Genomic DNA, 71450 nt, shown 5'->3' with positions numbered 1-71450 from the left:
CTCTGCCTGGCAGCAGATTCAGGAAGAGCTGAAAGCTTGCCATCGCGTCTGACAGCCACCACTTCCCAGTAGTTACTGGTACTCGAAACGTGAGTCCAAACTGATACACACCTTGCCCATAAAACCCACACTGACTGATTCTAAGACTTTATGCAGAAACCAAAACATAAACTGTCTCTCTAATGATTTCTATATTGGCAGTTCATTAACATCACACTAATTTGGGATGTATCAGGTTAAAATATTGTTAAACTTTACTTCACTGCCACCTTTTTACTTTGTAATAAGAACATTTTCCAGTACAAGATCCCAGGCGTGGAAACGGAAATCTATTTCCTATTCAGTTGATGGACAAAAAGCTGCCACCTAAGGTTCAATTAAGAAAACTATAATTATTAGCCAGGATTCTCATGTCATGTTGGAAACTAATGAAACCTGACTTTCTCTAGTTGTGTCTCTTGTGGGTAGCTGGCTGGTTTGCTGATTATCCCACCATTCCCATCCTCCAGCTTCCATTAACAATAGTGTAATGTATGTGCTAGCTCAGACTCAAGAAAGAACACTGTATTTCTTACACTAAGGAAAATGAAAGGCTGAAGAGATGGCTCAGTAGTTAAAGAGTTTACAGTATAAGAATGAGGACCAGAGTTCAGTTCCCAGAGCCCACACAAGTGCCAAGGGGAACTGGTGGTCCAACTGTGTAAGTCCAGCATTCAGCAAGGGTTGTCATATCTGCAAATTCCGGATTTGACTGAAAGTCCCTTCCTCCGACTAATGGAACCTAATCAAAGACCCGGATATTAATCCACACACCTTCAAACACCTGATTTTTGACAAAGAAGCAAAAAATATCAAATGGAAAAAGTAAAGCATATTTAACAAATGGTGCTGACATAGCTGGATATCAATATAGAAGAATGAAAATAGACCCATATCTATCACCATGCACAAAACTCAAGTCCAAATGGATCAAAGACCTCAACATAAAGCCAGTCACACTGAACCTTATAGAAGAGAAAGTGGGAAGTACACTTAAATGCATTGGCACAGGAGACCACTTCCTAAATATAACCCCAGCAGCACAGACACTGAGAGAAACAATTAATAAATGGGACCTTTTGAAACTGAAAACCTTCTGTAAAGCAAAGGACATGGTCAACAAGACAAAATGACAGCCTACAGAATGAAAAAAGATCTTCACTAACCCCACATCAGACAGAGGTCTGATCTCCAAAATATACAAAGAACTCAAGAAATTCATCATAAAAAGAACACATAATCCAATAAAAAAAAATGGAGTACAGACCTAAACAGAACTTTCAACAGAGGAATCTAAAATGGCTGAAAGACACTTAAGGAAATGTTCAACATCTTTAGTCATCAGAGAAATGCAAATCAAAACAACTCTGAGATTCCATCTTACACCTGTAAGAATGGCCACGATCAAAAACACTGATGACAACTTATGCTGGAGAGGATGTGGGGTAAACGGAACACTCCTGCATTGCTGGTGGGAATGCAAGCTGGTACAGCCCCTTTGGATGTCAGTGTGGAGATTTCTCAGAAAATTAGGAAATAACCTTCCTCAAAACCCAGTAATACCACTTTTGGGTATATATCCAAAGGATGCTCAATCATGCAACAAGGACATGTGCTCAACTATGTTTATAGCAGCATTGTTTGTCATAGCCAGAAAGTGAAAACAACCTAAATGCCCTTTGACCGAAGAATGGATTAAGAAAATGTGGTACATTTACACAATGGAGTACTACATAACAGAAAAAAATAACATCATCTTGAATTTTGCAGGCAAATGGATGGAGCTAGAAAACATCATTTTGAGTGAGGTAATCCAGACCCAGAAAGATAATTATTACATGTACTCACTCATAAGTGGCTTTTAAACATAAAGCAAAGAAAACCAGTCCACAAATCACAATCCCAGAGAACCTAGACAACAATGAGGACCCTACGAGAGACATACATAGATCTAATCTACATGGGAAGTAGAAAAAGACAAAATCCCCTGAGTCAATTGGGAGCATGGGGACCTTGGGAGAGGGTTGAAAGGGAGGGGGGAGGCAGGAGGGGAGCAGAAAAAAATGTAGAGCTCAACAAAAATCAATAAAAAGAAAAATCCCTTCCTCAATGAATAAGGTGAAAGATTAATGGAGGATGACTCCCAACATCAAGCTCGGGCCTCTACACACATGCACACACAGAGAGAGAGAGAGAAAGAGAGAAAGAGAGAGAGAGAGAGAGAGAGAGAGAGAGAGAGAGAGAGAGAGAGAGAGAGAGATGGAAATTTTCTTAGTGGTGTAGTCACCATTCATTCCACTCAGAAGTGTGTTCCAGAGAAGACTATAGGATGTTCTTACTTTTGCCTAGTTAGATGCCTTTAGATGAGATAGAATACCATTGTGAATTAAAGACTGATCACACCCTAGGATTAAACCAATTCAGGCCAAAAGCTCTTTTCCAAACTAACTAGTTTCTTGGCTCATCATAAACAACCTTGGAAAATTCTTGGATTTCTAAATAGAATGCAAATTCATTCTTAACTAGGGGTTAAAAGGGCAAGCGTAGCTTGAAAGTCCCGGGGCTGATAAACTTATTAGCCCATTAGTTCAAACTATATGCAATCACTTTTTTGAGGGACTCTTGGAACAACGGTGACTGATAATCCAGGGCCAGCAAGAATGGACCTGTATAACTGAGAATTCTGACGGTCTTCCTCGCACCCCTTATGGTCTACTAACAATACTTATGTTCCACACTTAAATTTCAAAGTACTCCAAATAAAAATTTAAGCCACATCCCCAGATTTCCATCCATCATGACACTGACTTTTAGAATAGGAAGACTGATTTCTCCAGTTCACCTTCAAAACTGGTCTCTGATTCCTCCCTCTATGCAGAAAGGAGCACTCCCAACTCATTAAACCAAAGTGAAAAAGTAACCATCGTCTGAGGTCCCCTAGGAACTCATTTGAACACTGCACAGTACAAATACAACAGTTATCTTCTGCCAGCTCTTTTCAGTTTTCTCTGCTATGTGTGATATTTTCCATGGATGAGAGCAGAGATGTTTGGTTGCAAATGACTGTCAGATGTTTAAACAGTTCTGCTGCTGAAACATGATAATTTCCAGAAGCTCTTTTTCTGCACTGGTATCTTCTGGTAAGACCCACCACAAAGAAAATGAGTCGTACAAGAAGAACGGCAGAAGATCTGGCAGTTAACCAGAAAAACTAGACCATAACATGCCTCAAACAAAACAAAAAAATCCATTAATGGGAACCAGGCCGGTTTCCAAGGGTCATGGAAAGAATCCACGCTGGATTCTCAGCAACTGGCCACGTTTCAGAGCCAGTAACCTCCAAGTTGTCAGGGAGGATTGTGGTTAATGCTGTGAGAAACGTGTGCTGAAAGATTTCTAGTTGCCCTTAAATTCTTGAATTTCCAGTCAGGACATCATACCACACATGTGCAAAACAGAAAGTCTGGTAAAGTTTAAATGGGCCCTGCTGTAAGCAAACCAATATATAAAATCGCAACTCATAAAATCAGTACATTAGAAGGCAATCGTTAATACTGAAAAAAAACTGACTTTAAAATATTTTAGTGCGATTTTCCCTATTCACATATTAGGTTAAGTTATATGAATACCAATATTTGGTTGTCTTAACAAAAAATAAAAAAAAATAAAACTCACACATTCTGATAATTCTATATTATTCAATCTATATATTTAATTATGTAAGTACCAAAGATTTTCACGTGCATGCATATTTTGTTCAAATTCATGCATATACACCAACCACATGCCTGGTGCCCAGGGAAGCCAGAAGAGTGTGACTGATCCCTGGAACTGAAGTTACAGGCATTTGTGAACCACCATGTGGGTCCTGGGGATCTAACTCTCATCTTCTGGAAGAGCAGCCAATGCTAGGCCATCTCTTCAGTCTCCAAAAATAAAGATTTAAAACAAAACAAATGGCCAAGTAGCAGTGTCTCTCGTCTTTAATCCCAGCATTCAGGAGGCAGAGGCAGGAGGATCTCTGTGAGTTCGAGGCCAGCCTGGTCTTCAGAGTGAGTTTTAGGACAGCCAGAGGTACATATAGAAACTCTATCGTGGGGGTGGGAGGGAACCTTCCGTGGGGCTAAAGAAACACCTCAGTCAAAGGGATGCTTTTTGGAAAGCATAGGAAAGGAAAGGACCAGAAGTAGTAACGCACTCTTGAGGCCAGTCTGGGCTACAAAGAGAGATCTGTCTCAGAGAGAACCCTCCACCCAACTTACACATCCAAATAAAGACTGCTTTCCAACAAGTTGCCGTGGGAAACTACACATCTGACTTCGAGTGAACTGCCACATAGTCAGATGCCTGTGGGTGGATCCTTGAACCCATCTTCAAAGCTACACCAGAAAACAGAACATTTTTTAACAGTCATTTTTATTTCATTTCTAAGTTCCAAAATGGCATTGGCCACCTTCTTGACATTCTTATTTCCCAAAGTTCATTCCAGATGCTTTTCCAGTATTAGCTAAAATACATACATGTAAATCAGAAACTCAGGAAAGAAAACCGTGGCTACACTGGGGTATCCACACATGCCTGGTACCATCTTCCCTTCTTTCTCTCTGCTCCTCAGCCCCTCACCTTGCCTGGTACCTTTAAACCAAGGCGATAAGGAACAAAACAGTGAACTGCCCATCAGGGTGGACAACCCCAATCCCACTGGGAAGGAACAAGTCAGTTTATGCCTCCGCATTCTGCACATGTCTTAACCTACCCAAAAACACCAAGTAGGGGATCTGCACCTACTTTTCAGAACACAGTAGGCATTTAGGATGGAATCTCTACCTGAGGGAGAAAATGTACTATTGTACACAAATAACAAGCTCTAATGTCTAGCAGGTATTTTAGAAAGCAAGGAAGATGTTTCTATGGAAAAGACCAAGGGTAGAAGATAAGGAAAAGGATTTTCAGATTACTCACTTTATATAAATATTGACTTATTTTAAATAAATATTGCGCATGCCCGTGTACAAAGCAAGTGCAATTTTACTTTAAAGACGGAGAATAATTAAAGATACTAAGGGAGGGATAGGGAGTAAAAGTCACTTGCTGACAGTGATTAAGCCATTGGGGGCATTCCATCTCTTTTTGTAGATCCGAAGGAGCTGGGGTTTGTGTCCCTGGCTGGGCTCAACAAGCTGCCAGGCAGGCAATCACCAGAGTTTCCAGCTGGAGTGCTCTTGTAGAATTGAAATTAGTTTTCCAACCAAAGACCAGACCAAGGGATCAAAGTTCAGGTCACCCACGCCAGGAAGCCATGCTGTCTTCATAACCACTCTCCGTGGTACACCAGTCCAGTGCTACCACACGAAACCTGAACCTCGGTGGTCAGGTGTTCTCGCCTGTGTATGCAGCAACGTTAGCAAGTGACTCTGGCTATTATCCCTGAGAAGTCACAGCTGTGAACCAAGTCTTCCCATGGCCCTTTCTGAGGAACCCAAGGAAGTGAAAGTCAGCTGGCTGCTGCGTGGGATGTAGGAAAAGTCCACTGAGCGGCTGCAATGATGTGGCAAAGCGGAGCTCCCTAGTGAAACCTGACACGGCAACGAGAGGGTTTGCTCATCGAATAGATTAAAAACCAACTCATGCCGGGCAGTGGTGGCGCACACCTTTAATCCCAGAACTCAGGAGGTAGAGACAGGTGGATCTCTGTGAGTTCTAGGCCAGCCTGGTCTACAAGAGCTAGTTCCAGGACAGGCTCCAAAACTACAGAGAAACCCTGTCTGGTGTGGGGGGGAGGGGGGGCTCATATGAGAATTGGTCATTGTGCAAGCTCAAAGAAGATTCTGAGAAGAAAAAGAAAATGAGACTTTGGGGGAAGGGAACACTCTCAAGGAAAGAAAAACACAGAGGGATGATCAGTATCCCTCTGGTCTCACTCTAGCAGACAGTGGCATGGAAACTGGAGTTCTGGCAAGAAAGAGAAAGGGTTGAAAGACAGCAAATGGGTGGAGAGAGATGCATTTGCAATGCTTGAAAGAGGAAAACTGCAGCCAGGGGTGGCGGGACTGCAGGAAGTGAAAACTGTCTGGGAGTAGAGAGCACAGTGGGCAGAATGACGGTGATTTCCGGCCCACTGGCAGGATGGTGAGCACAGAGGTGACTGAACTGTGGGGAAAGTCCTGGCAGACTTGAACCGGGCCTGCTGCTAAGAGACAAGGTTAATGTACTGTCGTCAGTCTACAGCCGCCTCAACTCATAGGCCCGAAACTACTCCAGACCCAGGGATGAATGAATACGGACACAAGGCCTCCCTCAACAGCCCAGGTACTTTCTTCAGGAAGCTTCGGAAGAGGGGAGAAGACAATCAGTTTGTGTTTGTTTCAGGGTTGGTTGGTTGGTTTTCATTAAATGGACATAAAACATGAAATTGTACTTACTTCTAAATTTGTTCTTATTCTGTAAGAAACATCGATGAGTTCTTTGGTTTTCCTGAAGGTCCTACATGTGTGGTATGTTTGCCCCTTTCAAATCACTGTACCCTACCCACTTCCCTTCTGATATATACCTGGGTGGATCCTGTTTTCACCGTGCCTATGTCCCATTTGTCCAAAGTAACTTCCCACAGTTCCCATCTGTCTTAGTGAGGGTCCTCACTGCTGGGATAGAACGCCACGGCCAAAACAACTCAGGGAGGAAAGGGTTCATTTTCATTGGCCTTATGCTTCCACGCCTCTGTTTATAGGAACTTGAACAGGGCAGGGACCTGGAGGCAGGAGCTGATGCAGAGACCATGGAGGAGTCCTGCTTACTAGCTTGCTCTCCGTGGCTTTTTCATCCCACTTTCTTATAGAACTCAGGACCACTAGTCTGGGGGTGGCATCACCCACATCAATGTCTTCTGGAGGTTTTTCCATTGAGATTACCTTCTCTCTGATGACCACAGTGTCTGTCAAGTTAACATAAAACTAACCAGCATACAACATTATATTGAATGTATTTCACTCCCAAACTGTGTCTTACTACCTCAGAGGCTGCCAGAATTCTGGTCATCCTGCACAGAGTCCCTCTCTATTTATTACAGTAGACCTTAGCCAAAGGGCCAACAGGTGATTCCTAGAGAACGTCACAAAATAAATAAATAAAAAGGCGGAACTCCTCCTTTTTTGTTATGGCATTGCACTGATGCTACTTACCTGGACCTGAGTGCTGGTGCCTGGGCTCTCTGCTTGCTGTTGTCCAATCCAAACGTTCACTGGTGAGTCTTGTGTCCTCTGAGGAGTGACGTCACCCATGCATAACAGTTTGTTCTCTAAAGGGTGTGAAATATAAAACTGTCTTTGAAAACAGACTTCAGTGAAAGAATGTGGAGAATCAAGAAAGAAATCAAATGCACGTGGCATTGTAATTTATGGAAAACATGGTATTTCCAACAAGGAAGGAAAACACAGGCCCGCAGACAGACTATTAGGGAGTAAGCCATGTGCAAATGATCCTGGGATAGAAAGGGCATTTCCGGGGGGACACCAAGCCAATAGTTTGGCAGAAGTGTAATAAATTTAACTACATTACTCTGACAGACTTAGGAAAGATATTTGCAATACAGAAAAGCAAACAGCTAAGATTTTCAATTTACAGTTTTACATAGGAAGAAAACAACAAAATATAAAAAGCAAAGAATATACAAGCAGTTAAAAGTAAAAAAAAATGTGCATTAGTAATAATACTCTACCAGGTATGGTGTCACAAGACTTTAATTCCAGTACTTGGGAGGCAGAGATAAGTGGATCTTTGTGAGTTTGAGGCCAGCTTGGACACAAGTTCCAAGACAGCTAGGGCTATAACACAGAGAAACACTGCATCAAAGAAACCTTTAAAAAAATAAAATTAAAATTAAAAATTCCGCATGGCACTAAGAAATGCCATTGAAATGATGGAAAATGTGTTTCTTCTGTGAGAGTAGCAGGCAGGGAAGAAGCCAGCAGTCACCACGCTTGTGAAGGAACACAGCTTCTCTGGAACTGTACAACTCGGCATCCCCAAATCTGTGAGGCCCATGTGGGAACAGTCATAATTCTAAGACATCAGATAATATTGCAAAGTGCAATTACGGACTCTTTTTGGAGAAAAACAACTGGCAATTGCTTCCAATACTGCAGCCCTGCTGCTAGGATTTTGCCCTGAGTATAAACTAGCAAAATATACCAGGATATGTCTGAGTTTCAAGGATGTTCGCCCAACCTTTTTCATAATAAGAGGGGAAAATGGAACCCAACAAAATTGCTCACCACAGACTGTTTAAACAAAATTTAAGTCCATCTATACACTGAATTAGAATGTACCCTCACAGAGAATGGTATGGCCCTGAATGTTGACATGAAATGTCTCAGAGATATCTATATGTGAAGAGGGAACTAAAGATCTGTAATACAACAAAATTTTTTGGGTTTTTTTTGAGATTTATTGCCCACAGAGACTAGAAGGGGGGGGGTCAGATCCCCTAGAGCTAGGATTACATATGATTGTGAGCTGCCATGTGGGTGCTGGAATCTGAACCCAGGACCTCTAGATGATCAGTCAGTACTCTGAACCACTGAGCCATTTCTCTAGCCACACAGAAGTTGTTTGTATATAGAAAAGTTTACTTAGTTTGACTACAGACATGTATCTATAATTATTTATTTATTTTTATATTTATTACAATTAATATTCTAATAATATTAAATATTTATTATACTTATTTGTTATTATTTATTCATTCATTCATCTACCCATTTGGTCAATCTGTATGTATGTGTGTGTGCCTTGTTTGCAGTGCGTGCACCCAGAGTTGCAGGTGGCTGTAAGTCATGATGTGGGTGCTAGGAACAGAACTCTTCCGAGAGTCACAAATGCTCTCACCGCTGAACCATCTCCCCAGCTGATGTGGGAGTGTCATATATCAATCTGTTGATTTCATTGGTTAAGCAATAAAGAAACTGCTTGGCCCTCATAGGTTAAAACAAAGGTGGGAGGAGTAAACAGAACAGAGTGCTGGGAGGAAGAGAAAGTGAGCTCAGACTCAACAGCTCTGCTCTCTGGAAGAGAGACGCCATGCTCCCCTCTCCCGGGCAGATGCGAGAGCTCTGCTCTCTGAGGCACACGCGATGAAGCTCCCACCCAGGATGGACGTAGGCTAGAATCTCCCTGGTAAGCCACCTCATGGGCTACACAGATGATTAGAAATGGGCTAAACTAATATGTGAGAATTAGCCTAGAAGAGACTAGATAGAAATGGGCCAAGCAGTGTTTAAAAGAATACAGTTTCCATTTAATTACTTTGGGTATAAAGCTAGCCTTGTGGGCGGCTGGGTGGTGGGGGACACAACCCGGCTGCTCCTATTACAACACCCAGCTCCCTAATTAAGATCTATAGATAATTTCCAACTTAGAGGCATCACTTCAAAGATACTGTTAATGACAGGCAGAGAAGGAAGGTATACTTTATTCTTATTTTTGCCTTACAACTGGTTTCTTTTGCCAGGCAGTGGTGGCACACACCTTTAATAAGAGCACTTGGGAGGCAGAGGTAGAAGGATCTCTGTGAGTTCGAGGCCAACCTGGTCTACAAGAGCTAGTTCCAGGACAGGCTCCAAAGCTACAGAGAAACCCTGTCTCAAAAAACAAAAACAAAACAAAAAAGCTGGTTTCGTTTTTACTATGAATTCTTGATGGGAGGTCTCTGAGTAGAGGAAGTTTTTCTTTCAGTTTGAAACATCACCTAGCTATGCCCCTGTTTTTAAACTCTCTGTTCTTCTTCTACTGAAAAGCAGATTGTATCTTCCCTGGACCCACTGCACTCTCTTATTCAAAGTCATGATGCCATGCACATAATTCTGAAATCTAAAAAACAAACGCATCTGTAGCACAGACCGCCACGCAATAACGAGCATAACTAAGTACGCAATAGGTGCCAGACCCTGTTCTGACTGGTGACCAACTGCGGAATGGGTGCCCTTCAAAGTGGGGGCGGGTACGAACAAGAAGGAACATATGGATATATAAATGCATAGTACAGTTAAATTTAGAAGCACTGGAGTAATAAGAAACAGGGTAAGGATAGAAGTTTATATTTTATTTTGAAATAATTTATTTTTTCTCAAAAGAGACATTAAGTCTGGTTTATTTCTAAGATATTATATAACAAAAATAATCTATATCTACCAACATGGTAAGTCTCAACCTCTTAAGCCAATATATATATCTGTGCATATCAGATAAAAATGTTGACACAAAACCCTATAAACAAATACTACATCAAGAATGCAGAAGCATGAGAAAGACTAAAGTCTAACAGCAGTTTTAAGGTAACAGTGACTGTACTCACATTAAATTTGGAAAGGTAATAATGACTGCATGGAGTGAGGGTCGAGGCTGACACGAAACACAAAGATCTTTGCGATAAACACTCAAGTACATACAGAACAGCTGGTGTAAGACAGGATCCTCCTGCCTCAGCCTCTACAGTGCTGAGATTATAAGTATACACCATCACACCAGGCTGTGGGAAAAAAAGGGCCAGGAAATAAATATCTGAAGTTCTGCAGGCTAAGTAGCAAATTTAATCCAAGTATTTGTTTTCAACTTTTTAAATACATAAAAACTAAATGTACCTTGTATGAAACATGGCCCGCAAGCCAGCTTGCTCAGTATGGACCAGGATATAGACTACCTCTGGGTAGGCCCCACTGTGGTAATCACAGGCACAGGAGGCCCCTGAGATGAAAGTGAACTTGTATTTATTCTGAGGTAAAATGGTCGCTCTGGAGGAACTATGACATTACAAAAGATAAACAGCGTGGCTGTAGCCTGCTGTGGCCGTGCTCCTGCCACACACAGGACCTTGGCTTCAACACTGACAAGGAAGAGTGGCTGGAGAGGGGGATGCTCACGAGCTACAGAGAAGAGCTCTCGGCGTGACTGAGTGGACTGCAGGAAGTCATGGTGGACAGTCTGAGATGAACACCAGGCCCTTCTGTTGCCTGCAGTGGGATTTACTCCTGGGCCTTGCCCATATGATACAAATGTTCACTGATGAGCCCCAAACTGAAATGTCTTGGTTTGGGGCCTGAAGGCTGCAGGTAACTTGATAAAGACAAATCTAATGGGAAGAGAAGGGGAAAGTTGACAGGGACGACAAGATGGGCGTGGTTAAGGCCAGAAGGGAAGATAATCGAGGTTACCTGCAGTTAAGAGCAGAAGAGAAACACAATGGCCACCATTGTGTATCGCCAGACTTTATATTATATTGTGGCTACCACAATGGCCAGCTTGCATTGTTCTTTAAAAATGGACCACTTAGGGCTGGAGAGATGGCTCAGAGGTTAAGAGCATTTCTCAGAGGTTAAGAGCATTTCCTGCTCTTCCAAAGGTCCTGAGTTCAATTCCCAGCAACCACATGGTGGCTCACAACCATCTGTAATGGGGTCTGGTGCCCTCTTCTGGCCTGCAGGCATACACACAGACAGAATATTGTATACATAATAAGTAAATAAATAAACATTTAAAAAAATGGACCACTTAGAGTGATTTCAGTTTAAAGAAATATATATACACCCACAGAAGTTCAACTCTCTGAACTGGACTATTTCATTTTATACATAGATCAAAATCAGAAACCCTTGCGTTTCACATGTTTATACTTGTGGACTTCTGACAACATGAAGGGCTAGCCATGACATGTCGATTCTGATGAAGAATGATGCCACACACATACTGAGAGTTCATAACAGTTATCTTGTCCCAGAACCCAAACTATCAGTTCTCTTAATCATGATTCCTCATATAGCTTACCCAAAGAATTAATGATAGTAAAATAAGGGACTCTCAGGAATTTATGCCATGTCTTACTGTGATATCAAGGGTTTATGAAAGACCCACAACCTATCTTTATAAATTTTCAAGTCTGAAATTCCCCTGCTGGAGAAATTTTAGATGTTGGTAGCAATCCACACAATTACAAAGTATAGGTCCTGACCCAGAGCCAATAAGGAATGGTTCCGCCCACTGCACACTGCCTCACAGACGCTATCAGGCAAGAGAGAAGGATCCTCTTCGATAGCATCCAACAAAAAGAGTACTGTGTGCGCTTTGTATGTCTTTGAGAGTGTCTCATACCCTTTTTCTGCTTGAAAATAGGAGAATCCAAGAAGCACAAGTCTGTAAAGAGGTCCCCTCCTCTCAGTTTCTAAGCGAGTGTGGGCTCCTTACAGCTTGTGATGGTGGTGCACCTGCGCTTAGGCAAAGCATGGCTGGGCTGTCTTCATGCCTTTTTGGAGACAGAGAAAGTTCCCTGATTTTCACTACAGGAGTCAGCAGGATATTGGTGACATCCTGCAGGCTACAACCAGATGACTCTTGATTCATGGGTGGGAAACTGGTAGGGGTTCTGGTTGGCGGAGCCTTCTCCCTATCTTTTTTATCCGTGTACTTAGTTCTCTGTTAGGCCGAGGCCTGGTGACTGGGGATGAGCCCTCCAAATGTCTTCACATTGTTGTTTGTGCCGGTTTGGTTTTCTCTTGCTGTGCTAAGCACCATGACCAGGGCTTACACTTTTACATAGAGTCCATCACTGAAGAACCAGGGGCAGGGAATGAAGCAGAAGCCATGAGAAGCTCGCTGGTGCATGTTCATGGCCCTCCTGCCTAGGGATGGTGTTGCCTCAGATGGAGGACTGAGCCTTCCATATCAATCATCAACCAAAACAGTCTCTCACAGATATGGCTCGGGCCAATTTGATCAAGGCAGTTGTTCGCACAAGTTCCCTCTTCCCAGGTAACTCCAGATTGTGTCAAATTAATAATAAAAACTAATGAGGTCACTTCATTTTCTTAAAAGTCAGAGTCCTGGGAGCGAGTGCCTGACTGTCAGAGCCAAAGGCAAATGCTCACACTCCCATGAAGCTCAGGGAGAGAACGGCCCTGTAACTTCACTAAGTTCTGCCTCCACTGAACAGAACAAAAGGAAATGTGGACTCCACAACCAGAACAGCCAACTGGCAGCTGAGTCATCGAGGGAGAGTCATTGAAGGGTCTGGGGGAAGAGAGGAATGCAAAGCCAAGAGAGAGGACAGGGCTCTGGAGAATCTGGACCACGTTCTAAGTATCGAGAGAGATGAAGCGCACCCAGCAAAGACTCAGGAGAAAGCTACGCTTGTATGGAGAGCATATAAGGCCAACGGTGACCTTTGAGAGAGCCGTCTGAACGGAGGTTGGGCAGCAGAAGCCGGACTGTAAGTGGAGACGGCATTAATGGAGAGTGAAGCAGGGACACAGGAACTTCTGAGCCAAGGGCTACACATCCAATCCCTGTTGTTTTAAGGGGCCTAAAATACACTCACCTGGGAGGAGCACACAGGGCTGTCGGGCAGCACTCCCTTGATCTTCACAAGAGCCCCAGGATAAAAGTATTCCAATTCAGAAATAGAGGGAAGTATACCCAATACCCCGGACTGGAGAAAATGCTCACTGTTTTCCAGGAATGTCTCGTGTTTACAGATACCATAAGATTTGAAGAAATATAGATTCTCTGACCCAGAAATTTCTCTTTTTTTGTATTGTTTTTGTGGTTTTGTTTTATCAAAACAGTGTTTCTTTGTGTAGTTCTGGCTGTCCTGGTACTCCCTCTGTAGACCAGGCTGGCCTCGAATTTACAAAGATCTGCCTATCTCTCACTCCCAAGGGCTGGGATTAAAGGCGTGTAGCACCACTGCTCAGCCCAGAAACATCTCTTTAAAGGAATTTAGTCAAATCATCATAAGCACACACACATATTTCGGACTGTGGTAATTCAAAAGTGGCCCCCAATGGGAGCAGCACTATTAGGAGGTGTGGCCTTGTCAGACTAGGTATAGTCTTTTTGGAGAAAACGTGTCACTGTGGGGGCGGGCTTTAAGGTCTCTTCTCAAGCTTCGCTTACTGTGACAGTCAGTCGACTTCCTGCTGCCTTCTGGTCAAGATGTAGCCAGCACCACGCCTGTCTGCACATTGCCATGCTCCCTGCTGTGATGATAATGGACTGAACCTCTGAAACTGTCCATGGTGTCTCTTAACAGCAAAAAAAAAAAAAAACCTAAGACACTGACAAAGTACTACATTGTGACAGGAAAATCAAAACAAGCTAATGCCAACAGAAGACTGTGGCATAAGGTGGCTCACGATCACCACCAAAAATTGTTTGAAAACCTTAGGCTGTTCCTCTCTATTCTTTTTTTTTTTCGAGACAGGGTTTCTCCGTAGCTTTTTGGTTCCTGTCCTGGAACTAGTTCTTCTAGACCAGGCTGGCCTAGAACTCACAGTGCTCACAGAGATCTGCCTGCCTCTGCCTCCCGAGTGCTGGGGTTAAAGGCGTGCATCACCACCGCCCAGCACCACCAAAAATTGTTGAAGGAGGAACTGAAGCCAATGAAGGGGAAGTAGATTATAATTTATTATGCAGGCCGAAGGAATAAAACACTATCCACACTACTACTGCATTCAGTGTGCTCAAGTGTAATTTTTCGGTTTTTCTCCTGTATTTCCCAAAGCTTCTACAAAAGAAAATATTGCTTTTGTGGAGTTTTAGATGATTTGGTTGGTGGTTTTACTGTTGTTTGGTTGGTTTTTGATTTTTGTTTGTTTGGATGGTTTCGGGGCGGGGGGGTGTTTGAGATAGTTGCTCATTATGTAGCCCCGGCTGTTCTGAAATACCCTATGATGACCAGGCTGGCCTTAAACTCCGAGATCCACTTGCCTCTGTCTCCCAAGAGCTGAGATAAAAAGCATTCATCACTAACCTGGCCTTGTAAGGATTTTTTTGTTGTTGGTTTGGTTGGGTTTTTGGTTTTCTGAGACAGGGTTTCATTGTAGCTTTGGAGCCTGTCCTGGAACTAGCTCTTGTAGACCAGGCTGGCCTCAAACTCACAGAGATTTGCCTGCCTCTGCCTCCCAAGTGCTGAGATTAGAGGCATACCACTACTGCCTGGCCTGGCCTTATAAGGTTTTTAAAAGAAGGTCCTACATAATCAATTCTTGGCTAGGGTCAAACAGGAGTAGCTGAGAAAGGAGCGGCCAGACTTTTCCTGACCTTCTGCCCATCTCTTCTATCACCTAGACTGCCTTTCCCTATATATATATATATATATATATATATATATATATATATATATATATATATATATATATAAAATATAAACATATATTTATAAAGCAAGAGGAGAACAAATCCCCTCAATAATGCAGATTTTTTTTCTTGTTTGCTTTTTCAATGTTCGGGTAAAACAAGTCCTTTAAAACCAGCATACCAGGAACCCTGAAGTTAAGAACCTTTCTCGTACTTAAGGAGAAAACACAAGAACAATTAAAAAGTGTTGAACCGACAATAGTAAAGATTTTATGGGCCTTCAAAGTACATCTAGATGTGTGGCCATAACAAGCCAGTAAAAACAAACAAAATTCCTGCTGGGCAGTGGTGGCTCACACCTTTTATCCCAACACTTGGGAGACAGAGGGAGGCAGATTTCTGTGAGTTCAATGACAGCCTGGTCTACAAGAACTAGTTCCAGGACAGGCACCAAAATTGAAACCCTGTCTCAAAAAAAAACAAAGTAAACAAAAATCCAGTCTCGGCCTCTTTTAGATTCTAGTCTTTCCCAGCTTGGAACTGTTACAATCCCAAACCCTCTTTGTTAGAAGAGTAAAAATCCCCCAAAGAAGAGATACTAGAGGAGGGTGGGCACACTGGCACATACCTGTAATGCCAACATTTGGGAGATGGAGTCAGGATGATTAAAAGTTCAAGACCAGTCTGGGCTACCTGGCAATATAGTTGAGACAGCCTGGGCTGTCAGAAAGAAAGACAGGAGGAAGAAAGTAAGGAAATGTGAGCCGAGGTTGAGTGGCTGCCCCTTCTGTGTTAAAGATTCCACAATGTTGATTGACTAGAATTTCAGTGATTGTAGAGAGATGGGAACCTTCAGGTTCTGAGCAAACCATGGTGAGATATCTTTAACACCCTTAATAGTCTAAGTTCAACACCTTAATGTATTTGAACAGCTATCCTTGTAACTATGAGTCAATTCCTTTCAGACAGTACAAACCAGCCACTGGCTTCTATGAACTCAAGGCTAAGAATGTAATCAGATAGTATCAGAGGCCTATCCTAGGCTCTGCTATAACCTGACGTTCCCCCAACATATTTGAAAGGGAAGTTGATTTATAATTTTCTTTCATTCTTTTATTGTAAGTTCATGAAATACCAGTTGAAACGTGGCATTTTGACAACCTGGATCTGTGTCCCCCAGGACGTGGTCACTCATATTTAGTTACAGAACAAACTTATTTCCTTGTGTTTATGAGGACGGAGTGAGGGAAGAGACTTAATTTAAGAGGTAAGCACTGTCTGACCAGGTGCTCAGGTAGTGGGAAGCCGAATTTCCAAAGGAAACGTGGAGCACTTAAAAATAATAATAATAATGCTAACTTTGGCGGCTTCTGTGATTGGTTTAAAGGAGAACTTACAGAAAGTAACAGCCAAGGTCTACTTCTGCCCAGTAGGTCCTATCCAAGACTCTCCTGGAGGCCGCCGCGAGGTGGCACAAGAGGGTGCGCCTATGATCTTTGTTAAAAATCCCGCGGAGTGCAAAAACACCTGTGCGAGCAAACCACAGGAGCCCGCCAGCGAGAAAGTGAGCGGTCCGCCATGTGGGCAGGGCCGAGGTACTTGCTAACGGTGTTAGCTAAGGGAACTCCCAGGCTCTAAACTCCTCTCACCACGAGTTCAAACACACACCCCTCACCAAAAACCCCTCTACTGCATATGCGCGGCGAGATGAGCTACGGTGGCTCTGCTGGGAAGAATTACTAACGCGCTTCTGCTCCTCCAGTTCCAACCAGGAAGAATGAAACACCAGGACCAGTTTAGGACTGTGGTCACGAAGAGATACCTGGGAAGGAGAGCAAGTTTATGTAGACTAGAGAACCAGAAAAGTAAGCACGTGTGGACCGTCAGGAACAGGGAGAAAATGTAATCCCTCTTCAGAGACAACCAGAACTTCCCAGGCCAGAGGCGGTCCTTGGGCTCGAGCTACGCCCAGGGGCGTGGCCACGCGCTGCCTGGGGTGGAGTGGGGCGGGTCCTGCGGGACCGCTGGAACCGCACCCAGGCAGTGCTGCGCAGCTCCAGTTTGCACCAGGCGCGTGAAGGTGAAGCAGGTAAGTGCTGGCACCTGCGAGCTGCAGGAGCTTTAGCTGTGCTGAGGCACCTGAACGCCTACGTGCGCACCGCTTGTATCTCAGCCACTGGGGATGGAATAGGGTCTCCCTGCAACCTCTCTCTTGTCGGTCGATTTCTACGTTTCTCTACCCTCCTCCCACCCTGCATCCTCTCCCTGGTGGAGGGGTGGCTTTTGAGCTACTAGATGAGACTCTCGCCTCGCTGTCTGTCTATAACTCAGGGAGATTCTCAAGGTCAGCTCATCCTCAATTCTTTATTTCCTTTCTTCCTCTACTCCAGCTGTGTAAAGATCTGGGGCTCCCTCTTTCGGCCTTCTGGGGTCCACCTGACCTTACCCACTGCAGCTGTAATACCGAGACCGGAGACCCGAGCTCCGCAGTGGGAAGTGGCCATGCGGATCTAGCACAGGTTTCATAAGTGTCGTACAAGCGCCGCTTCTGCTGTGCATGTGTTGTTGCTAGGATCCTTCTGGAGGATCTCAGGGGGAATTGTTTGTTTTCCTCTTGCCTCGGAGAAATATTTGCATTGAAACCTGAATGTGGGTCATTTTCCAACCTCCATTCTATAAGAAAGACACTTCTCTCCTGAGAAGGGCTGGCGGGGGGGGGGGGGGGGGGATCTTCACTGATCTTTTCCTTGCGTGTCTGCAACTTTTCCTTTTTATCTTGTGTCCCTGCCGGGCGACCCAGAACCACGGGTGGGGCAACTGCAGGATGGTGGCAGGGAGTAGAAGCTCTGTGAGTCACTCTAGGTCTTGGCTTCTGCTAATTTTCTGCTTGGGAGGCACCAACATACAAATAGCCTAGGGTACATTTGAGTATGGCAAAGGAAGTAGAGGAAAAACAGAGACAGATGGTGGCATGGGTAGGAAAGGAACGCTGCGGGTTGGGACTTGAGTCGGGAAAGGAGGTGCCCCAGAGAGAAGTCAGCGCTCTACAGACTATGCTGCCGGCTTAGGTGTGGTCTTGCGGAGTCTTCTGCAGATTTTGCTGTAGGAGTTGGAGCCAGGGCGTCCCTGGGGAATATCTGAGGGCACCTGCAGCCTGTAGTTTCCGGGAAGCACCCAAGGTTATTATTGGTCGGGGTTACAGTCGCGTTTTATTTCAGTGTATCGGTAACGAGAGTATATTGTCTGAGTCAGGGGATCCAGAATGTTTATTCTCACAGGAGCTAAATTTATCTAAGGAGTTAAATAAAACTTACATCTGAAATCCAAACAAGTGCTTTCACCCTGGGAAGTACGTTCTGCTAAGCTTCTTCCTGACACAATGTTACAGAAATAGAAAACTTTGTCAAGTGACTCTTTTTTTTTCTTTAACCAGTGTTACTATATATAAAATGACAGTGATACTGTGGCCAGCCTTAGAAACTGCACTCCTGGAGCTTCCTTAGACTGAGGAACAAAATTCTAATGGATGCAGAAGCCTGCAACTGGAATCCTAGCACCAGAGAGACTGAGGCAGGAGAATGGTAATTCAAGGCCAGCCTGGGCCACTGAGACCTTGTTAAAGAACAAGGGCAGCCTTCCCCTTACTTAGCATCCCTCCTGCTGGCGTAGAGTTCTGCAGGAAATGATCTAAAAGTGGATTCCCTCATAGAGGACATCACAGAGAAGAAAAACAAGAAAGATGTGTCTATCCAAAGAGATGCTGAAAAAGCCCCTGGAATGAGTAGATGTAAGATGAATCTATCAAAAGTAGTTTAACACCTACCGATTTAACTGATTTTAAACCTATCATTCCCTATGTTTATACTTAAATATTCTGAATTTGTATGCAGAGCACCATTGCTGGCCACAGTTGATTAAGTACCATCTAGAATTGTAAAGCAATATCTCTTTAGAATATGCTGTTGTTACGTCTGCAACTAAAATGTGTGTGTGTGTATTTTCAAACTTGCTTATATACATGCTACAAGTGCATGTGCGTATGAAGACCTGAGGTCAACCTTGTGTCCTCCTTAATCACGTTCCACCTGATTTTTGAGGCAGATTCTCTCACTGAATCTCACTAATTGAGCTAGCCTGGCTGGCCAGGAAGCACCAGGGCCCCTCCTGTCTGAGCACAGGGATTGCCCCAGTGGCTTTTTACATGGGTGTGGGGTTCTGAATGCCATTACTCACGCTTTTATGGCAAGCACTTGAGCTGTCTGAGCCACCTCCTCAGCCCTTGCAACTGAATTTGTTGATCTTGCTTGTGAGTCTACTGTCCCCTGGAAAGAGAAAGACTAGCTCTTCTCGTCAGATGTCACTGTGTAAGATTAGTTCTCTCTCAGGGTCCATTTGCCTGTCTGCGGAGAGAAATGCAGCCGCTAGACCAGGAAAGCTGCATTGTTTCCCAAATGCATTGAGAATTTCATAGGTCCCCTTGTTACCCTTTGAGTTCTTTCTAGACAGGATCTGCTCATCAACTGGAATGTGAACTCTAATACTCGCGTTCCATTGCCCACCTCTTTGTTTTGAGACGATCTTCACAGGCCCAGGCTTGCCTCGGATTCTCAATCCACCTGCCTCAGTGCCCCACATTCGGAGAGTATAACTGTGTCCCATAACAGACGAGTTTTTCTCTTTTTAAGTAAATGATACTTTATACTTCTTCAGCTTAAGAAATGCACATGGGAGCTAGGGCTATGGCTTAGCAGTTATGAGCACTTGCTGCTCTTCCAGGAGACCTCAGTTCTGTCCCAGTACCCACGTCAGAGGCTTACAACCACCTGTAACCCTAGCTTTAGGAGATCTGACACCTTCTGGCGTTACAAATACACATCCCTGTGGCATACACTCATACATTTCTAGATTTTTCAGACACAAACACACACACATTAAATAGTAAAAGTAAAATAAAGAATGGCAGATTTTTTTTAAAGATAGAAAAATGCAAATGATTATGCCAAAGTCCGCTTTACCTTCCAAGAGATATGGGAGTGTCAAGCCAGATAAAATCCAACCACCTAGGTAGTTGGTTCCTTCACTTCATGGCTGGTATCTTCCCAGGGATATAGCATCTGTTAAGAATTAAAATAGCTCTAAGCTGTCTTTATTTCTGGTAATGGAAAATCCAACTATTATCAGTGTGACTCATTCAAGACTTTTTCCTCTTCTGGAAGTTATAGCTTTGTTGCCCTGTGACCGTACGCTCCTGTGCAATGTTAATGGACAGGTTTGTGGGGTTCGTGATGGTGAGATGAAGTGCCAGCCAGCTTCGGCACTGCCCTGCCAAGCTATATGCCAGGAGACTGGAGCGATTGTTCTTCACTCGACCCCTTTTCTCAGACTGTTGTACACCAAAATGTTCTTTTCTGGATCTTTCCCAAGATATTCTTTCCCCTTTCTAATTAGAAACACCACAGTCTGTAATCAAGCATGGGCTTGGAGCTAATTATTAGATTTACCTTCTTGTTAATATGTTTTATACTCAAGAGAGGGTCGATTGTTGTCAAACTTGCTCTTCGGCTTGGTTCAGAGACAGCGTGGCCAAGGCCAAAACTGTTGAATCTGGAGACACACTGCCTGTGTGTGTGGGAATTCAGGCTTTGCCCTGTGGTAGCTGTGTGTTTTCAAGGATGCTTAATTCCCTCACCTGCAAAGCAGAGGTAGTAATACATGCTGTGGGAAGTTAAATGAGTTGATATTGAACTGCTTAGAACAGGGCTTAGTCCATACTAAATAAGTATTGTAAATAATATTCTCCTCCTACTCTCCCTTCAGTCTCTAACTACCCTTCCGTCCCTCTGGCCTCCTTTCTCTACCGTGTAAACTTGGATGGGTCTGTGGACCTCTACACTTGCTGTCTCCGTACCTGTGTCCTCTCTCACACATCATTGCAATAGCCTTCATGGCTTCCGTCCCCGTGTTTCCCCTCCTCTGTGTGTGCACTCTGCTCTCACACCCCGACTGCTTTCTAGAGGTTCAGCGCTTCCTTCTCAGTTCACTGCAGCCCTGCCCCTGGAGTGCTCTATGGCATGTATAATACAATGGAGAAGAGAAGGACTCGCTCTGAGGGAATTGGAGGCAAGCAGTCCTCTATGTAAAATGCTTTGGCCTAACTGAATTTGTCAAATTGGCTTCACCTGATAATTTTTTTTGGCATCTCTTTTTTTGCTTGTATTCCGTATTATCTCTCTTTTCTTGTCTAAGGTTGTTGCCTTCAAACCATTAGAAGCATGATGTGAAATGTGTCTGGAGCCCTGTGTCATGAGAGGCTCAGCTCTAGGATATCTGCCATGACCCAAAATTCCAAGTCAGGTGTCAGGGTACCCTGGTTCATGGAACATTATGCATGGAGAGTCTCTGCCATCATACATAAGAGAAACCTGTTGATGGAAGTTTCTGTCCCGTCTGGTCCTACAGCAGTTACACAGAAGCTTATATTAATTCTAAATTATTTGGCCTGTTAGCTCAGGCTTATTATTAACTAACTCTAACAACTTAAATTAATCCATACTTCTTGTCTATGTTTAGTCATGTGACTTGGTACCTTTTCTCAGTAAGGCATTCTTATCTTGATTCCTCTGTATCTGGCTGGTGACTGACTCACTGCCTTTCCTCTTCCCAGAATTCTCCTCATCTGATCACCCTGCCTATACTTTCTGCCTGACTACTGGCCAATCAGTGTTTTAGTAATCTAATGCGAGTAACAAATCTTTACAGCGTACACCTGTCATGTTAAGAAACCTGTCATCATACACAAGGGAAACTTGACTAACAAATCTAACGTCCTTGAATTCTTGGGGAACAGAACTGCCATTTTTTCTGAAAGAAGATTGATCGTCATCCGAGCATTTCTGTTTAGTTTCTTGTCATTTTCAGATTTGACCTTAACTGGCACAACCATGCAAGCTTGTCATCTCATCACCAAGAGCCAAGAAGCCTTCCTGACCCTTCCTTCCTCCACCTCCTGCCAGCCTAGGAACATATTTAACAATTGTTTTCAGTACAGACAATTCACCACAGTGTTGGAACTAAAACATCATCTGAAGCCTGAACATGGCTAAGCTGTGGCTGTTCGGATGTAGGGCTGAATATGTGTTTGAATTAAAGAGGCAGGTCCTCCATCTTCCCAATATGACTGGCTTCCAGATATGCTAGCAGTACATTGAGGAGGAACTGAAGACTATGAGGTCCTGGATAGACCCACTATGTCCTGCCTGCTGCAGCTGGCCTCACTTGAATTAGCAAGCTGGTGCTCAATAGATCAGGCTGCATTTGCTCGGCTAGCTTTCTGTTTGTAGCACTTTAAAAATAACTACTGAACCTACATCGCCATTCGGTGCAGTATGTAGTTTCGGCGCTTAGATTCTTATTCCTTTTTTAAAAAACTTATTTATTATGTATGCAGTGTTCTGCCTGCATGTATGCCTGCAGGCCATAACAGGGCACCAGATCTCATTATAGATGGTTGTGAGCCACCACGTGGTTTCTGGGAGTTGAACTCAGGATACCTCTGGAAAAACAGCCAGTGCTCTTAACCTCTAAGCCATCTCTCCAGCCCCTTATTCCTTTTCTGAAATGCCTGGAAATTAGGGGTACTGGGTATGGCACCCTAAACCTGTAGTCCCAGCACTCGGGAGGGAGAGGCAGGAGGATTTGACCGGTGCTTATTTAAAGGTTTGACAAACGAGTTTGATGTGTTGGTTGTGGACGTAGACTAGAACTGCCACGCTGAAAAGGAAGATGAACACAGGGAGGTCTCCTGTCTCTCACCTGTCTCTCACTCCTGGAGACGGAATTCCCCCAGTGTTGCTCCCCTCTCACTTCCTGCATTTCTCCACCAAGCTCCTCCTGGGCTTCAGAGAACCAGCTAGAGATGCTCACCTCTGGAATTCTGCTGACAGACTCTCCTGGAAACATCACTGTTCTAGTACTCCAGTTTTGATCAACCCCTGTCTCTGGTTCCTGCTTCTGCCACGGCTGGCTTTATCTCCCTGGGGCAAACTCCCGTCAGGGGATCATTTGAAGGCCTGTTTCTTTGAGGAAACATCCCAAGGCAGAAGTGAAGCAGGCTCAGGAGAAGCTTTAGTGGGTGAAGTGAGCCCTTAGTCCCACCTGGGAGTTTGCTGAACTGTCTGGTATGTGGAACTTTGAGAGGCATCCATTGTGACCAAGGCAAACATTTAATTGATCATCCCTGTGTCACTCCCATTAAACTGTAGGATTTTGCCATATAAAATAATTGGACTGGTGGCACAACTGAGTAAGGGTTGCTGTGAGACTTAGGGGGAATGATGACTTCAAGCTGAGCTAAGAATACTTTGTCATGGTCAACTTTCTGGTTGTATTCGTGCAAGACAGCAGCTAAAAATTTGCAGGAGAACAATATCACAAACCAAAGCAAAAGTTGTCGTTGTCTAATCTGAATTTTATTTGCTTAAAGTCAAAGAGAAGGCAGATACTTATGTCTGCAAAGAATCTGTCATTTGAGAAAGCCTAAGGTACTGTGTAGCTTGGTGACTCAGGATTGGTAAATTATTTGGGGCAAGTGCCTCTATTCATAAATCCTGTCTTTTGCTCTACTTATGCAATGTTTATTGTGCCCTGGGGAATTTCACTGGGCAGCCAAAAGGACTTGGGTACACAGTGAAAGAGAGTTGTTTCACCAGAAATGTTTAATTGAGTGTAGGCTTGCCCAGAGCCCTTTCTGTATCTGAAGAAACTCTGCCCCAGTGAGATAAGGCCAGCCATGGCAGGAGCAGGAATTAAAGACGGGGTTGATCAAACCCAAGTAGCAGAGTAGTGCTGTTCCCAGGAGAATCTCTCAGCAGGATTCCTGAAAGAGAACACCCGAGCCAAAGAGCCCACGGACTGCTCCCATGAGGCTGCCTCACAGCCGGAAGTGGCACAGCAATCCCACATTTTAAGCCTAGATTTCATGGCTCTTAAACTGAGGGTCTGGATGGTGTCTGTGGCACACCTACAGACCCCTAGTGTCTGCTAACTAGCTACACTACATGGCTGTCACTTTGAGTGTTGTTCCGCTTCTGTCCCTGTAGACATCAAGGGCTGGTTTCCAGAGTACCCTCACTTTCCTGGAAACCCACCATGGCCCGGGGCACTTTGCAAAGGGGGAGATACTTTATTAAAAATTTAAAGCTTTAGATAGAAATGTTGCTATGTTTTGAACATAGCAAAATAATTAGATTTATAACATATGCTCCATAGAGGCATTGATGGAAACCTCCTATAACATCATATGTAATGGTGAGAAACTGACTGCTTCCTCCCTGTATGGGGAGCAGGACAACTGTGTCCACTTTTGCCTTTTCTGTTCAGCACTGTATTGGTTCTAACTAGGGCCGTTAATGGAGAAGAAAATAACAGCAGCTGTAAAAGGCCATCCTCCATGGAAAGGAAGTAGTAACTCTCTCTTTCTCAGTGGCAGAGCCAACCCTGGGTGTAAAATATTCAAAAGACCCAGGAGGCTGGGACTTTGTATATGTTTAGTCCCAAGCATGTGAAGGGTTAGATCCCCTGTGCGGTGAAGCCAGACGAGCCTCTGCTTAACTCCAGCCTCCCGCAGGCTGCTTTGCTCCGGAACAGAAGCAGGGTGAGACTGTACAGCCAGGACAAAAGCTCTGCCAAGGACTGCTCCTTATTGCTGCCTCTAACTTGTCAAGTGCAAGCTCTGCTGGGCGACTTAGTAGCAAACAGCTTAGACACTAGTATGAGTCTGCCAGACCCCCAGTATTCACCAGTGACAAAGGCGTAGGCAAATGGTGAAATTCCTCTTTGCCTCAGTTTCCTCCTGTGAGTGAGAATGGCAATGATTGCCCCTGCCACAGAGGATTATTGAGGATGGAGAGGGTTAGTTTATGTAAAGTCTCTACCCTGCATGTCCTCAGTCCCATGTTAAGTATTCAACATGTATGGGTGAAATAATTTCCTATTTTGCTATTTCTGCCAGAAGATCCTACCACGCCCTTAAATATGTCTTTCACTTAGCTTATAGTGCTTCTCATTTAATTTGAGGTACAGCAATTCGTGGTGTAAACAGCAACGGTCTCCCCAAAGCCCTCTTGTAGCAGTGACCCTCACGCTTGCAGCGTGAAAAGCCTTAAACTCCAGCTCCTTTGACGTCTGGTGATTGTGACTGTGAAGAGAGATCCAGGAAAGCAGAGACTGTCACAGGCCAGGCTCACTAGGTAAAATCTCAAAGGAAAAGAGAAAAAACAACAACAACGAAACCTCTCTTGCTCACTTGTTTAATTAGTGTTGAGCCAAATGTTAAACCCAAGAAGATGCACTGGTCCTGTGGCGTGTGCTAGTGAAACATTTAGCCTCAGCTCGTCCTGCAGCCCCGTCATCGTGTTCTGGAGATGCCGCAGGGAAAGGAGGGTTCTAGGAGCACCCAGTAGAAAGCTTTGTATGGAACATCAAGACAGGGGCATGCTCCAGAGTGCGGCTCAGATCCAATCATCTCGTCCTACAACTTGATTTTTCCCTAACATGGTCTTTTAAAATCTCATTTGTTTATTTTTATGTGTAGGGGTATTTTGCCTGCATTGTGCCTGTGCACCATGTAGGTGCTTTGTGCCTGTGGAAGCCAGAAGGCGGCATTGAATCCCCTGGAACTGGAATAAGAGACAGTCGTAAAATGCCATGTGGGTGCTGGAAATTGACCCCAGGTACTTTAGAAAAGCAGCCGAACTGTCTCTCCACCCTACCCCTGACCCCCACCCCCGCTTAAATAACAATTTTAAAAATGTGATCTCTGGGCAGGGATCGGCATCCTTGAGAACTTTTGATGGTTGTATTCAAAGGCCCTACTGGAGCCCTGATGACTCAGAAACTGGGAGGGGACGTGTCTTAACACAGCCTCTAGAAGACTGGGAACTGCCGCAGGACTCAGCTGAGTTTCTGTATTTGTGCAAGTAACTATGAAAAACCACAAATAGGAGGCTCATGCCCTGTAGTTTCTGTGTGCAGGTGCATGTTACGGTGGCCAGTTAGTCTGTGGGAAACACAGGAATGAGCATTCATTGCAGAGCTGTTGTGTCCTGACCATGAAGACCAGGTCCAGGACAAAGTTCTCAAAGGTCAGAGCCTTATCTTGGTGGGTCAATAAAAGAGCTGCAGGTGTGTGATCAGCTAGATGTGTGCAGGCCACTTGAGTCCTCACACCAGAGGGGGTGCTCACACCAGAGGGGGTGCTCACACCAGAGGGGGGTCCTCACACTAGAGAGAGTGCTCACGCCAGAGGAGGTGCTCACACCAGAGGGGGTGCTCACACCCGAGGGAGTGCTCACACCAGAGGGTTTGTCTACCAGTTATCAGCTCCTCCGGCCTGGCACTGTAAGCTATCTGCTGGCTTTGAATTCCTAACAACCCAGGGTGTGGCAGAGGCTGCCTGGGTGTGGATCTAAACTGCCTTCCCGTTCTTGGTGCACCCTGGCCTACAGGCCACCCTGCAAGGACTGAGAACACCCATCCCTTCTCCCTAGTGTCAGAAAACAAGATTTAGCTGACGATTAAGTGATTGCAAACCTTGACTGAATTAAGCTGGTCCTATTCTATTCTGAAGGCCTAACCATATTTGCTCCTTGCACTCAAGTCTTTAGGAACTATGGTGCAGACCTCTGTTCTAGATTCTTCTTTTTATGTAATTCGTAATCCAGTTTCTGTCACGGTTTCAACAGATGCTTTGGAGGGAAGAAAAGCAAAAGCAAACAGTTCAGATGAACACTGTTGCCAGGTCCTGTATAACATGATGAGCAATGTTTCTTTGTGTGGGAGGGGCTGGGGGGAGCTTTCCTGAGAGCCACCTTAAGTCACTGTCCTGCCGTTGGCAAGCACCTGCAAACACCAGGAGCAGTAGGAATGCCAAGCCACATGGTCCCTCCCACAGACCTTAGGCCTGTTCTCATTGTCTTCTCTGAGTACAGATCAGGCATCCAGAGTAGGGCTCCTCGCTTGTCGGTGTGTGGAGGTGTCGGGAGGGCTCGTCCGCCATCCTGGAAGGCAGTAGTATCCAGCCTTCCTGCATCTGTGCACAAGCGCAGAAGAGCCCCTCCCTAAGAGGGTGTGCCACTGTAGATCATGTGGTCTCTGCAAAACCCCCACTCTGGTATCAGACACCCCGTCCCCCACCTTCGGGTGAATTCTCTGCCTTTTCCACTGAGCCCACTTCACCAGCTTCTCTCTCGTTTTGTCCCTTCTAATATGTTTTTAATTGAAATAGAATTACATCATGTCCTGCCCTTTCCTCCCTCCAGCCCCCTCCTAGCTGCTCTCCCTCAAACGCTTCCTGTGTCCTTCCCTCAAGTTGGTTGCCTCTTTGACTTTATCATTGTTATATATATAGAATGTATACATACAGTACATGCAAGTACATATATTTAATACATATGTTTAATGCATGTATTTAAATACATATATTTAATATATGTATATATTTAAATACATATATTTAAATAGAATCTGCTGAATCCATTTTTATTGTGTGTGTATGGTTTCAGAGCTGACCACTTGGCAATCAACAACCAGTAAGAGGGCTCATCCCAGGGACAGGCTCATTCTCCATCTCCCAGCAGCCATGAGTGGCCTGAAGTTCTTTGCCTAGAGGTGGGACCCTATGAAATTGTCTCCCTTCCATGAAAACATAGTCATTGATATTGCCATTGCAGCCATTTCTAGGAGAGACTGTTCCGTCGCTGACTCTCTGGTCTTCTGGCTCTCACAGTCTTTCCACCCCTTTTGCCGTGATGTTCCCACGGCGGTAGATGCAGGAGCTGCGATATAAACATCAGTTGGGGCTAGACTCCCCACAATCTCTGCATCCTGCCCTGCTGTGGTTTTCCGTGGTGATCTCCATTCTCTGTAAAAAGAGGCTGCTGTGATGAGGGGCGGTGACTGCACCTACCCATGGGGACGAGAGTAAGATTTTGATCGCAGTAAGGAACTATGTTGGCCTAGCAAAGTGGCAGGAGTGGATTATTTTCCAAGGTGATCTCAGTAGCACTGGGCTATATACCAGGCATTGTTTCCTCCTGCTGACCTTCAGCCCAATTAGTCAGCTGTTGATTGCCACCCAACTGTAAAGGACACTGACTGCACCTTTATGCAAATCTCACCGCTCTGATTATTGTGGTTCATAGGTAGGGTGGGACCGTGTAATTGCTTCCTGCCCTTGGGAGCTTAAATAGTATTTTCTGGGACCATAAAAGCTCTAGTGCTGGAGAGAGGCTTTGAAGCCAGAGCAAGCCTTGAATCATCCAGGTCCTGTGTCCTAAGTGTCGCCAGCACCTCTTGACCTTGGCTCTGACTTGTTTCAGACTTGGTTCCTACCCAGGTTCATACTCAGTTTCGTCCCCTCCATGAAGTGAGGAGATGCCTCTCACCAGGTGTGAACACCCAGCAGGCTGTGTTGCTGCCCTGAAAGAGGAACCTGGCGGTCATGTCAGTTTCTACTTATAGATTACAAAACAGTTGCGTTGGGAATGGTTCTTACCTGCAGTAGACTTTCACCCCCAAAGCACTTGCCACCCACCTGGCTGCTCTTGACATCAGGAAAACGGGTCAGCAACTAAGCCCATTCGTTCTGCTTTGCCTGGCTGGAGTGTTTTCATGAATTCTAAAACCCGATCCGGTCCTAGCTCTCCCCTTGCATGCTGGAGCCGCTGGACTTGCAAACCGAGCCAGAGTGGCAGTGTTTCATTTCTTTGTCCTTACAAAGGCCGACAGCCTTAGAGGCAGCTTCGTTCTCAATGCCTGTTTGACCGCAGTGGTTTCCCTCCAAGGATGGCAAGTAGGCTTGATCGCTTTTCATTTTCAAGGAGGTGCTCAGCATTCACACTGTATTTTTGTATATAATTACTGCCGTAGCGTCTAATTTGTGTTGACTTTATAAACTTGAAAAGAGAAGAAAGGAGAAGAAACTTGGAGAGCATCCAGGCCCCCTTGTTTTCTGAAGCTGAGCAGGTGCCAGAGGCACCTTGTGCTGAGTCACAGAGACAGTCTGGTCCCTATGAAGGGCAAGTGGGCGGGGCAGGGTAAAGACCACAAAGGGGAAAGCTGTTGAAAATTGCTGTGTGCTGTGATGGGGGAGGTGACCGATCTGGGGGTGCTTAGAACTCAAATGTTATCTTTTTAAGCTAGGAGAACCTTATTTTTCCATTTATTTTGATGTGCATGCGTGTTTTGCCTACATGTATATCTAAGCCACATGAATGCAGTGCCCTTAGATGCTACAAAGAAGTGGCCATTGGATCCCCTGGGCCTGGAGTTATAGATGGTTGTGAGCCACCATGTAGGTGCTGGGAATCAAACCAGGAATAGCATCCAATGCTGTCAACTGCCAAGCCGTCTCTGCAGTCCTGAGAAACTTACTTTCTAAAGACCCAAACAACTTGCTCACCCCTAGATTTCATATTGAAAAAGACACTGTGACCCCACGGTTTGTTCAGCTCTCAGTCTGCAAGCAGGACTGAAAGAGGCCACTGGGGTCGGATGAATCTGGACTGAATCCTACCCATAACACTTCCTGCTCTAGACTCTGGGTGCAGCACTCCAGCTCTGGGCGTTCCTCTCATGGTAGGGGGACTGGAATCCTGTCCTTTGTAAGAATGACTAGAAACATTCTGCAGCAGGGCAACAGCCTGAACTGGCTGCTGGAGTGGAAGCTCACTGCTCGTCAGAGACAGACTTTTTCCATCTTGGTGAGTGTGCCAATGTGTAGATGGGTGGGGTGGGTGTGTTTGCATACACATGCCTTCGGAAGCCGGAAGACAACTTGGGTGGTTATTGTTCTTCGGGAGGAAGACATCTTGTTTTTTGAGTCAGGGTCTCTCCCTGACACCACGGGCCTCACCAATCAGGTTACACTGGCTGTCCAACAAGCTCCTGGAATCTCCATGTTTCTACAGCAGTAGGATTACATGACTGTGCTATCTTTCCTGACTTTTTACATGGGTGCAAAGAACTGAACTCAGGTTCCCATGGTTGCTCAGTGTTAAGTTGGGAGCATAGTCCCCAGCCCCTGGCATCCATCCCAGCCTCCCTGACCTGGGAGTTGCATTAGTCTGGACTCCAAATCCCAGCATGCCAAGTCCTGACCCCTGGGGGCAGGGAGGAGGGTCAGGACCACTCCCACAGGGCATTTAAGTGTACTCCCAGAGGAGAATCCCGTCGTTTTCAGGTCTGCATGGGCTCCCTGCTTTCCTGTCTCCCCATCATGGCTCAACCACCCGAGAACATCATGCTTATTAAAACGATGGGCATTTTGATTTGGTTTGATTTGACCTAATTGGATTTCTTGCGCCAGCAGAGCTGTCCTTTTATTATTTTGTCTTAACACTCAGCACGCATCTCATCAGCTAAACCCCCTCCCCAGCCCTTCAAGGTGTAACAGATTGGCCTCAAACTTATGATCCTCCTGCCTCATCCATTTAAGCATTTGCCTGCTGTGTGCTTTCACAAACAGCAAGAAATGGGTGCTTTTTTTTCTCTCTCTCAAGACAGGGTTTCTCTGTGTAAAAGCACTGGCTGTCTTAGAACTCGCTCTGTAGATCAGGCTAGCCTTGAACTCGCAGAGATCCACCTGCCTTTGCCTTCCGAATGCTAGTATTATAGGAAGAGCTACCACAACGCAGTGAGAAGGGCATTTTTAAACTGAAGAGATCACACAGGAGCTCCTGGCTCTGGCAGCCTTGCCTGAGGTGGTGAGTCACCTTAGCACACTCTCAGGCGTTGCAGCTGCTCTTTCCGTCTGCACGCATGCTCTGAACTCTTCCATCTAGTGTTCAAATTTCACAGAAGTTAGTGGGCAGCCCAGTGGGCTATGAGATGCTTAGGGCTTCTTCCACCTACTAAGTTTTGTTTTATTTGATGTCTTTCCTTTGAGACAAGAGTTTTAATGCTGAATATTGCAAGCTGAGCCAGGATCAGCTTTTCCTCAAAACTGTTGTTTATAACAACAGTTCCTTTGTGGTCAGAAAAATTCAGAGAATTGTATCTTTAAACCACATAGCCACCACTGCATCTGTAGTTAACACTTGTTTAGCTTTAGCTTGTATTGCCAACTTTTTATGGATTTCAAAATAAGTTTCCAACATGGGGACTCTTGTGGGGCTTGTTCTGAAGTGATGATTTGATAGGCAGCTTGGGTTCTCAGGAGTCTGCCAGGCTATGTGTTTTGTCCACACCATCGGCTGGGGAGCCACGTTTTGATATCAGAACAGCAAGCAGGGTTTCACAATTTTGACTTCTAAAACCATGCCAGCGTGTGACCAGGATCAAGGTGGAAGGGCGGTCACAAGGTTCTGACCTCACAGTAGCCCTCCCCAGAAACCACTGTCGGGGGTACCAGTTTGTTAAAGGGCGCCGTGCTAAATACTTCCAACTGCAAATGTTAGCGGCACACGACAGTGACTACCGCAGCGATACAGGTAAACTCTGTAAATGGATGTTGAGTCAAAGAGAATACATAGCAGGCTAGAGCAGCTCACACCTGTAATCTCCATACTTGCGAGGCCGAGGCAGGATGATTGCTGTGAGGTTGAGACCACTCTGGGTTTTATCTTGAGTACCAGGCCAACGTGGGCTACACAGCCTCAAAAACTGAAATGAAGGAGTCCATGGGATAGCTCAGTGGGTGAAGGTGCCAGCTGTCAAAGCTGATGCTGGAGTTTGCCCCCAGGGGCTCACGTGGTGATAGGCGGGAACAGACTTCTGCAAGCAGGTCCTCTGATCCCCGTGTGCTCACTGTCGCATGTGCACATGGGTGTGTGTACAAAAAATAAATAAATAAGAATGGAATAAAATCTGTTTTTAAAACTGAAAGGAAGATAGAGAGGAAGGAAAAAAGGTGAAGGAAGGAAGAAAGGAAGGACCTGTATTCACTTTTCTGAGACTATACTGCATAGTGGAATAATTTTTAATTCTGTCATCTAATACACGGTGGTATTTCTGTTGATGTCTTAAAAACATCTGTTTTTATTGGGCAGGGTGTGTGTGTCATATGTATGCATGGTGTATGCACTTGTGATGTATGTGTGATAGATGTATGTGTGCACGCGCTTGTCTGTGCAGGGGCTCTCACCTGCCCGTGCTCATGTAGGGACCAGCGATTGACTTGGGGTTTTGTTCTGTCACTAAACCTGCGGCTAACCTTTTTCATTAAACTGGCTAGCCAGTGAGCTCCAAGGATCCAGACTCAGGTCCTCATGTTTACACAGCAAACAGTTGACCTACTAAGCCACCTTCCCAGCACTGAGCTGACTTTTTGATCTGTATACATCTGCCGGTGATGAGGCACCGTGCTCTCTAAGGCCTCGCACCACACAGTGTCCACGGTGTTGGGTTAGTTTCCCACTGTGGCGTGCTTTCTTCCACAGAGCCAAGATGACTGTCCTCTCTAAGGAATATGGATTCGTGCTCCTCACTGGCGCTGCCAGCTTCGTGATGGTGCTCCACCTAGCCATCAACGTGGGCAAAGCCCGCAAGAAGTACAAGGTGGAGGTAAGTGGGGTCACAGGCGGGTGCTCGCGTGGGCTTCCTGAGGCCACGGCTAATCAATCATGGAAGGAGATCTGAGTTGTTAGTGGCAGGTAGTAGCCGTCTCTGGATAGTGCCTATTCGAATTCTGTTCCTGAGTGGCAGGAAATACTAGGATTGCTGGAATGCGGTTTGCACCTTGTTGGACTCTAGCCCCTCTGTAGAAAGACCAGGCCTACTAGGATTAAAAGTCCCTTTTTACCTAGAGCTATTTGCTAGGGACATCTTAAAGAAGGATGAATTAGCAGCATTGTTTTCCTAGTTTGCCACTTTACAAGTGATAGCTTCAATTGATTTTCCTGTTTCCTAAGTAGAGAAGAGAGGCTGGGCTTAACCTGGGTTTAGCCGGTTGTTGTAAAAAGGAAGTCTGTTAAATACTTCCTTTAGCTCTGGCCGAACTAGAAGGGGAACTTCTAAAGCTATCCCTGGGGAGCAATTAGATGTCTGTTTGCATCTAGCATCTTGTAATTAGACTCCCTCTGGAGGTTCCTGCAAGTGTTTGTATCGGGCTGCTTCTCTTTTTATCCTAGTGGGCACTTGCAATAGCAGTCTCACACAGTCAATTATCTGTTCCCTAGTAAGGGAAATTTTAAAGGGATGTGGTGTGTGATGATTCCTGGGAACCAGCCATTTCTCTCCGGTCTCTCTGAATTTGCATCTGCCGACCATTGCTTTATGGCATCAGTGAGACGCACTGACTAGGCAGGGGCCACTCCCATGTCTTTTGCAACCAGAACATAAGTCACAGGTTCTTGCTAGCTTCTGAGAACTGAAAGCCTTGTCACTACAGAGACTGAAGCCGAAGTCAGTGCTCGTCCATCAGGAGTACCGTAGAAGGTGCTTCGGAATGTCTCAGTTTCAGGGCTGGTTAATTCTCAACACTCATCCTCCGCCTGGCCTTTGCTTTCACAGTACCCGGCCATGTACAGCACAGATCCTGAGAACGGGCATATCTTCAACTGCATCCAGCGAGCCCACCAGAACACGTGAGTGTCATGCTGCCGGGCAGCAAAGATGCCCCTCATCTCAGCCCCGAGTCTCTGAATTTGCTGAGTGATAACATGACAATCATGGTTCCCTCATTAAAAGTATGATTAAAACGTTAGTGGGGGGCAGGCAGGGGCTCAAAATGAAGGCACTTTTGGCCAAACCTGATAATCTAAATTTGATCACCAGGACCCACATGGTGGAAGGAGAGAACCAAGCCTAACTTACACATGTGAGTCATAGTATTGATACACACACACACTCATATATAAAAAAGCATATTAAATTACTGGGTGAACAGATTGAATAATGAGCAAAAATAAGACTTTTTAGAACGGAAAAACTTCTGAGCTGGTCAGTGGTGATGCACAACTTAAATAACCAGCCCTGGGGAGGCAGAGTCAGGCGAATCTCTGAGTTCAAGGTAAGCTTGCCTGGTCTACAGAATGAGTTCAAGGGCATCCTGGGTAGAGAAACACTGTCTTGGAAAAAAATTAAAATAAAAATAAGCAGAGAGTGTTATGAAGGCCTGCTGTTGCTCTGCTCCCTTCTCTGCTTACACAGTTCAGGTCCTAGCCAGGGGATGGTACTGCCCACAGTGGACAATTTTTTCCACCTCAGTTAACACAGTCAAGATAATCTTCCGTGGGCATGCCCATCTCCCAGGTGATTCTAGATTCTGTTGACAATTAACAGTAGCCATAGCAATGCCTTTAATGTGACTCTCTGCAGTGTTTGCAGGTCCCATCTAAATGATTAATATTCATTACTTTTCATTGTAAATTAGTGTGTGTGTGTGTGTGTGTGTGTGTGTGTGTGTGTGTGTGTGTGTGTATAGAGAACTGAATGGACAGAGGCTTTCTCTTGGCTCATAATTTAAAAAAGACATAGTCCATGATGTAAGATATAATGGCAGATATGACAGAGACTTGAAGATGATCACAAAGGCAGACAGGAAACAGAGTCCTCTCTCTGCTGGGCTATAACCCTCAAAGCCTACCCTCAGTGGCCTACACCTGCCAATCAGGCCCCTGTCCAAAACTATCCCACAATCCTCCCTCCAAAGCCATACCACCGAGTAGAGAGCAGGTGTTGACACACGAGCTTGTAGGGTGTTTCAGACTGTGCTTCCGTTAGGAGGCCTACTCCAAGCCAAGGCCTTCCTCGTGAGTTTGCAGGATGTAAAGTTCACCCACTCCTATCCAGAGCAAAAGCAGGTGGGTCCCGGCAGCCAGCCTTCTCCCTCCAGCCAGTGTGTGGACTCCCGAGCTTCCAGCCTGCCAGCATGCCTGCAAAGCCCCTTAGTTCTGTATAAACAGCCATCGTGAGGACACTTTTTGAAACACGACTTTCTGTCTATTTCAGGTTGGAAGTGTATCCTCCCTTCCTATTTTTTCTAACCGTGGGAGGTGTGTACCACCCGGTAAGTTTCTCCTTGGGCTGGTCATCCATCCGTTTAGATGTAGTTCACTCTGCGTGCAGGGAGAAGGAAATGAACATTGGGGGAGGAGCCTCAGTGTCAAGTCGCCATCTGTTTATTTAGTGATTTGTTACGGAGTGTTTTAAAGTAGGCAGCATTTCACCTGTTTTTACAGACAGGGAGAGCCTCTTAGACACCGTGTAACTTTCACAAGGTCAGCTAAGCCACAGAAGAATGGAACTTTGAACCCAGGTCTATATAATTCTGAAAGGTCCATATCCACAGGGAGTGTTTTTACTTTCCTCATTAATTCATCTACAAAAAAAATCTACCCACTCCCTAGAGCAGTGAACAAGACAGGCAGCCACCAGGATTCACAGAGCCTCCCTTTAATTGGGGTCATAAAGAACGTCATAAGTAAATTATTAGGGATGTTAGAAGCTGCGAAGGGCCCAGTAGCAAACAAGGAAGTGGAAAAGGAGCATGGAGCTCAGAGATTTTGAATATGGTGTGGTCAGCCTCTTACTGAGAAGGTGACAGGTAAGCTAAACTCAAGAGGTGAGGAAACAAGAGCTGCTGTCTGGAGCGCCCAGCGTCGAGAAGGCCGTGGCATCCTGACAGCTCTAGAAGACATTTACTCAAACCAAGGTCATGGCAGTGACCAGGACCGGCAGGCATCTGTACAGCCGAACACCAAACCATTGTTCCGAAATTGCTAGGAATTACTCAGCACCGTAGTAAAGAACAGCCTGGCAGAGACCAAGCTTAGGCAGAGAGTAGCTGGGGCTTTGTCTATAGTTCTTCATCCTCCTGCCAAGACTTCTTACCCAGAGTCAACTCAAACAAAACCCTGCCGTAGCAACCAGCACCACTGACAGCACTACCAAATGGAAAAGGACTCGTGGAGTGTTGTAGGAGGGCCCTTGTTCGTTTCCCTGGCTGCTCAGCCCTGAAATAACCACACAGAAACTGTATTAATTAAATCACTGGCCGGGCGGTGGTGGCGCACGCCTTTAATCCCAGCACTTGGGAGGCAGAGGCAGGCGGATCTCTGTGAGTTCGAGACCAGCCTGGTCTACAAGAGCTAGTTCCAGGACAGGCTCCAAAACCACAGAGAAAAACCCTGTCTCAAAAAACCAAAAAAATAAATAATTAAATCACTGATCACTATAGCACACTTCTAACAAGCTCTTACATATTAAATTAACCCATTTCTATTATTTTATATTTTACCACGAGGCTTGTGGCCTACCAGCAAGGTTCCAGCTGGCAGCTCCCGTCTTTCCCCCTGGCGGCTACATGGCATCTCTTGACTCTGCCTTCTTTCTCCCAGCATTCAGTTTAGTTTGCCCTGCCTTCCTCTATTCTGCCCTGTGTAGGCCAATACAGATTCTTTATTCATTAACCAATAAAAGCAACACATAGTCAGAAAGACTTCCCATTCCAGTAGAGGGTCACCTGTTCACCCTACCCCAACCTTTTCCCCTCTTACTCATTCTGGCCAGATAGATGGATTACTCAGGATGAAACAGAGGAAAATATTTCTCATCCTACATAGGTTTTACTCTCTCCTGTCAAGGGTGCTGAGAATAGAGAGGCTTTTTCCTCTCAGAGTACACATATTCGGGGTTCCCTATACATCCTCCTCACCTTTTCTTGTCCATCTCCACTCCTACTGTGTCCAGCCATTTCCAGCAGATGTCGTCATGGGAACAGTGCAGCCCAGGAGCTGCTGAGTCACTGTGGGGTCCAGGGTCCCATTTCAGACATCAGGGTTTCTTTTTCTGACTCACCCTGGAACCTTGAGGTCTGACTGCCCTTGACCTGAGCTCCAGCACCAGTTTCCCCAGTTGCCCAGAGCAAGAAACTGCGCCCATCCCCATGGGGAAAGCTAATTTGCACCTCCCAGTTGAGCATGCAATTCTAGACAACAACGGGTCTTGACTTTTCCTGACCAAACAAATGATGACATTCTTTCCTTAGTGGGAAATACCTCACTTTTGGCCAACGCAAGTGTAGTCAGCTCTAGGTGTTCACCAAGGTCTGTTTCCTCAACTGAAACGCTGAATTGTCCTTTTATCTTAGCGCATAGCTTCTGGCCTGGGCCTAGCCTGGATTGTTGGGCGAGTTCTTTATGCATATGGCTACTACACAGGAGGTAAGTACAGGTTGACGTCAGCCAAGGAAACACCTTTTAAATGTATCTTTTAAAATGTGCATTGTGTACCTGTGTGGATATGCCCACAGAGGGCAGAGCGCATGCTAGATCCCCTGGAGCTGAAGTTATAGGTGGTTGTGACCCACCTGACATGGGTGCTGACGGCTAAACACTGATCCTCAGCAGGAGCAGCGAGTGCACCTAACCATTGCATCTGTCCAGCCCCCAAACAAATTTTAAAGTTTAGTTTCTGTATTTTGACTCTTAGCTGAGCTTTAAAGTGGAGGGGGAGGTTAAGACAGGAGAGATGATGACTCAGCTGTTAAGAGGACAGACTGCTCATCTGCAGGACCCAGGTTTGATTCCCAGCGCCTTACATGGCAGCCAACAACAGCCTGCAATGCCAGTTCCAGGGGATCCATGCAAGTGGCACACAGACACACATGCAGACAAAATACCCATTTATATAAAATATGATAAAATGTGAAATGAGGAAGTGGCTTAATACTTGAGATGAAAGGTCTATTTATTCTTACTGCCCTTAGAAGAGTAACAAATTTTGAGCATTTTCTGTGTGTCAGTTGCTTGTCTATGAGCTTTATGTAGGCTATGCAACCTTGTAGCAGTTCTGGGTACAGTTAACAGCCCGTTTTATAGATGAGGAAACAGACATATAAATATTGAGCAGCTAACCATAACCCCCAGGAATCAAACCCAGGGGTTATAATGGCGAAACCTGGCCACTGTTTTAAGTGGATAAATTGATAGCAAAGAGAGAGAAAAAGGCTGTACTTCGTTCTGGAAGGAAACAAACACTCCTAAAGGTCCTAAGACAATGCTGCTACAGAGTTCTCCAAAGTCTAGGCAATGCTGTTGTAGAATTACTTTGCATATAGCTTCCTGCATACTGATAGCCCAACGGTAGAGTTGGTCCACCTCCCAAGAACAGGTGGTTGAACATATGACCTCAGATGCTAGAACAGAATGGCTTGTGGATGTTCTGGTAACTTCTGCTCTCTTGTTTTTCAGACCCCAGCAAGCGGTCTCGAGGAGCTGTGGGGTCTCTTGCCCTTCTTGCCTTAATGGGCACAACCGTGTGCTCTGCTTTCCAGCATCTCGGCTGGGTCCAACCTGGCTTGGGCAGAGGGTCCAAGGCCTGCCACTGAGGAATGGTAGATCTTTCAACTCTCGTTCACTTTGAACGACTTACCTTTATTTCCAGTTCCACTGGTTTTTTTTTTTAATATAATAAAAAACTTATCTGGCATCAGCCTCATACCTAAACCTCTTGACTCTACTCTGCATTTCTTTCTGAGTCTCTTTCCTAAATAATTGTGCCATTTCTACTAACTAGAAGTAAAGCCATGAGTATCCCTCCTCACCTCATCTGTGAAGCTGAGACAAAGTCTGATTACGGTAATGTATTCATGATGCCACAGTGCTGAAACATTAAGTCTTAGCTCCAGTTCAAATGTAGTACTGCTTGATGCTAATAATCAACAGTATGGACTTTAAAAAAATCTATTGAAGATTGCTTCTATTGCTTAAAAAGGTTAAGTAACAGGGGTTCAGTCAGATGACTTAGCAGGTAAAGACACTCGCCCTGAAGTCTGATGGCCTGAGTTCAGCCCACATGTTAGAACTGACTCCCACAAGTTGTCCTCTGACCTCTGCGTGTGCACTGTTGCACATGTACGTACACACACACACACACACACGCACACACTTGCCTAAAGCTTTTTTTAAGTTAAGCAAGAAACTCAGATGATAGAACAAGGGATGAATGTAAAGCTAGAACTACTAACAGCCCATTTCGTCGGTGAGAAAGCAGGCTTAGAAATGTCTGTGCCTGAGCTGAAGAGGTGGCTCAGCAGTCAAGAGCACTGACTGCTCTTCCAGAAGACCTGGGTTCAATTCCCAGCACCCACCTGGAAGCCCACAACTGTAAATCCAGTTTCATGGGACCTGACCCATGTCAAAACACCAATGCACATAAAATAAAAATAAATTTTTTAAAAAAAATTGTTGAAAAGAAGAAAAAATGTCTGTGCCAATGTCTTTTTAAGGACAAATCAAAAAAGGCTTTATGTAACATGAGGGCCTGCTTTGTTGAGGTTTCTGTCCTGTCCAGTTCCCACAGTCAGCAAGTCGCAAAGAAAATCACACAGAGGTTTCCATAAGATTATAAACTGAGGGGCTGGAGAGATGGCTCAGAGGTTGGGAACGTTGCCTGCTCTTCCAAAGGTCCTGAGTTCAATTCCCGGCAACCACATGGTGGCTCACAACCATCTGTGGTGGGGTCTGGTGCCCTCTTCTGGTCTGCAGGCATACACACAGACAAAATATTGTGTACATAATAAATAAATAAATATTAAAAAAAAGATTATAAACTGATTGGCCCATTTGCACAGGCTTCTTACTAGCTCTTAAACTTATATTAACCCATTATTCTTATCTATATTAGCCACATGACTCGGTACCTTTTTCGGTGGTCTGGGCAGGACTGGGGAGGAATGGGCTTCCTCCTTCCCAGCATTCTCCTGCTCTCATTGTCCCACCTTTACTTCCTGTCTGGTTGTCCCACCTATACTTCCTGCCTAGCCAATCAGCATTTATTTAAAACATGATTGACAGAATACAGACAATTCTCCCGCACCAGCTTTACAATGGAGAGGATGATGTAGATTGGCAAAATAAGATCATTGCTCTAAAAACTAAAGTTGTCTATGAAGTATGAACAAAAATAATATCTAGACCTTTGCTGTCCACAAGGCATGCGTGGCTTTCAGATGGATAAAATAAAACCCACCCGGGAGATCTTCCTCTTCCTTGGTGCCAGCCACACTTCACACGCTCTGTCACTTGTGAGCATTAGAGCTAGGCTTTGGGCAGAGGCGTACCTCTAAAACCCATGCATTTCCCGTAGTACTGATCTGCTCAACCTATGGGAATTGAACACTGAAGAGTGGCTTAGCTTTGCCTAGATGGCTGTGACTCCCTTGGGGATTATATCAGAATCCACTCCCAGCTCAGGTCGTGAGAAGTTGTCACTAGTGTACTGAACAAACAAAGGAAATGGGCTTCTTCCTCCCATTGAGCTTTAGATTTGCCTTTATTTTAGCATTAAATGTTTCTTTATGAAATGACAGCGATGAGGTGGGAAGTTTTTTTTTTTTGTTTTTTGTTTTTCGAGACAGGGTTTCTCTGCGGCTTTGGAGCCTATCCTAGAACTAGCTCTTGTAGACCAGGCTGGCCTCGAACTCACAGAGATCCACCTGTCTCTGCCTCCCGAGTGCTGGGATTAAAGGCGTGCGCCACCACCGCCCGGCGAGGTGGGAAGTTTTGTGTTTGGACTAGAAAAGATGGCATCAGTAAGCCTCTGTAATAGTTGAGATCCTTTAATACAGTCCCTCATGTTGTAGTGACCCCAAGCGTAAAGTTATTTTCATTGTTTCTTGATAACTGTAATTTTGCTGTTATGAATTATAACGTATCTGTGTTTTCTGATGGTCTCAGGTGACCCCTGTGAAAGGTTGTTTGACCCCCCCCCACACACACACAAAGGGATCATGACCCACAGATTGAGAACCACTGTTGTAGCTGTTGGCATTCCTCCGCCCTTGACAGCAGCCAGTTACAGTCCTTGGCCCAGGGTGTAAGACCCTTCCTTAGTCTTAAAGAGGCAGTTCTCTCCAAGACTAGCAACCAGAGACTGCTTTTCGCATCTCTGAATCCTCATAGACTGCATTGTCCTTCTGTCTCAGTTCTGTCCCCCGCCTCCTGCTGTCTCTGCTGGTGCCACTTTCCTGCGCTGGCCTTCCTCAAACTGCAGCTGTTGCTGCTGCTGCTGCTGCTGCTACGCTGTCGAGCAGCCAGCGGCCATACCCCTTAGCAGCCTGACTGCCGCTCTGTGCTGCCTTCTCCGTGCTACCAGACATACTCACATTACCCAAAGTAGGCCAGACCAATGGGGGATAGCTTTTATTGAGAATAGTGATGCCGCTCAGGAGAGGCAGCAGTGTCTCCCCGCCTGATCTCTGTGCTGCGTAGGATGTCCCAAATATTCCACAGCCTCCTAAAATATCATCACCGGCTGGGACCCAAGTTCCAAGCACATGAGTCTGCAGGGACTCTTTACATTCAAACCCTAATTGTATGGAACTAGAAACGTTCGTGCACGATTACTGAGGAGCCACTGATGACGCACGCACAGTAGAAGACACTCAAGACCAGAGGCTGGGTGGGCTCAGGCTCCCACAAGGTATGGTAGGAAGCTTGGGCACTACCTGCTGGTGTAACCTAGCAGAAGTCCAAGCTATCATCTATGTTCTGCCAGAGTGTGCCCCGCTTCCCCTTTACATCCCTAAGAGGTTCTCCCACCTTAATCAAAATGACCAGGTGAGACTTAACACGAAACGGCTCAGCGGGTAGAAGCATTGACCGCCATCCCTGACCACCCGAGTTCGACTCCCTTAATTCACACAGTGGAAGGGGAAAACCCACTTCCCCTAGGTGGGTCTCCTGACCCCCACACTCACGCCCATATGCATCCCCCTACACGGACAGATACATATGCAGTCTCTGCTTCATCCCTCGTAAGCAGCACTTTCTAGGTGTTTTCTGACATAACATACTCTACTTTCCAATTAACTGACACCTGTGTTTGGCCACTGAGGCCTTGCTGTATGGCTAGAGCAACTCACATGCTTTTTGCTTCATTTTATTAAGCTTAAGCGGTTACATGGGCTCGCAGCGACTGTACCGAGCTTGGTGCTCAGAGCTGTCCTCAACTCCATCTGCCTAGGAACTCACCTGGGAAGCTTTTCAGAGTCCAGGTGCCCAGATCAATTACATTAGCATCTCAGTCTTTTAAATGCTCAACGGCAGCTCTAATGAAACCCGAGCTCGGGAACCAGTTTTCTCAAAGCGCAGCCTGGCAAGCTATGATGCCTATGACTCAGCTGAGGAGCTTCCTGAAAGGCAGATCTGACAGGTCTGGGGTGGGCTGAGAATCTACAATTCTCTTACCCAGCAGGTGCAGCGGCTCCCTGGGCCACACTGAGCGGCAGCTGCTGATGCACTCCACAGTTCGCGGCCAATGGCAGCAGTGCTTGCTTTCAGTTCGCATCCTAGTTCAGAAAGGCTACAGTTAGCAGGGGAACAGTCTCAAGTGACAACGGATAGTCATCCACACGGACAGAAGAGGAGGTCTGTGCTGGTTCCCTTACCTCGGAACACATTTTTAGTCTGTAGGGCTTTTTTTCTTCTTCTTTTGGCTTTTGAGACGGGGTTTCTGTGTAGTCCTAGCTGTCCTGGAACTAACTCTGTAGACCAGGCTGGTCTTAAACTCAGAGATCCACCTGCCTCTGCCTCCCGAGTACTGGGATTAAAGGCATGAGCGGCTGCCACTTCCTGGCTAGTATGCAAGGTGAATTTCTGAGAAACATGGTCTGAAGTGACTTGGGAACAGCCTGGCAGAGAAATAAGGGGGAAAGTGACGGAAGAGTGTGTATGGTGGTGATAAGGCACTGCAGCGGCCTAAGCAAGGGCACGTTGTCATCTATTGACCATGGAGAGCTCATTCACTGCCGCTGTCTAATGGCTTTCGTCAACTCCCTCCCCCAACCTTGAAAAGAAAGACAAGTAGGTCTTTGTATAAGAACAAGGATTCATAAATATTTCAGGGAAAATAACACCAAGAAAGGCTGATTTAATCATTCCAGTGCTAACTGCCCTAACTTGCCCATGCAAGGGCAAGAGAGCTAGGCCCAGCCATGACAATCATTCCTTATCTCTAAATGCCACCTTCACTATTACTTAACTCGTCCCCAGAAAGGAGCATGGGCGAGGCCTCAGCTGTAGTAGTGCAGCTACAAGGTCTGGTAGCTCTTTAGGGTAGGCTGCAGCAGGGAAGGACAGGGTCACAAAAAGTTGTCATGCCTCAACTTCCCTTGCCTGTCCTGGTCCTATACTTTCTCCTCTGTCCAGTCCAGTCTTTAAGATGTGATGAGATTCAAATTAAAGACAAAAGATTAACACTGTGACTGGTTCCAATGCTCTGTCACAGAAGCACACAGTAATTCGTGCAGTCAAACGACTCTCTTCAGTTGTAGAACGACAGGCCGCTGTGCAAGGACCCGGGATAAGTGTCTGAGATGGGATGATGGGATGGGTGTTTGCTGACGTATCAACTATTTTCTTGCTAGCCAGCTCAGGTTTCTCAATGAAATGACAAAAGAACTAAGCTTTTGCAAAAGATTTTATTACTATGCATATATGATACAGGGGAGGGACACACTGCCTTCATGTGGGACCTAGGTACAGAATCATCAGGCTTCTGTGCTAAGACCTTACCCACTGAGCTGTCTTGCTAGCCAAAAGGAATGTAGCTTTTTAAATGCCAATGGATCACTTTTTCCATAAGTATTACAACTTTTCTGGCTCCCGATTAAAGCTTTAAGAATTTTCTTTTAAGGATTTATTTATTAATTATGTATACAGCATCTGCCTGCAAGTATCCCTGCAGGCCAGATGAGGGCACCAGATCTCACTCATTATAGATGGTTGTGAGCCACCATGTGGTTACTGTGAATTGAACTTAGGACCTCTGGAAGAACAGTCAGTGCTCTTAACCTCTGAGCTATCTCTCAGCACCCCCCCCCCCAATTTTTTAACTGTCAATGAACAAAGAAAATATGTCTACTGATTCATCAGGAACCCAAGAAGGAAGGCATCTTTAGAGCAAACTAGAAAGTTGCCATTGTTGGTGGGACAGACGTGTGAGCAGAGCTGGGGCCTGCCTTTTGCGTGGTGTACTGCTGGGGTGTCCAGACCTCGCAGGGACTCGCGGGAAGAACAAGCCCCCTGGCTGGTATCCAAAAGGCACTTGCGCACATTTTCAACTGGGAAGGGTAACTGCAAGACGGAGGACAATACTGACCCCAACCCAAAGGTGTTGGTTAAAAAATAAAGAAACTGCCTTGACCCATTTTATTGGTTAGAACATAGGTGGGTGGAGTAAACAGAACAGAATGCTGGGAGGAAGAGGAAGTGAGCTCAGAGGCCATGCTCCCCTCTCCCAGGCAGACGCGATGAAGCTCCGGCGCAGGATGGACGTAGGCTAGAATCTTCCTGGTAAGCGCACCTCGGTGCTACACACATTATTAGAAATGGGCTAGTCCAGGTGCGAGAGTTAGCCGAGAAGAGGCTAGATATAATGGGCCAAGCAGTGTTTAAAAGAATACAATTTGTGTGTTATTTCGGGTAAAGCTAGCCGGTGGCGGGAGCTGGGTGGCGGAATGCAACCCGCAGCTCCCTACAACCTAAGAGACTATTCAGTTACACTACTGTCAAGGCAGCCAGCTTGTTCTACAGCCTGGCCATGTGAACGGGATTCACAGGTTTTCAAAAAGGTGACTCCACTTCGCCCATCTCCACATACACCGTCTTCAGCTGTGAATAGTACTCAATCGTCACACGGCCATTCTCTCTGCCAAATCCTGAAAAGACAAGACGGGGTCAGGGTGAACTGGTCACTACAGTGGTTTCAAGTCACACACCACTTCAAATGCACGCTCCGCTGGTCCGGGTGGGAAGCCCATTCTCAAACCAGGTACTTTTGTGGAGCTGGGGCCAGCGAGTGTTAGGACAGGGAAGTAGCACAGCCTCGTTTCAGAGCATGAGTCCTGATTTCAGGTGCCTGTTGCTCTGGGTGAACATCTGAAAAATGTGCAGTCTCTTTAAGGAAACATGTTAAAAGTCAGGTGCTACAGCCTACCAAGCACAAAGCCCTGGGTTCCATCCCCAGCACACACAGCCTGGGCAGGGTATCACCCGCCTGTAATCCCACTATACACAGACAAGGGCCTGTTTAAGTCTGCTCCACTACCCATAAGCTCTAGATACAGGAGACTGTGTTCTCCCTTCCCCACCCCAGCCCTGAAAAGAAAAAAAAAAAAAAGCAAAGCAGCTCGCTAAAAGCAGCCTCTAAAGCAATCCACCTGACAGCCGGGGAAAGCAGTGTTCATTTAAAACTTGACTAACAAGGTTTATCAATCTTTTAAATGTGCAAAGAACAGACTTCCAGTTCCTTGATTACTTAATATCCTCAAGCACTGCCTAATGAATAATGTGTAAAAAAGACAGCACCCGTGCTTGGGCTTTGTGCTGTATCCTGGTCCAAACCGTGGCTAGCTAAGCCATCTCTCGCATCACACCGTCCACTGTCGTGCTACTCAAAAGGAATGAAAACCCTCAGGCCTAAGCCCTATCCTAGAAGTTACTTATAAATGAAATTGCACCTTGACTTCTACTTGCATCATGCACGTGTTCAGCTCCTTCGTGCACCACACTGGCATGAGGAGGACGGGTGGGACGTCGTTGAGGAGCGCAAGGATAACGCTGAGTATCAGGTAAAACTCGACACCCACCATCACTTCAGTGCCCATAATATTAAGGTGGCCCAAGACTATGGGTTGGACTCTGAAACTGTGTTCAAATCAATTTTTAGTTCAAATGAAAAAAGTATAGGAAATAAATGAATACAGGTACCAGAATACAAAGAATGAACCTCAAAGTGGTGGCTGTGTCCCCGAGCCTCAAACCCCTGAAACACCAGACCACACATCTGGGGGCAGAAATAAATGAGCAGTAGTTTGGGGGACACTCTGGTGCCATCCAGAACAGAGATGATGGCTAGAATTGTGGCAAATGGCAAATTAAGAGACTTTATAAATTTGGGCCCCAAAGAGAAAACCCATTAATATAAGCTTTCTGGAATGACTTTAGAAGCCCCAAAGCCCTACTGATGGGCATACCTGATGTGGAACCCCTGCAGGAGTGTTTAATGCTCAGAGAAATCAACCCAACACTAAAGAAAAGGTAATGCTACCCACAAGACATGCCATGAGATGCAGATCAGCCATTCACACGCCGTGTTACACAGGAGAACTTCCTGGCGATGCCGGCCTGCATTCCAGTGAGGCTGGGGAGGACTGAGTCTGTCTCCTCAGGCTATGCTAGACACAGGCTGAGGAATACTGGTGTGGCAGCACCGACGACAGTGGCTGGCTCGGCTTGTGCATTCCCACCTCCTCACCTGACTTCTTATAGCCACCAAAGGGCAACTCCACTGGGCTGACGTTGTAGTTGTTAATGTAGCATGTTCCCGCCTGAAGCTCGGCCGCCACCCTGTGAGCCCGCTGGATGTCCCTGGGAGGGAAGAGACAGCGCTGGTTATTCACAGTTCACGCTAACTTCACAGGAAACCTTGGAGCGTACATTGCAAGGGCCCTGAAATCCTGCCAAACTCTTGTTTCTTCAAACTGTTTAAATCCCTTTCGTCGCCCAGGCAAAAGACGACCCAGATTTTTAAAAAAATCACTAAAGTAAGCAGCAACACAAGAGTGCCACTACTCAGCGGCGTGGAACAACTACACCACTCACACAAAGCGATGAAGGTGGAACCCTTACACGGTACACAAGCATGCACCTGCATAGAACACAGGTCTGAGAACTATAAAACCATCAGAAGTACAGAAATATAGCTCCATGGTCCCAGATTCGACAAAGCCTCCTTAAATATAACACTCAAAGTAACAGACAAAAGCAAAATCCACAAAAATGAGAACCAAATCCACAATGGAATATGACCTCACACCCAGGAGAATGGCTGAAACTGAACCATGCCAATAAAGGCTGACGCAGGTATGGAGAAATTAGAGCCTTTTATATCGTGGGGGGGGGGGGGGCATGTGTGTGCTATAGCCCATATGTAGAGGCCAGAGGACAACTTGAGTCAGTTCGAGGCCTGCCTAGGCTACAGAACAATGTCATGGTCATCTTTAACAAAGAGCACCTAACTCAAACTAAAAAGTAAAAAAAAAAGGGGGGGGGCTGGTGATGCTGGAGATTTACAGCTCAGTGGAGGATGTTTAGTATTGCCAAGGTCCTAGCACCTAGGCCACTCAGTCTCCAAAGCAGAAAAGCAGAGTCCCAATCTTTCTGTCAGGACCCAAAGGGAAGCAATCACATGAGGACCAGCTTCAAAGCACTTCATGGAAGAAACACTCAGGCCTTCCTTCCTAGGTATCTGACCACAAGACAGCATTTGACCTTGGTACCACAAATGCTCTACACTCTCAGTGAAGCCTTAGAAAACCACCTTCCCAAGGCCAGTGATTAATGAGTTTGCACACGACCAGGAGATTTACAGTCCTTTTTCTTTTTTGTTTGTTTTCTTGTTCTGTAGTCTCACTATGTAGCCCAGGCTGGTCTCAAACTCATGGTCCACCTGCCTCTGACTGCTGGGGTTACAGGCACGTACCACCACAACCAGACTGCTAAGGTTATAGGCATGCATGACTACCATTATCCAGATTGCTGCAATTATAGGCACGGATTGTTTTGAAAGCAATTTTGCATCAAAATCATTTTTATCTCTATTATAGTGGTTAACATTTATGTACAAAGATATTAATGATGGTAACACGATATTTAAAACTACACTGCACTAAAAATGTTGTATTTGAAGAACAATGTCCAGTATTCATAATGTTAAAAGTTTTCTAAATTCCTTGATTTGAATGTTTTTAATATCTAGCCCAAAGCTTTACATAGATCAGAATCTTAAATATTCAATGAAAGAATGAAGCCAAAACTTTTAATAAAGTTCAATTTAAACTCCATAGCAATGTAGAGTCCTTTGGCCATTAGTAAAAAAACTATAAAAGGCAGCTTTGGCATTTCCTGAATTAAAAAGAAGCAAACAGGGCTGGGGTATAGCTCAGTTTGGTCTTCAGCATCATGAAACAGAGATGCTGATGGCTCTGATGACAGCAAAGTAAGGAGGAGTAAGAATGATTGCAGACCCAAGAAGATGCTGTGCGTGTCTTGATCCACATACCTGGTAAAGACGCCAGCTGCTAGTCCAAACGTGGTATCATTGGCCCGATCCAGGACCTCATCTTCAGTTTTAAATGACAAGATGGACATGACTGGTCCAAAGATCTCTTCTCGCACACAGGTCATGTCATCTCTGCAATTAGCTACCAACATTCATAATGAAACCAATGGCAGTGAGGGGAACATAAACTCGTATTATACATTATCTGTAGTAAACAGCGAAACACGTAGCTTTAGGGAAAAAATTTTCAAGAGAATATAGCCACTATGAGTATTAATTAGACCTTCCTTTTGCATGGCAACTTGGTAATACATATTAGAGAGTCATCCTGTATAACTCTGAAATCATTTTTTAGAATTCCTAAGGAAGTACCCAGTGAGCTAAACAAATTTATTTACAAGGATCTTCACCACAGTATTACTTACAATGATGAAAGCAGAAAGCCATAAACTAAACATTCAAAGAGGAAATTGTTGCGGGAGGTCCTTCCGCTCCTCCAGCCTATAGCCGCTGAGATACCAGCCCATTGGGGTGTGGTCTCTCTCCCTTTAAAAAAGCGGCTACTTCCTTTCTCGCCCCTTTTTGCTTCCTGCTCCATTTCCGGCGACTAGACTCCCTGGTTGCGCAGAGGGCTGTTGTCTGGGACGGTTATCTGTAAGTTTTTTCCCTTTTAAATAAATATCACCCTATTAATCATAATTCCAAACTGGTGTGGCACTGTTTGCGACTTACGCCTTCAGGAAATAATCACACAAACTAGACACAGCTTAATGATGAACTTTTATAAAGCGTCTAAAAGCAATGTTTTTTTTTTTTTTTTTTTTTTTTTTTTTTTTTTTGGTTTTTCGAGGCAGGGTTTCTATGTGGTTTTGGAGCCTGTCCTGGAGCTAGCTCTTGTAGACCAGGCTGGTCTCGAACTCACAGAGATCCGCCTGCCTCTGCCTCCCAAGTGCTGGGATTAAAGGCGTGCGCCACCACCGCCCGGCTAAAAGCAATGTTTTTGAAGTCAGACCGAGGCTCTAAATTAGTTCTAAACTTCCTGGTGCACAAAGGTGAACTGTGGTCTGTTACAGTGCACATCTCTAGGCCCCAGGCTCTAAGACTGACAGTCAGACAGCAGAAACCTGTTTTAACAGGTTTTCTAAGTCATATATATGTTAAAACACAAGCTAGCTTCCAGAATCACAAAAATAAAGGGCTGGCTCCCTCTTCTTTTGCTGTGGGAACTCCTTTAGCCAATAGCCTTTAAGATACTGGCACACTCTGGGCGTGGCCACATGTACTATATAAACAGATGTAGAAACGGGTGTAGCCCCCTTGGCTGCTGGATTCAGTTCCTGTTCCCTGCTCACGCAGAGGACTGCTGATCTGTGAGTCTACCCCTAAATAAAGAGGCCTTTATTATACTCCATTCTGAGCTAGTGTGGGACTACTTTATTATAATCCTCCACACTCTTGCCTGGCTTCACAATCTGCATAAAGTCTAATTGTAAAGTGCATGTTTTGGTGGAAAGTCTATAATATTCAGAAACACATAAAATGTAATGAAAGGAGCCTTAACCTTAGCATATGGAGAACTCATTAATATGGTCTCACCATGTATACTCCATTCCTTCCTTCGCTTCAGGTTCTTCAACAGATTCAGAATATCATCACATATTTTATCGTCTAATCCATACATTTCACTTAACAACATATAAGCTCGCCCTATTTGTTAGTCATTCAATTACAACTAACCTAATCCATGGTATGGAGTTAGGCTCATAGCTTTTCAGTACCAGTGGCTATTTCTTTAGGCTAAAGGTTAACACCACTACCAATAGGGTCATGGGTTTAGAATCAGTTTAATTGCTAATATAAGTAAGATTTATAGGTACTGCTTAAAGCCTATAAAACAAACAATATTTGTATGAATATCCTAACAAAAACCTGTAAATGAGACTAACAAAAGCAGGGTTTAGCTGGATGTGGTAGTGTTCGCCTTTATTTAACCCAGCACTCAAGAGGCAGCGAGAGTCAGATCTCTGTTAAACTCAAAGCCAGCATGGCCTACGTAGAGTGTTCCAGGTCAGACAACACCACACAGTGAGACCGTGGAGGCAAGCAGGTTTGATAGGATGCCCATGTATACTTGACTGTCCAAACTAGAGTTTCAAGAGTGAAAAGACGTAATAAAACTTACTAAACTTACACCTGATTCTGTTATATTGATATGTTATAGTTTATGTTTTACATTACTGAGGAGTTCAATACTTTTTTTTAATCAAACATGTATTGGGGTTTTTTATTTAAAGCTTATTCCAAGAGCAAATGTCTCCAGTACATAAACCAATAGACACGACTGTCCTAGCTCAGAGTACCTACGGGGCTTCAAAAGTAATGAAGTAGTTCTGCTTCTTAAACCTGAATAGTGGAAATCATTAAATTTGCCAACCCTTACTCTATGACATTACACAGTTCATAAATAATTCATTTCTAACTATCTACTATTTAATTCAAGTCATTTAAAAGCAAACAAGAAGACATACTTAAAATGCAAGGTGTCATGTAATATCCATGTTTTAATTTAGGATCCGTTGGTTCATACGGCTCTCCACCATATAGCACAGTAGCACCCTAAGTGAAAAAGAAAAGGCAGGCATCTTCTGTATTGAACACACAACCCCGTATGTGTCCCCACAAGGACGAAGGTAGCCCGAGCAAAGGCACACAGCATTGACCCTCCCAAGGCAGAGCACTCGTGGATACTAACCACTAATGTAAACGCAAAAAAGGGCATGGGGCAAGGAGCCATGACGTAACCCGCCCCGTCCCAGCTCCCGTTCATTTCTCACCTCCTTCTTGGCTGACTTTATAAACCCAAGGACCCGCTCCAGATGTGGGCCATTGATGAGTGGGCCCATCCTCGTATCTTCCAGAAGGGGGTCCCCAATTCTTATGTTTTGAGTCTGCTTCACGACTTCTTCTGTAAATTTGTCAATAATTTCCTTTTGCACAAACACTCTAGTGCCGTTACAGCAAACCTAAAAGACAGAAGACATCAATTTGCGTGGGGAATGAAAAAAAAATGAGGAAAAAAACATGTAAAAACTTTTCATGGGACAGGCCCCATTTTTTTAATGTTTTATTTTATGTATACTGATGATTTGCCTGCATGTCGGTCTGTGTGCCGTGTGTGCCTGGTACCTGTGGAGGCCAGAAGAGGGCACTGGATTTCCTGGACCTGGAGTCACAGATGATTCTGAGCCACCATGTGGGTGCTAGGACTCGAACCCAGGTCCTCTATGAGAGCAGTCAATGCTATTAACTGCTGAAATACTGGATCGTCATGTGAAAGCAGGGGCAATAGTACAGACCTATATAACTTCTGAACATAGCATTCGGCCTGTACAAAAAAAAAGGCTAAGTAGCGGCGGCACACACTTTAGTCCAGCACTTGAGAGTCAGAGGTAGGAGAATCTCCGACTTAAGAGGCAAGCCTGGTCTACAAAGAGTTCCAGGACAGCAAGGGTTATACATAAGAAACCCTGTCTCAAAACAACAACAACAAAAACCCACAGGTGAGCTATCTCTCCAGCCTTTGTTATTATTTTTCTAAACTGTACATGTTTATGTGGTACAGTGTGATCATTTGGTTCATGTATCAAACTAAACAATGGGTGCACTCTGGAATAATTGGAGTAATTAGCATTGTTTCCACTGTGAGCTGTTTTGAGAGAAGGTCTCTGTATAGCCCGCACTGTCCTTGACTTCCCAGCTTCCCAAGTGCTGGGGTCACAGGCATGTGCACCATGCCTGGTTTTAACTCTCTGACCTGAGTAACTTCTTTGATTTCTGGCAGTTGAGGTATTCTAGACCCATCTCATTCTTTTTCCACTTGAACTCTGGAATTGGCCATCTGTCTAGGCAGCCCTGGTTTCAGTAAGTGTGAAGTGAGACCTAGAAACCAAGCTTTAGGGATGGGATGTAGCTCAGTGGTAGAACGCTTACCTGCCAGGTTTGAGATCCCGAGTTTAACCCCCAGTACTGCCAAGAGGAAAAAAAAATTCTACCAAGATCTCAGTGTCAGGCTCTTGACTCCTACTGTGTCCATGTTGCTCATAATTCTCAGACCAGGGCTAGGGAATGTATGTCTGTGTGTATATGAGACACTTTGTTTTGTTTTTCTTTTCTTTCTCTATGCAAGAACCCTAGCTGTCCTAAAACTAGCTCTGTAGACCACGCTGCCCTGAACTCAAAGAGATTCGCTTGTCCCTGCCTCCCGAGTGCTGGGATTAAAGCCAATAAATTAACACTCATAGAGTACTAATCACACTATGCTTATGTAAAAGAATGTGGTTTTGGGGGCTGTGTACAGTATTTGATAGTTAGGGACCTTGTGTCTACAACTTTCTCTCAGTTCAGGAGGAGATTCTGTATGATGTATACACACAGACTGGAAGAATGGTGAAGCAAACAGGTTAGATTCTGCAGCACTTCTCAACCTGTGGGTCATGACCCCTCTGGCACACTTCTATCTCCAAAAATATTTACATTGTGATTCATAGCAGTAGCAAAAATTATAGCTACAAAAGAACAATGAAAATCTTACAGTTGTGGGCCACCACAACAGGAGGAACTGTATTAATGGGTCGCAGCCTTAAGAAGGCCAAGGACCACAGTATTAGAGGGATCTGGTTCAGAGATATACAGGAACTCTTGGTACTATTTGTTCACAATTACCCTGTAATTCTCAGTGTGTCTAGAATGTCAGCATGCTACCAGCGGGAGAGGCAGGGATTCCTTCCCAGCCCTCCCAGGAAGAGTTCACACCTGGCCTTGTGTGAGGAAGTTGGCCACCAATGCCCCCTTCACAGCGTTCTCCAGGTCACAGTCTGAGAAGATGATCAGAGGAGATTTGCCTCCAAGCTCCAAGGTTACAGGTTTGATTCCTTTAGAGGACATTTCCATGATCTACAGAACCAAAAAAGATACCCGGAAATTTAGCATAAGTTAGTCTGCATGCTAGGTCAACTCAACCTGAACCTACCAGGTTATCTTTGTTTGACAGGGGCCAGAACCTGTTCTCACGTACACTGGGCTCTTCGTACACTTAGAATATTCTTTGGCAAAACCTTCTAAGAATTTACAAAACATCCCATAACACCCTGAAACAAGAGTTCATTTAAAACATACTGACAATTCATAGGATTCTTGCAGCCAGGAATGCTTTTTGCATTCTTATGTTTAGGGCTATTTAAAACTGGGAACATAAATCCAGGTCAAAGTAACAAACCTGAAGTAACCTGAAAATATTCTTCTTCTATATAATACAGTTAACTCACCAATAGAGCACTGTGCAGCCCAGGCCCCAATCCCTCACACACATCGTCTCCTGAAGCAGGCGAGAATTTCTACCCCACCTGGCCTACCACGAACCACCCACACATGCCCTCTTTCCCCCGTCACGTGCACAGAAAGAGTAGAATTTCCTGACCCATTCCCAACATAAACTCAAAATCTGCAAAATACACAGTGGGCAGGACTAGCTTTGCCAGACTTAGCCATTTGTGTCGAACAAAACTGGTGTCGTCTGTACCTTCATGCCAGTAGGCACACTTCCAGTGAAGGAGACTTTGGCCACATGGCGATGCTGACACAGAAACTGGCCTGTGGCAGCCCCACCTTGCACCACGTTGAAGAGGCCAGGAGGCACGCCCGCTTTGGTATAGATCTCAGCCAGCAGCAAAGCAGACATGGGTGTGAAGGGAGAAGGCTTAAAGATCATGGCGTTACCTGTAGAAAAGCAAATGCTCCTCTCAGACAAGACTAGACGATTCCAACTGGTTCCTGGTCCTCTAAATTCACCAATGATGTTATTAATTCTAGAAACATCCGAGACTGAAACCATGACCCATTGGTTAAGAGCACCTGTTGCTCTGGCAGAGAGTTTGAGATCAGTTTCCATTAGACAAAGGATGGCTTAGAACCAGCTGTAACTCCAGATCCAGGGAATCTAGCACCTTCTGGTCTCTGCAAGTACTAGTGGTACACATGGTATACTATATACCATCTATCTATCTATCGGTCGATCAATAGATAGATAGATATAGATATGCAGGCAAACACTCATACATAGAAAACTAATAAACCTAAAATTATTTTTTAAAAAAGGACATACCTTGCTTCCCCACCTTGGGTTCTCATGTATCAAGGTCTTTGGACATGGGTAATCCTACTTAAAGCTTGCAACTTCAATGTGAAGTAGGGATAATCAGTCTCATAAAAGTTAACTGAAGACCAAAAACTTTCATTTCCTTTCATTCCAACACTAGAAGGCTGAATCAAAAGGATAGCCTAGCCAGGTGGTGGTGGAAACACCTTTAATCCCAGCACTCGGAAGACAGAGGCTCGCAGATCTCTATGAGCTTCAGGCCAGCCTGGTCTACAGAGTGAGTTCCAGGACACCCAAGGCTACACAGAGAAACCCTGTCTTGAAAACCATCTCCCCCCGCCCCACTCCCAAAAAAGGATAGCCTAGAATATACAGCCAGTTCCTCCATCAGAAACAAACTGGACCAATGCAAAATAGAAACCCCAAGACATGACCTGTGTGTGCAACCTCAACTTTAATTCCTTCAGGTGCAAGGCAAGGCAGGAATAGACCCACATCCTCTGAGATTGACTGCCCCAAGGCAGCTCTTGCTGGGGGGGGGGGGGGGTGGCGGAAGGTTCACTGTGGAGGAGTGACTCATTCTTACCACATGCCAAAGCAGGAGCAGACTTCCAACAGGCAATCTGGAAGGGGTAGTTCCATGCTCCTATCCCTACACACACCCCAAGTGGCTCTCTTCTGGTGTAGCCGAAGGACCCATTTGGGAGCTGGACATGCTCTCCTAGGAATAAAACAGAATAAGAAAATGATGCAAGCCTATGCTCCCCACAATTTCACGAGCACGAGATCATCCTAGTTAACTCTCAAAGACTCTTCTGTGGGGGCTGGAGAGATGGCTCAGCCTTGAAGAGCACTAGCTCACTTACCACGTGGGGCTCAGGTGGGCTTTACCACCCGTTCAATATGAACTGCTGTAAACATTTGTTTGAGATATGTTTCATTTACCTCAAATTCACTACATAGCTGAGGATGCCCTTAACCTTCTGATCCTCCTACGTTCCCCTCCTAGGCACTAGGATTACAAGTGGGTAGTGGCTATCACCACACTCAGGAGTACGCAGTATTTGGAACTGGACCCAGGGCTCCACGCACAACGCACACTAGGCAAGCACTCCAACTGAGCTACATTCCTGGCCTGAACTGGGTAACAGTGGTAAGCATCGTGCAGACTCTTACAAACTAGGGCTTCAAACCATTTGGTCTACAGTTCAGGTTGTAATACTGGATGCTTTCGGGTACTATCTCATTGAATCCTTAGAACAATCCAAGAAATTGTTACTATCTCCACTTTAGCTAAGGAATGATAAACTAACAGAAGCCACCCAAGTAGATAACAATCACCACCAGGCTCTGCTCTTCTGCCCTCTGATCAGATGGTCACCTGAGGCCACTCCAGGGCTCACCTGCCATGGATGCAGCCAGGCCTGCATAGTATTCCAGGCACTGCCACGAAGTGTCAATATCCAGGCGGGCCTCAAATATGGACTTCCCATTGTTGATGGTCTCCATGATGGCAATCGCATCCTTTTGTTCCTTTGGGTAAAACAGAAGAGGAGATTTAATTCACATTACGATGTTTCAACATGGCCAGTGCTTAAGAAGAAACGTGTCACTCAAGTTCCAAGCCTAGAAAAGGCTGGCACTTGTGAGGAACCGCGGCAGAATAATGGTGCTGGACTGGAGACAAACACCTGCTGTCCTCCTTCCATGTCACCAGGGGGCAAAGATGGAGACCACATCAGTGTAAGTTAGAAAATGGAAGTTTTAAGAACGAGTATGTGCGTGTGGATGAATGAGAACATGTATGTGAGCATATATTCTGACATTTCTACATGGCCCAGGCTATCTGAGCACAGAACGCAGGCATGCTAACTGAAGGACAAAGACCTTGGAAGAGACTGCATGCCCCCGAGAGACCTTTGGAGCTATAATTGCTTGCTCCTAGAGCCATCTGTTTATCTCCAGGGTAATAATAACCACAGTGGCTCTTCCCTCTCAGTCCCAGAGACTTGTTTGATGAGCAATTAATCTCAATACCTCCCCAGAATAGGAGAAGACGCAGGAAGTCTTCTGATACCCTAATCCCCCCTACACCTACAAGCCGCTACAGTGTGCTGTAAGAAGACTTTTTCTCTGATCTCCAAAGATCCATGCGTTCTATCAGAATATATGTGTGCACTGATACCACTGATAAGTATGCATACAGATATTTGATTAAACATATAAACACACATTCTTGCAAGCAGGTTAACTCTCAGACCCTTCAAGGTTTCTCACAGCATACTTATAACAATAAAAGGGAAGAAAAGGAAACCCGACATTCCCACCAAAGATAGAATTCACATTCTGATGTACATCACTCTGAATCTTCTAAGTTTCTGATAAGTTTTTTGTTTTTTTGTTTGTTTGGTTGGTTGGTTTTTTTGTATCTCTGAATCTGGACTCTTCCCAAGCAATTAAGGTCCCAGGGAGCCCTCAGTGGACGTGTGCTTTACATACCAAGGTGAGCACGGGGAATGAATGTTTCTCCATTTCACACGAGCTATCCAAACCTGAAGCTGCATCGATGTTAACTGTGACCACCCTCAGAGCAGTGCGAGTGGAGCTGGCTCAAAAGGAAAGGATTGATACACACCTTTATCATCCGGGCAGCCTCTAAAAGGACTTGGCCACGCTCCATGCCAGATTTCTTTCTCCAGATTTCAAAGGCATCCTTTGCACTTTTAACAGCCAAATTTACTTCATTTTCTCCTGAACACTGTAAAGTAGCTATCACTCGGCCTAGAGAGAAGCAGAAAGTCCGTTTTATCTCAAGCAGTTACAAAACACATTTGAAATTGTTTCTATCAGCCTTCTTTGGGGGATCCCTGTGACCATGATCTCATTTCGTTCTTAATTTTGTGACCAGGAATCCCTTTCAAGTCCAATAAAGTTCCAAGTAGTAAACAACACACATGCAGGCAAAACACTCAACACGTATCATTTTAAAAATAAAAACAAGCCAAGTATGGTGGCACATGACTTTAATACCAGCACTCGGGAGGCAGAGGCAGGCTGTTCTCTCTGAGTTCGAAGCCAGCCTGGTCTACAGAGTTCCAGGACTGGCTCCATAGCTACTGAGAAACCCTGTCTCAAAAAACAAAAAGAAAAAAATTAAAAATAAACAAAACAAACTCTCCTAAGTGCTACTGGATAACTTGGAATGTGTGTGTGTAATAGATGAGACAACTCTGCAGCAGAGGAGATCTGAGAACCCTAGAACCCTGGACTGCTCACTTACCACGAGGCTCAGTGGGCTCTACCAACCATTCAATAAGAACAGCTGTAAACATTTAACATAGGTTTCACTTGCCCCAGCTCCCACTTTCCCACGAGCCTCCGCAGCACTCTGTGCTCCACACTGCAGCCGTGCAAGTCCAGCAACCCTTTGCAGAGTGCTCGGAAGGAAGACAAGGGGCAGCAGACCCAGTGCACAGGGCCAAGGAGAGCCCACTCCACCCGCGTCCAGCCCGGTTACCGGTGGCCGGCTCGAAGGCCTTCTCCGTGCCGCTGCTGTCCACGGGCTCCACACGGGCCCCGCCGCGGTAGTTGAGCGGCTCCAACTGGACGAAAGTGCCAGTGCTCATGGCGGCAACCGCTGCAAGCCCGGGAGTGCGGAAAAGCAACGTCAGCCCAGAGCCAACTGCACGTAGAAACATTCCTCGAGTGCGCAGCGCAGCTCGGAGGAAGCCCCACTAGACCACGCGCGGTGAGGGCGGAGCGGAGGGGCGGGACCGGCGAGAGGCGGGTTGCGAAGGGGCGGGACCTTTGGAAGGAGGCGACCCTGGGCGAGTTTGGACCGCGAGGGGGCGGGGCCTCGGGGAAGCCTAGTCATGAGTGGGCAGGCACGGGGCGAGCAAGGAATGCCCGGAAGAGCACGAGGGGGCGTGGCTAGGGGAGTATCTTGGGCCCAGCCAGCATAGTTAAAGGAAGAGATAAAGAAGAATATAACTTGATCACCTTCCCATCTCCAGGCCTCCCAAGGAGAAAGTCTTTGAGAATCTTTTGTCATCTAAGGCCATTCTTAACCCTAATCCCCAAGCATCCTGGTGTCAGGCTCTGTATTGCTAGGGCTCAACTGAGTTACATTAGGGCTCAATTAGTTATACTCTTACACACATACACTTTTTGGGTTTTTTTGTTTTGATTTGTTTTGGTTTTTCAAGACAGGCTTTCTCTGTGTAACAGTCCTGGCTGTCCTGGAACTCACTTTGTAAACCAGGTTGGCCCTCGAACTCACAGAGGCGATCCACCTGCCTCTGCCTCCCGAGTGCTGGGATTAAAGTGGTGAGCCACCAGCACCAGGCCACGCACGCTTTTATTCCCTAAAGGTTAATGACTATCACTCTTGTTACTCCTGCCATAAGCTCGAAAGCTTTTCACAAAGAAATACAGCAAGAAGAAAAAGATTCTCACAAATCCTCTTTCAGACCATTTCCATAGGCCTTTTTCTTAAAGCAGTTTACATACTGAACTCCGTGTTAAGTGTGAGTGCCCTCGCTTTCTTCACATATAAAATATAACCTTCTTGCCGGGCGGTGGTGGCGCACTCCTGTAATCCCAGCACTTGGGAGGCAGAGACAGGCGGATCTCTGTGAGTTCGAGGCCAGCCTGGTCTACCAAGGGAGTTCCAGGACAGGCTCCAAAGCTACAGAGAAACCCTGTCTCGAAAAACCAAAAAAAAAAAAAAAAAAAAAAAATAACCTTCTTATTCAGGGCCTAGTAGGTTTCCACACAGCCTATCACTTGGATCAGGTCCTTCATGAATATGTGTTGAATGAGCAAACGAACAGTAACTGAAACCAGAGCTGTTACAGACCCTGAACCCACCACTCTAGTGACCTGTCCCCTCAGATCGGTTAGAGTTTTCTATCTTGAGAGGATGGTCTTTTTATTTTCAGTAGTTTTGAATGATAGGTTAAATACCTAATGCTCACATGGCGTTGGATGGGATGTATGGTATTGGTACAGAAGCTGGAAACACTGTATAACTGTTATTATACGAGCAACACACACACATTTGGCAGAGGCAGGTGAATCTCTGGGATTTGGAAGCCAGCCTGGTCTAATACTGAGTTCCAGGGTAGCCGCATCTTCAAAGTAAGACCCTGTCTCAAAAATACGTAAATAAGCCGGGCGGTGGTGGCGCACGCCTTTAATCCCAGCACTCGGGAGGCAGAGGCAGGCGGATCTCTGTGAGTTCGAGACCAGCCTGGTCTACAAGAGCTGGTTCCAGGACAGGCTCCAAAACCACAGAGAAACCCTGTCTCGAAAAAACCAAAAAAAAAAAAAAATACGTAAATAAACCAAAACAATTTAAGTAAAGACCTTAATCAACCTCCATGGTTGATCAGGCTGTCCTGATTTTTTTTTTTTTCAAAGAAAATGCACTTTGGAATTTGATCTTAGAGCTGATAATAACCTAGATAGTGCAGGCAGCTCCCAGAAACATTTACAACATGTGTTAGCTGAGCAAGCAGGAATTATTTCAGTTCCCTTTATCTGTGTTAGATATATCCGTAATTGGTCATCTCAGCGTTTATTCTAGAACCAGGAAGAACTTTAGTATTCTAAATCTATAGGTGTTATTATATAGTCGGCTAAAAACAAAATTTCAGAAGTTAAGCAAATACTTAGTGTAACTTCTATGTCTATAGTATTCCAAAATCAGTTGCTTAAAAAATAAACTTCATGGTCACTGTAGTAAAACAATTAAAGTGTGATTATTTCTTGGTGTTGCTAACTCACACGTATAACCACCCACACGGCCTTCTTCACGTTAGGCAAATGCTCTGCCAGAGTTAGAGGCCCAACCCTTAACCACATATATGGATTTTTGTTTATTTGCTTTTTGTTTTGCTGTAATTAACTCATACATTTTTAGTTTTTTGAAATGGGATCTCACTGTCCAGGTCTCATGCTCCCTCTGTAGCTCAAACTGGCATCCAACTCAATGATTTTCCTGCCGCAACCTCCCAGATTACAGGTTTATGCCATAATGTAAAAGTACGTTTTTTTTAAGAAAAAATTAAACTACTTTCATAAATAATTTTATGACCATAAATGATTTTAATAGCTAAAGCTCCCTACCCATGCTGTCTTAGTCTATCTAGGTGTTATAAGGAAATGCCTTCAGCTTCATGAGTAATAAAAAACAGAAATCGATCCCTTACAGTTCTAGACCCGGGTCAGCCACAGATTCGGTGTTTGCTGTGTACCTGCTCTATTCCAAAGTTGCTGCCTTTTTGCCAAGTTCTTTTATTGCATAAAGGAGCTGGGGGGGGGGGGTTCTCATTGATTTTTCCTTTTGGTTTTTTGAGACAGGGTTTCTCTGTGTAACAGTCCTGGCTGTCCTGGAACTTGCTTTGTAGTCGAGGCTGGCCTCGAACTCACTGAGATCCATCTGCCTCCCAAGTGCTGGAATTAAAGTCATGCATCACCACCACCTGGTTTGTGCATCTATTTTTTGCAGAAAAAAAAATGTGTATAGGCATTCTACAAAGGGATAGGCTTTGTTATGGTACTGTTATTTGTAGCGAGCTGCGTGGTGTCACACCTGATGGAGATGTATAATCAACTCCTGAGATGGCTAAGGCCTGACCTATGCTATGATCACGCAATGATTATCAGCTGCCTGCATATGCGTGAACCTATGGGCAGTGCCCACTTGGCAGTTCAGGGTTGGCAGCCCATGCCTACTTAAGGGCTGGGAGAGGTTGGCCCGAGGAGAGAGGTCAAGGAGAGAGAGGAGAGAGAGAGGAAAAAAGAAGGAAGGAGAGAGGGAAAGAGAGAGAAAGAGAAGGAGAAGGAGATAGATTGCTGTGAATAAAGTCCTGGAATAAACTGCAGTGAGAAGAGCTCTGGTGGTCGCGTCATCCTTGCGGGTCGAGGGTGGCCGTAACAGTTATTGATATATATAGTATATACTTTGCTCCAATTCTTCCCTGTGATTGATGTTCCTGTCCTCCCCCACCTCAGTCTTCCGTAGTCCCCCTTGTAGTTTCATGATTTATATGTGATATATGTATAATATATATATATTATATATATAATCTAGATTGGATATACAATCAAAGACATGTGACAGTTGTCTTAGTCTGGTTTATTCGCTTAAAATGCTGATCTCTAGTGTCATTCACTTGTCTTTGCAAATGACAATAATTTTGTTCTTTATTACTCCATGGTGTGTTGCAGACTGCAGACACTCAGACCCTGAATTTTCTATGACCCCTTGTCTTTCGGAGTAAACAGCTTGTTTTCCTGTGCTTGCAGCTGCTCTGGGCACAAGACCTTCATGAGTTCCTGATGGCAGGGGTGTGGTTTCTGGCGGGCTTGCAACTGAAAAATCCTGAGAGCTAAGGTGTGGCCATTAGTCAAGGAGAGCCCTACATAAGCTGCCCTGGAACACAATAAAATTGGCATTCTTGCTTCAAGAGTGACCCATGTCTCTGTGGTTTTTTTACTCCCCAGACCCTTGCCCGACTGCAGTCTCAGGTGGTGCAGGTGCCACAGGTGGGGGCTCTGCTGGGATGGGGAACTAGGGACACTGAGGGACACTCTGGAAGACTGGTCAGCAGGTAAGTCACATAGAAAAGGTGAGGGTGAATTGTAAGGATGGGAGCGGATTCTTCCAAGTCTGCTCTCATGAAGGAATTACAGGCACTACTGAAAAAACAGGGTACCAGAATTGAACAAAGACTTTAAAGAGCCAGTAAGTTTGCAGAAAAAGTAATAGGAATAAAGAAAAGTAAACCACGTAAAAACGAAATGTACACAGAAGAGACATTTTATTGTATGGGCTGCTACGAAAAAACAGGATAAATGTATCATGACATTAATTTAAGGTTTGAGTCGTCTAAGAATATGTTATGGACCAAGCCCTCCAAAAGGTTGCCTTGAACACCCCCCAAAATTACTTTGCTCAATAAAAAAACAGCAGTTTGGAAAGAACTACGCCCAAATTCCCTAAATGATTGTTTATGAAGGTTGTGGGGTCAGGGAGCAGCTTGGGGAGGCCGTTGGGCTTGTACCATCAGCCCAACAGGTACAATGGGCCCTGGTCAGGAATCCACCGGTGCTGATGCCGTGGGCCTGAATAGTCCCATAAGGCGTACTTTCTTTCCATTGATTGGGAATTAGCCAGCCATTCCCATTAATTGGGGACTCAATAATGTTACTGGTGTGTGGAACTTGTCTGGCAGTTTGTGTTCTCAGACCCTTGGCTGTGCAGGATTCTTCCTTGTTTAATGGCACAGCAAAAAGGAATGGATACCTGGCAGTTAAACCAGAGCCAAAATAAGACTTCTCACGCTGCTGTCTGTAACTAATCATACCTTGAATGATTCTGCCCTTAACTGCTCTCAAATTTCCTGTCATTTCAGCAACTCTTGGGCTAATGAGATGACTGCAGCTGTTGTCCGGGTTCCAGGCTTGGTACCTATCCCAGTGAATCAGCTGGTGCCAAGCCATCCCACCGAGACTTCAGATCACCACAGCTATAGTGGCCGCTGTTGTCATCGCTGCGGCCCTCACCGCAGCAGCTGGAATTGCCATCAGCCAGACGGTAGCCGTGGCTAGCACTGTTGATACCCTAGCCGGACAGGTTGATTATATAAAAAACGGGGAGCTGTTGGGGACTGCCCAGCCTCAGACCCTGAATTTTCTATGACCCCTTGTCTGCCGGAATAAACAGCTTGTTTTCCTGCTTGCAGCTGCTCTGGGCATGAGACCTTCATGAGTTTCTGATGCCAGGGGAGTGGTTTCTGGCAGGTTTGCAATTGAAACATCTCGAGAGCTAGGGTGTGGCCATTAGTCAAGTAGAGCCCTATATAAGCTGCCCTGGAACACAATAAAACTTGTTGTGATCCAGCTGCCCTCACTCCCCCCCGGACAGCGGAACGTCCTTGTGGTCTGTAATTGACAAGGATGTTTGTGTTCTTTCTGGCCGGTGGGTCTCCACAGAAGGAGTAGATTGTTGTTCTTCCACCTGAAAAGAAGCCTCTGTGTCTCAATCCCGGCACACCCCACCCCCGCCAGTTTTGGCATCCAGGCTGCGTTGGCTGCAGCAAAACTGGCATTGTTGTTTCAAGAGTGATCCATGGCTCTCTGTTTTTTATTCCCCAGACCCTTGCCCGATCACGGTTCCAGGTGGTGCAGGCGCCACAATGGTCTATCCATCCCATGTGCTTTTTGTATGTTCATCTGTTAGTGGGCCTCTAGGCTGGTTCTATAACCTGGCTATTGTAAATAGTGATTTACTTTACTCCCTTATGAAATCACAAGCCCCAGCCATGAGTTAGCCATACTCTTGATAAAGATACCTCCTAATAGCCCCCCCCTTAATACTAGCACATTGCACGAACTATATTATGTTTTGCATTTACTATCTCATGCCTCAAAGTGATACCGAGAGGGCTATGCTTTCAATAGGGCCTTTTCAAAAATCACGTGCTGAACACATAATTCTAAATGTGACCCTCTTGGGAAGTGGGGCCTTTGGGGGAGTAAATTAGGTTGGGAGGGCTCTGTCCTCATGAGCTGATGACCTTCCTAAAAGAGTTTGGCAGGGGGAGTTCTTTCATTTCTTTTCTTTCTGATTTCTGGAGATAGGAAACAGTAGAATACTAGTTCTAGGCTTCCCAGCTTTTGAAACTGTGGGAAAGAACATTTCTGGGGTTTGGATTTTACTCTTGTTTAAGACAGGGTCTTGCCCAGACTAGCCTCATACTCAAGATCTTACCACCTTAGCTTCCTTTGCTGGGAACATATATGTACACTACCTTATTTTTTTATAGATTACCCACTCTTAAATTTGCCAAAGGTGTATGAAGCTAAGAAAGGGAGGTAGAAAGTGTTATTGCTGTTTTATAGAGGAGGAAAGTGCAGCTCTAGGAGGAGCTGAGAATGTCACAGAGGCACACTGACTGATAGGAAGAGTTGAAAACGGCAGGTATAAAAATATCACTCTCCTGACTTTCATGCTATTGCTTAAAAGCAGGAGAATAGCCAGGTGGTGGTGGCCCATGCCTTTAATCCCAGCACTCAAGAGGCAAAGGCAGAGGCAGGTGGATATCCGAGTTCGAGGCCAGCCTGGTCTACAAAGCAAGTTCCAGGACAGGCAAGGCTACACAAAAAAACCCTGTCTCAAAAACAAACAAAAAGAGCAAAAGAAAAAGCAGGAGCTACGAATCCATGTGGCACATGAGACATCCATGTCCTTTTAAAGTTGAGTCCAAGGGAATTCTGAGCTGACCTTCTTAAATAGCTCTGGCCTCTTGACCTTCACCCATCAACCAGGCTATTTTAATTACATGTCCTTTTCTTGCACACTTTTTTTTTCCTGGAGTTTATAATTATTTTTGTTTTTTGAGACCGTGTTTCTCTATGTAGCCCTGGCTGTCCTGGAAGTTGCTCTATGGACCAGGCACCCAGTATCTTCTTCTGGCCTCTGCAGGTGTTCATAGGTGTGCACACCTGCACACAAATGTGCACATACACAATCTGTATAAAAAGAGTAACAGTTAAAAGAAGACAGTAGAAAAACTGGAAATCTGTCCCTACCAGGGCTCCGTATGACAAAACAAGAAGAGCCCAGGAGATCAGGAAGATGCTGATGCTGCGTAGGTGACTTTAAAGATCAGAAATCACGTGATAGAGGGTCTTTGAGTATCTCTTTTCCCAGCAAACTAGGTCACTTCTACTTTTCAGAATACCTTTAAAATGGTTTATTCCATCTGTGTGTGGGGTTGGAATGAGGGGCATCCCATGGTGTAGTAATAAGGGCGCGGCTGGGCTGCGTCCCCAAACACCCCAGCCGCCTGCCCTGCCCGGCTAGCTTATGCCCCAAATAATTACACAGATACTGTATTCTTTTAAACACTGCTCTGGCCCATTTCTAATCATCTGTGTAGCGCCCCTAGGTGCGCTTACCGGGAAGATTCTAGCCTAAGTCCATCCTGGGTCGGAGCTGGGGCATGGTGTGCGTCTTCCCTGGAGCAGGTAGCATGGCGTCTCTCTTGTGTCTGCTCCGGAGAGCAGAGCTGCGGAGTCTGACCTCACTTCCTCTTCCTCCCAGCCTTCCCTTCTGTTTACTCCACCCACCTAAGGGTGGGCCTATCAAATGGGCCTAGCAGTTTCTTTATTGCTTAAACAATGAAATCAACAGATTGATATGACACTCCCACATCACTTCCCCTTTTTCTGTTTAAACAAAAAAAGGAAGGCTTTAACCTTAACATAGCAAAATTACACATAACAGTTATCAAGTAAAAGTTACATCAGAAACATTTATACATATAACAAAATTGACCTTAAAATCCATACCAATGCAAATTATTCATACCTATATCATTTCCCCCTTTAAATGTAAAAGAACATTTATAAACTATATTTGGGAACATGGGCGCAGTTTTTTCTCTCCAAACTGCTTCCTGCTGAATGGGGGCGTCGTTAATGATTTTAGGGTGTAACCTGTGTGCCAGGTTTATCTCAGTTGGCAGTTGAGCAAGGCAATTTTCTGAAGATGTTCACAGCAACTCTTCAGGAGGACGTGGTCCATCATACCAAATCGGAATAGAAGAAATCCATAGAGTCTCATCCTCTGTGAAAACAAAAGAAGACTCTCTCCAAAGCATCATATCCTTAGACCCAAATTCTGAAATCGTAATACCCTTATATCCATTCTGGTTTAGCTTGGCAGCCCAGGTAATGAAATGTCTCTCTGTACTTAGCTCCTTCACAGTCAAAAATTTTAAAGAAAACACAATAATACAAAGAATCCAGACTCTCTGTGAATTTTTCATCTTTACGCGGCTTATTTTTACTCTATCACTTTACTTTATTCTGTCTCTTTAAAGACTTTACTTTTACTTTTTTCTTTTTAAACCATTAACTTTATTCTCTATATTCTTTTTCTTCTCTCTCCCAAGCCTACGTATATTCATCCAACAGTGTGATTCATTTAGTGGTCTGAATCTGTCCTATTGTGAATCTGCAATTTTTTACTATCCAGGAGCACTTTTGATTTGCGCCTTTAAATCACTAGGTGCTTAAGAATCTAAGCTGTGGCATTTCTAAGTTAACCTTTTGCTTTTTGAGCGTATATCTGTAGACCAGGCTGTCTTTGAACTCTCAGAGATCCGCCTGTCTCTGCCTCCCAGGCATTGGGATTAAAGGCGTTTGCTACTACACCTTGAACTCAGAGATCTGTTTGTCTCTGCCTTTTAGGCACTGGGATTAAAGGCGTGTGCTACCACACCTTGAAGTCACAGAGGTCTATCTCCCTCTGCCTCCCAAGTGTTGGGATTAAAGGTGTGTACTACGACACACAACAACTCGCTTCCTTTTTTTTTTTTTTTTTTGCTTTAAGAACTTCAACTTTCAGCTTGCATATATTTTTAACACACAGTAAATCATTTAAAATTTTGCTTTCTCTTTGACGCTCTCTTTACTGTATATCTCTCTTTTTCTGACCACAAGAGCCTTTAAATTACTGAGCAATATCAGTAGGACTAAAGGCGTGGCTTTGCCGGTTGGATCCTTAGCTTTCCAGCCTCACGGCTGAGGTACTGGCTGTAGCCATGTTTATAGCATTTCAAGGTCCCTGCCAGCCAGCGAGCTACAACAGACAACACTCAAATCCTCTCTCGGTAGCCAGCCCTCCTGCCTCAAACAGTCAGAGTTTGCCCTGGCAGGATGGCCCAGAAAGCCGGCATTTTTAAACGGTACAGCTTTTTTCCTGCTACGGCTGAAAACCGAAAAGCATGCGTTCAGCTTTGTCAACACCGTTTAAGTGTTTCGTGGCAGGACCTCTTAATGAGCTGCTGGGTTTTGCAGCTAAAGCTGAGTCAGGAAGCCTCTTGGGGCTACCAGGTAGGAGCGGCACTCAGCATTTTAATTCTGAGACTGAGCGTGCAGCACAGAAATTCTTTTCATCCAAGTAACATCCAAATCTGACAGGCAGAGCACTGCGCAGTCTAAAAACACGTCTCTGTATGGCAGCAGGAATCCGCCATGCTCTTCCGCCTGCCTAAGCCTGATTCTGCCTTCTGCCCAGGAGCAGGCGGGGAGCTCTGAGTCATCGTCAAGGTCTCAGAGCACTCTCCTTCAGATCCCAAGCGGGAACACAAACATAAAGCCAGAGTTTGCACTGGCTGCACAGCCCCAGGAAGCCATGCTTTGAAATGACACAGCGTTTTTTCTGCTGCTGTTGCCGAATCAGGAAATCTCTCTACAGCACGCCACCAACAAACAGCAAAAATCTGTGTTAAACTCTCTCTCCCTTATTTTTAAGCCTTCTCAGGTTTTTTAAGTGGGTTTAGTTAGCCACACGTCTGGGCGTCATTTGTAGTAATAAGGGCGCGGCTGGGCTGCGTCCCCAAACACCCCAGCCGCCTGCCCTGCCCGGCTAGCTTATGCCCCAAATAATTACACAGATACTGTATTCTTTTAAACACTGCTCTGGCCCATTTCTAATCATCTGTGTAGCGCCCCTAGGTGTGCTTACCGGGAAGATTCTAGCCTAAGTCCATCCTGGGTCGGAGCTGGGGCATGGTGTGCGTCTTCCCTGGAGCAGGTAGCATGGCGTCTCTCTTGTGTCTGCTCCGGAGAGCAGAGCTGCGGAGTCTGACCTCACTTCCTCTTCCTCCCAGCCTTCCCTTCTGTTTACTCCACCCACCTAAGGGTGGGCCTATCAAATGGGCCTAGCAGTTTCTTTATTGCTTAAACAATGAAATCAACAGATTGATATGACACTCCCACATCACCATGGTGAATGTGCCATGTTACAAGTGTGGGGGTCAGAGAGCAGCTATGGGTTTCAGTTCTTTCTTCCATCATGTAGGTCCCAAGGATGGAACTCAAGTCTTCACTCTGGGACACAAGAGCCTAGAAACCTCTAGCTCTGACCCACGCCTGTAAGAGTCACTCTGTGAAGCAACAGAATTTCAACATGCGCAAAGCCACTAGATAATTGGTGTGTTGGTTTTTGTTTGGAGTCTTTAAACCTCCATGTCTACTGGACCCTCTCAAGCTGCTTTCTGAGCTGCTGCCCAAAGACTGTCCTTCCTTTATCTCAGCCTCCAGTCTCAGCCTTTGGAAGTCTTTCTCTTCTGTATTCCCTTACTTCAGTAGTGACGTCATCTGGTAGCTGCTGTTGTGTGACAAAGCTTTTCCAGGGGAGACAAAGCACAAACATCTCTGCACCCCAGATAGAGAACCCACAATAGACCAAAGTACAGATACCACTAAAGTCCAACCTGGCTAACCATTGAGTTTTGTTGGGGCTACAGGAATATAGGTGTCCTGGATAGTTTTTTGTCAACTTGACACAAGCCATAGTTATCAGAGAGGAGGGAACTTCAATTAAGAAAATGCCTCCATAAGATCAGGCTGCAGGCAAGCCTGTGGGGCCTTTTCTTGATTAGTGATTGATGGGGGAGGGCTCAGCCCAGTGTGGATAAGGCCATCCCTGGGTTGGTGGTCCTGGGTTCTAAGAGAAAGAAAGCTGGGCAAACCATGATGAGCAAAACAGCAAGCAGTACCCCTCCCTAGCCTCTACATCAGCTCCTGCCTCCAGGTTCCTATCCTATTTGAGTTCCTCTCCTGACTTTCTTTGATAATGAAGAGTGATGCGGACATATAAGCCAAATAAACCCTTTCCTCTCCAATTAGCTTTGGTTATGGCGTTTCGTTAGAGCAATAGTAATCCTCGCTAAGACAATGGGTCTAGCTAAACTTAAATTTTGAATGGTGAGTCCTTTATATATTCTGGTTTATAAATTTTTCCTTTATTTTAATATCTGATCGAGTAACTTTACTCTTTGTTGATAACAAAAATATTTGTTCCTGGAAATATTTCTGGTATATGAATTTTTCTTACTCTTAATAGGAAACTTTTGCAAAGAAATAGGAGTAAAAGAAGCAAATACAACAGAAAACTCATACGATAACGACTACAAACTTTAGCTGCAACCTTTATTTTATGTGTGTGGTGATTTGAGTAAGAATGGCCCCCATAGAAGCATATATTTGAATGCTTAGTCATCACGGGATGTCATTATTTGAGAAGGATTAGGAGGAATGGCCTTGTTGGAGGAAGTCCGCCACTGGTGATGGGGCTTTGAGGTTTCAAAAAGCCCATACCAAGCCCAGCTTTCTCCACTCCCCTCCTCCCCCTTTGTTTAGGATGTAACTTTTAGTTACTTCTCCAGCACACCTGCCTACTTCCCGCCATAATAACAGACTAAGCCTCTGAGCCTGTAAGTCAGCCCCCAATCAAATACTTTTCTTTCTAAGAGTTGCCTGGGTGATAATGTCTTTTCACAGCAACAGAAAAGTGACTAACACAATGTGTGTTGGTGTTTGCTGGCATGCATGTCTGTGTACCACATGGCTGCAGTGCCTATAGAGGCCAGAAGAGGGCGCTGGATCCCTGAAATTGGAGTTAGAGACAATTGTTACTGGAACTTGAACCTAAGTCCTCTGGAAGAGCCGCCAGTGCCTGTTATCACTGAACCATCCCTCCAGCCCCTATATTCTTGTTATAATGATGTAATTGAGAAGTCTTTTTTGAATCAGAATTTACAAAACCCTTTTCCTATATCTGCAGTAGTAGGGATTCAATCCTGAACCCTGTCAAAGCTGGGCAAGCAGTCCACCGCTGAGTTACATCCTCCGTTATGGTTTCTTACACTAGTAATAAGCGTGCAAAGTGATTTTAATATAAACACACCTGAAGCACCCTCACAACGGCTGAGAAGGCCTTTTTCAATGTGTTACAGAATTATTAACTTTACTATGGTTGGCAGAAAGTGGAAAAAGAGAAGATAGAGGAAGATTAAAGTTGCAGAGACTCCTAGTGGAAGAACAGCGGGTTTGTAGTGGGGCGGGGGGACAGGGGGGCGCAGTTTGCGGAGATTCTGTATTCAGTAATGCAAAGTTTTAGACGGTGCTTAGATAAGCTCACGCGAACTCATTATTGGAGTGAACTGGAAGGGAACATTGATTCGATAAGGACTACTTAGATGATGTAATGAAAAGAGAAAAAGCTAGATTCTGTCCCTTAACAAATTAATTTTAATTTGATGCGTAATCCCTTCCTTCTGTCTTCATTCATGTATTAAGAGGAGATGATAACCATTTGTAAGGAGCCGTGTGCGATAGTAGACTTATAAAGTATCTACATTGTGGCCTTGATAAGTGGCTGGTATTTATATTGGAGTGACCAAGTGTGTGGATATTATAGAGACCAGAAATTATGGCAGAAAAGGGATAGCAAAGACCAAATACTCCAGGTGATTAGGTCTTCAGCACATCCGAGGGGCTGCTGAGGGAGTCGGTGAAGATCTGAGAGAACCCGCGCCATGTAGTTCCCACCAGAGCCACTGGGTGGTGCTTTAGGATCCACGATGCTACACGTCCTCAGCGTCCTCAGCCGACTTTGGGTTCCAACTACTTGAGAAACCTGGGGCCAGTTTATTTTTCTGCTTTGAGGAACTAGAAAAAAATACAGGGAAAAAAAACTATTTGCAGATAACTCAATGTAGGGAGGGAATAGATTGAGCAGTCTGAAAAAAAAGAGAGAGAGAGAAAAAAGTTCAGCAAAAGAAAGAGGTCAGAAAGGTAAAGGTGGCTAGACCATGAGTCGTATCAGAAAGAAGGGAGCTTTATGGAGAGAGTTTGGAGAGTTGTAGACTTTCTCCCTTTTATACCCGTAGCTCTAAATTGTTCTGGGGAGCTGGAGAGTTGACCCAGCTGTTAAAAAACACTCACTGGCTACTCCGGGTTCAATTCCCATCACCTGCATGGTGGCTCACAGCTGTCTATAACACCAGTTACAGGGGGTCCGACAGCCTCTTCTACCTTCTAGGGCAATACACACATGTGGAACTCAGATAAACATGCAGGCAAAATACTTGTGCACATAACATAAATATTTTTGTTTAAATTGGTTTTTTTCTAAGGCTTAGTGTGGGATGTTCCAAAACACATAGCGATGGGATCATCACAGCCAAGCTAAGGAATGTTCATCACCTCT

At 45.1% G+C, this 71450-nt stretch overlaps 2 protein-coding genes across 2 annotated transcripts; one reads left to right on the top strand and one right to left on the bottom strand.

The window, feature by feature from the left end:
* The first annotated feature begins 17097 nt into the window (after window positions 1-17097).
* On the top strand, window positions 17098-38603 carry Mgst3 (microsomal glutathione S-transferase 3). Its single transcript, XM_075988513.1, has 6 exons — window positions 17098-17248; window positions 32595-32718; window positions 33667-33740; window positions 35107-35164; window positions 37247-37319; window positions 38349-38603. Exons 2-6 carry the CDS (start codon window positions 32602-32604, stop codon window positions 38483-38485), a joined length of 459 nt encoding a protein of 152 aa, XP_075844628.1. The 5' UTR covers window positions 17098-17248; window positions 32595-32601; the 3' UTR covers window positions 38486-38603.
* A 4957-nt stretch (window positions 38604-43560) lies between these two features.
* On the bottom strand, window positions 43561-58244 carry Aldh9a1 (aldehyde dehydrogenase 9 family member A1). The gene is made up of 11 exons (XM_075988512.1): window positions 57894-58244; window positions 57012-57157; window positions 55780-55909; window positions 54963-55097; window positions 53801-53997; window positions 53035-53175; window positions 51057-51245; window positions 50751-50838; window positions 48223-48364; window positions 46417-46529; window positions 43561-44818 (listed from the first exon to the last, which is right to left on the bottom strand). The coding sequence occupies exons 1-11, from the start codon at window positions 58072-58074 to the stop codon at window positions 44724-44726; spliced, it is 1557 nt and encodes a 518-aa protein (XP_075844627.1). The 5' UTR covers window positions 58075-58244; the 3' UTR covers window positions 43561-44723.
* Between the last annotated feature and the right edge of the window lie 13206 nt (window positions 58245-71450).

The sequence above is a fragment of the Microtus pennsylvanicus genome, chromosome 10, assembly GCF_037038515.1.
Source record: "Microtus pennsylvanicus isolate mMicPen1 chromosome 10, mMicPen1.hap1, whole genome shotgun sequence".
Classification (NCBI taxonomy): domain Eukaryota; kingdom Metazoa; phylum Chordata; class Mammalia; order Rodentia; family Cricetidae; genus Microtus; species Microtus pennsylvanicus.
This window is presented reverse-complemented; position numbering and strand designations above follow the sequence as displayed.

Coding starts and splice junctions, on each gene's coding strand:
- Mgst3 (XM_075988513.1), top strand. CDS start 32,602: ATGACTGTCCTCTCTAAGGAATATGGATTCGTGCTCCTCACTGGCGCT. Junction 33,741..35,106: donor CAGCGAGCCCACCAGAACAC/GTGAGTGTCATG, acceptor TGTCTATTTCAG/GTTGGAAGTGTATCCTCCCT. Junction 37,320..38,348: donor ATATGGCTACTACACAGGAG/GTAAGTACAGGT, acceptor CTTGTTTTTCAG/ACCCCAGCAAGCGGTCTCGA.
- Aldh9a1 (XM_075988512.1), bottom strand. CDS start 58,074: ATGTTTCTACGTGCAGTTGGCTCTGGGCTGACGTTGCTTTTCCGCACT. Junction 55,910..57,011: donor AGGCTGCCCGGATGATAAAG/GTGTGTATCAAT, acceptor TTTTACCCAAAG/GAACAAAAGGATGCGATTGC. Junction 55,098..55,779: donor CCTGGCTGCATCCATGGCAG/GTGAGCCCTGGA, acceptor TTTTATTCCTAG/GAGAGCATGTCCAGCTCCCA.